General features: G+C 41.6%; 1 protein-coding gene and 2 pseudogenes across 1 annotated transcript; 2 read left to right on the top strand and 1 right to left on the bottom strand.

Moving 5' to 3' along the window:
• Positions 1-34,343: 34,343 nt before the first annotated feature.
• On the top strand, positions 34,344-66,629 carry LOC147419018 (uncharacterized; annotated as a pseudogene).
• LOC147419020 (uncharacterized) lies at positions 35,506-37,354 on the top strand (annotated as a pseudogene).
• Positions 48,139-48,621, bottom strand: LOC147419019 (uncharacterized). The gene has a single exon (XM_086505250.1). It carries the CDS (start codon positions 48,619-48,621, stop codon positions 48,139-48,141), a length of 483 nt encoding a protein of 160 aa, XP_086361376.1.
• Positions 66,630-72,089: the final 5,460 nt, after the last annotated feature.

Here is a 72,089-nt window from a genome sequence, read left to right as displayed (position 1 = left end):
AGAGACAAACCGTGTACGCTCTCAAAGATTGATTCATTTTAAGGACAAGTTATGTCATGGATGCTTGACAGTCAGCCATCATTGATGTCATCGCGTGTATCATCGCATGTGTCATTACCTACATCATTGCTGATGTCATCGTCTATATCATCAACTGTATCATCACTGATATCATCGCCTGTGTCATCGCCTATGTCATCAACCACCTCATCACTAGGAGATTCTAGAAGCTTGGAGGAGATTCTGGAAGAATCTAGAAGCTCTAGAAAGTGGAAGAAGGATCTGGAAGGTTCTAGAATAACTAGAAGGAACAAGAAGGTTCTAGAAGATTCTAACCTCCTCAAGAAGAACCTAGAAATTTGTAACCTCCTCAAGTAACCTCCTGAAGCACTAGTATAAATAGGGGTCTTGGGCCACAAGCTCCTCAGTCTTGCCAACACCACTTGTGAGGCTCCTATGAGAAAATCCCTCTTCTAGTTCTTATGTTCAAGTCTTGTCTTTGCAATCAAGCCTTGTCTTGTACTCAAGTCTTGTATCTAGCTCTCCTAATATAGTATTAAGTCTTGTAATCAATATTAAGCTTATCATCAAGTCCAAGTTCTTGTACATTGTGAGCGCCTCCTCTTGCTCTCTTCTAGCTCTATACACGCTCATAACAGTTTGGCAAGACCACCATTTCTTAATCTTGTCAAGCCATCATGGAGCCGACAATGGAATGTGTCATCAACACATTGAGAAGCATCCAAGCTTAGTTACAAGAACTTTGCAAAAGTAACGCTCTACTTCAAGCAGATAAACCCCTAATCTTGGGACCGGTGTTGCAAGATCTTCAACATCAAATTCAAGAGCTTCAAAAGACAATCACACGTCAAGCACAAGCTGCAAGATCCAGTTTTTCTCAACAACATAAGAAGGAGCCGATGGTCAGCATGCCTGAAGATTTTGATGGTACTAGATCAAAGTTTAGAGGTTTTCTTGAACAAGTGCGTCTCTTCATTCGAATACAACAAGAGCGTTATCCAAATGCCGCCTCTCAAGTAGGCCTTATTGGGACCCTCCTCTCGGGTATGGATCTCTCTTGGTTTTCTTCCTTACTTGAAAAAGAATCTCCTCTCCTTCATGACTTTGAAGATTTTGTGCAGGAGTTCTCTGCAATTGAGGATATTGATAGAGGAAGGGTTGCTGAAATCAAACTTAGAAATCTCCGCCAAGGATCAAGACCTACATCCGTCTATGCATCCGAATTTTGACAGCTCATTTGTGATTTAACTTTGGCATGAGGAATATTCCATTAGACAATTTTGGTGGGGATTAAAGGATGACATAAACGATCTTTTATTGACTATGCCAAAGGTTCACACACTAATCGAGTTCATCTCTCAAGCAATAGAATGTGATAATCGACTATTTGAGAGATGACAAGAGAGGCGTCTTGGGGCACCATTGCGATCCCAAATAAATGTGTCATATGATGACTACACACCTCAACAGGGCCATGAATCAAGCATTGAGCCCATGCAAATTGATTCAGCATGGTTCCAACCTCTCTTAGCCCAAGAGAAGCAAAGGCGATGCATTAATGGCGTATGTATGTATTGTGAGCAACAGGGGCACATTGTTCAATAGTGTCCAAGGAAGAGAAGGATGAAGGTTCACGGTGCAATGGCCTCAACATGTTCGGAAAACATGGACGTCCAACCTCAATAGAGACCAACCGGTTGGACAAAAGTCAAGCAAAATAATATCTCTTTCTTCCCACTGAGTCCACTTCAACTTTTATGCTACAAGTCAAGATCCATATGCTGGGTAGGCACATGGATTGTGAAGCATTACTAGATTTAGGTGCAACAACGTGCTTCATGGACAAAGAATTTCCAAAAGAGCAAGGCATACCATTCGTGGAGAAGTCTAATCTAGCAACTGTAGAATCAAAGTCATTGATGGTCGCCCCCTTGCTTTAGGGGATGTCAGGTATGAAACTCGTCCCATAGAAGTAACATTGAAGGAGCATGTTTCAAGAATAGTGTTCAACATATATCACTACAAAGCCCAAGCAATCCAATTATTGGGCTATCATGGATTGAATTACATAATCCTAATATCAATTGGAGGGCTCGGAGAATTGAACCACGGAAAGTCCAAAAGAACGGAAGACATAACAGGCCTATATATCTTGGAGCCAAGGTCTTGATGCGTGCATCAAAAAAATATCCAATTTTCTGGATATATAGGATGAGTACGGCCGGCCGCCAAAGGCGCCTCTCTCTCTCTCTCTCTCTCTCTCTCTCTCTCTCTCTCTCTCTCTCTCTCTCTCTCTCTCTCTCTCTCTCTCTCTCTCTCTCTCTCTCTTTATTACATGCACATGAGCTTCACTCACTTTTGTCATTTAGCCTTCATCTCGCAGCTTGGGCCACGTGTAAAGGGCACTACCCTCCGCCATATTATGTTAAATAGATACATGTTTAGTTTCTTTTTACATAATTCTTGGATTTTCTTTTTATGGATCATATGCAATTTGATGATTCATATGGAGTTTTGGAGCACTCGTCATAAAAGATTTATCAAAATCCTATAGTAGAAGTAACTTACGATGAATTGGTAACCATTTTAATACGTTTTATAGTGAAACTATCAAAAGGTAAGAGATTTTATATTTTTGAATAAATTTGTGTTAAGCTTCTTGTTATGAATCTCTAATTAACCTTTCATGCATCATATACAATTTGATTTGCATAACGAACTTAGATTAAGAGTTAATTATATTGTATTCAGCTAGATTTATATATTGATATGTGTTGAGTTCTTGGATTTTCTTTTTATGAATCATATGCAATCTGATTTGTGTAAAAGAAACTAGATTAAAAGTTAAGCATATTGAATTTACATCATCTTCAATTCAATTTATATATTGAAAGAAGTAGATAAATTGATTGATCTCTATATTTACTCTTTATGCGTCTCACATATGACGTAACTTACAACTACAAACTTTGCTTTTTGCAACTCAGGACTCAAAACAAAGAGTACAAATAGACTAACAAATTTTGATCAAAGCGCCATCGAGCTATGCTCCCATTGCACTTCTCGATCTTCCAAATTTTGAGTACAAGATCCTCAAAATAGAATTTGTAGCAACTGTGAATTTTACAAACAAACGGTACACATATACTCTATTTTTTTTCCCCATGACTTGCGATATTATGTGATCGTTACCACTCTGATGCCATGTTATGAGAGAGAGAGAGAGAGAGAGAGAGAGAGAGAGAGAGAGAGAGAGAGAGAGAGAGAGAGAGAGAGAGAGAGAGAGAGAGAGAGAGAGAGAGAGACGAAACAAGAGACAAACCGTGTACGCTCTCAAAGATTGATTCATTTTAAGGACAAGTTATGTCATGGATGCTTGAGAGTCAGCCACCATTATTGATGTCATCGCCTATATCATCGCATGTGTCATCACCTACATCGTTGCTGATATCATCGCCTGCATCATCACATATGTCATCGCTTGCATCATCACCTGTGTCATCGCTTGTATCATCGCCTATGTCATCACCCAGATCATCATTAGAAGATTCACACACAGAGAGAGAGAGAGAGAGAGAGAGAGAGAGATGAAACAAGAGACAAACTGTGTACGCTCTCAAAGATTGATTCATTTTAAGGACAAGTTATGTCATGGATTCTTGAGAGTCAACCATCATTGATGTCATCGCATGTGTCATCACCTACATCATTGCTGATATCATTGCCTGCATCATCACATATGTCATCGCCTACATCATCAGCTGTATCATCGCTGATATCATCACCTGTGTCATCGCTTGTATCATTGCCTATGTCATCACCCACATCATCATTAGAAGATTCTAGAAGCTTGGAGGAGATTCCGGAAGAATCTAGAAGCTCTAAAAAGCGGAAGAAGGATCTGGAAGGTTCTAGAATAACTAGAAGGAACGGGAAGGTTCTAGAAGATTCTAACCTCCTCAAGAAGAACCTAGAAATTTCTAACCTCCTCAAGTAGCCTCCTCAAGCACTAGTATAAATAGGGGTCTTGGGCCACAAGCTCCTCAGTCTTGCCAACACCACTTGTGAGGCTCCTATGAGGAAATCCCTCTTCTAGTTCTTATGTTCAAGTCTTGTCCTTGCAATCAAGCCTTGTCTTGTACTCAAGTCATGTAATCAAAGTCTTGTATCTAGCTCTCCTAATATAGTATTAAGTCTTGTAATCAATATTAAGCTTATCATCAAGTCCAAGTTCTTGTACATTGTGAGCGCCTCCTCTTGCTCTCTTCTAGCTCTATACACGCTCATAACAATTTGGCAAGACCACCATCTCTTAATCTTGTTAAGTCATCATGGAGTCGACGATGGAATGTGTCATCAACGCATTGAAAAGCATCCAAGCTTAATTACAAGAACTTTGCAAAAGTAACGCTCTACTTCAAGCAAGGAAACCCCTAATCTTGGGACCGGTGTTGCAAGATCTTCAACATCAAATTCAAGAGCTTCAAAATACAAGCACACATCAAGCACAAGCTGCAAGATCCAGATTTTCTCAACAACATAAGAAGGAGCCGACGGTCAGCATGCGTGAAGATTTTGATGGGACTAGATCAAAGTTTAGAGGCTTCCTTGAACAAGTGTGTCTCTTCATTCGAATACAACAAGAGCGTTATCCAGATGTCGTCTCTCAAGTAGGCCTTATTAAGACCCTCCTCTCGGGTACGGATCTCTCTTGGTTTTCTTCCTCACTTGAAAAAGAATCTCCTTTCCTTCATGACTTTGAAGATTTTGTGCAGGAGTTCTCTGCAACCTTTGAGGATACTGATAGAGCAAGGGTTGCTGAAATCAAACTTAGAAATATCCGCTAAGGATCAAGACCTGCATCCGTCTATGCATCCCAATTTTGACAGCTCACTTGTGATTTAACTTGGCATGAGGAATATTCCATAAGCCAATTTCGGTGGAGATTAAAGGATGACATAAAAGATCTTTTATTGACTATGCCAAAGGTTCACACACTAATCGAGTTCATCTCTCAAGCAATAGAATGTGATAATTTACTATTTGAGAGACGACAAGAGAGGCGTCTTGGGGCACCATTTCGATCCCAAACAAATATGACACATGATGACTACACACCTCAACAGGGCCATGAATCAAGCATTGAGCCCATGCAAATTGATTCACAACGGTTCTAACCCCTCTTAGCCCAAGAGAAGAAAAGGCGACGCATTAATGGTGTATGTATGTATTGCGAACAGCAGGGGCACATTGTTCAATAGTGTCCAAGGAAGAGAAGGATGAAGGTTCACGGTGCAATGGCCTCAACGTGTTCCGAAAACATGGATGTTCAACCTCAATAGAGACCGATCGGTTGGACAAAAGTCAAGCAAAATAAGGTTTCTTTCTTCCCGCTGAGTCCACTTCAACTTTTATGGTACAAGTCAAGATCCATATTCTGGGTAGGCACATGGATTCTGAAGCATTACTAGATTTAGGTGCAACAACGTGCTTCATGGACAAAGAATTTTCAAAAGAGCAAGGCATACCATTTGTGGAGAAGTCTAATCTAGCAACTGTACAATGAAAGTCACTGATGCTCTCCCCCTTGCTTTAGGGGATGTTAGGTATGAAACTCGCCCCATAGAAGTAACATTGAACGAGCATGTTTCAAGAATAGCGTTCAATATATATCATAAAAAGCCCAAGCAGTCCAATTATTTGGCTATCATGGATTGAATTACATAATCCTAACATCAATTGCAGGGCTCGGAGAATTGAACCACGGAAAGTCCAAAAGAAGGGAAGACATAATAGGTATATATATCTTGGATCCAAGGTCTTGATGGTGACGAAGGAAATTTGGAATGGCGGCCTCTACACCAAAACAAACTCCATTGCGCCACAAGGGAAATGAGATGAGGGAACCACCTAGTCTTGGAAGCGTGGACTGGGACCGCTACACAAAGAGAGAGAGAGAGAGAGAGAGAGAGAGAGAGAGAGAGAGAGAGAGAGAGAGAGAGAGAGAGAGAGAGAGAGAGAGAGAGAGAGAGATCACTATGAATGAATCATTAACCTTAGTGTGTGTACAAGGAATGGATAACTTCAAACACTCTCAACACAAATAGCATGTAGATTACTAAACAACCACTCAAGGATTAGCCAAAATCACATCAAGCACTCTCACACACACATAAAATATTTCTCCTAATTAACATAAGTAAGAGGAGGGGAGGTTACTAGCATGAAACAATTTGCACTCTAGAATGTGCAAGAATAGAGTGAATGAATGAGCTTTATGGGCTCATGGTGAGTGATACAAAGACTCAATGGGGTTGAGGGAGGCTTGAAATTACAAAGGGGAAGGCCTCTTTATATAGGAAAGAGAGTGATTAGGAGTGAGGTTAAGATCAAAGTGTAATTTGTAGAAATGAAGCTTGATTAGGGACATTCAACCAATGAAGAAGCTCCTTCCAATTGATTTGTTGACCAATTTGCAACTAATTGGCTCCATCATCACTTGTGTTGTCTTCACTCCTTACTCCATAGCTTGAGTCCAAGAGCTTCCTTATTTTAAAATGTAAAGAATCTAAATAAAATCAATACATATCTAGTAATAATAGAAAGGGGTTGAATGAGAACTTATGAATTACAACAAGATTAAGCATGACTTGAGAGGTGATTAGAAGAGGAATTTGTGATGGTTTTTTGAGCTTGAGAGAGAGGAGGAAGGAGGGGAGGGTGAGAAGACTAATGGCTGATTTTTAGAGAAGGTCTCAATGTGGAAAAGGAAGGGTGTGTGTGTAAAGGTAGAGGGGGTGGTCTCCACCACAATTGAAAAAACTGGCATCCGCCATTTTGGCCATATCTCCTAGACCGTAGATGCAAAAATTATAAAAAAAATATGGTCAGAATCTCCAGCTCATCAGCTACAACTTTGATGAAAACAACTTTTCTTGGATCGGAGTGGAAGTATTTTTTAAAAATCCAGCAAAATCATGTGTCTGGTTCCTTCCTTTACCAAGTCTTCCACTTGGGTCCCATCTGTTTGAATCATCATATGGCTCCAAAGCCATGATGATATGAGCCACTCATGACCCTTGAATCATGGGTGCATGGCTCCACAACCACATCATATCTTTTCTTTTCACATTTACATATTTTCCCTTCCCTTTACCACTAGGTTCTCCCTCTACCTTTCACCTCCGGTGAGCTAGTCAAGAAAAAATTCCCATCAAATCATTTTTTTTATTTTTCCAAGAGGTTATTCTCACTCTTTCTTTTATTGTAAACCTCTAGAAGCAAGGAAAACCAACAAAATATAGTAAACAAAAATTTGTTATAGGCTCGGATCATAGCCCCCCCAAACCTGGCTAGGGGTATTTATGCCTCTAGCCTACTTTCTTTGATCTTGATCTGACCTTATCCTGATGTGATAAGGCTTTAGACGCCATCCATTTGTCCTGGTCTTGTGTAGTTTACCATCAATGTCTTGAAGTCTGTAAGAGCCATTTTTGAACTTTTTGGTGACCAAGAACGGGCCTTCCCATAGAAAAAGAAACTTTCCATCCTTACGAGTGTCGAAGCGATTGTCATATCGAAGCACCAGAGATCCCTTTTTGATGTCTTTGGATGCTAGCTTTTTGTTGAACTTTTCTCTGCGCTTCTCTGCTTCTTGAGAATAGTGGTTGATGGCTTCTTCACAATCCAATTGCAGCCTCTCTAGATCCATGATCCTTTGATGTACTTTCTCCTTTTGAGAGCCTACCTGGCTACGCAATATTCGAAGACTTGTTAACTTCACTTCAATGGGCAAAAGCGCCTCCTTTCCATAAACCAAATGAAAGGGTGTGTACCCTAATGTGTTTTTGAAGGAGGTTCTATAGGCCCATAGAGCTCCATTCAGGTGTTTGTCCCAATCTTGGCGCCTGGCATGCACCTGTTTGGTGAGAATTTTGCAAATGATTCCATTTACCTTTTCCACCAAACCATTGCACTGAGGGTAGTAAGGAGTAGAGTGTTGATGCTGAATATTTAGCTTCTGCATGAGTTCTCCTACCAAGTCTGCTCTAAACCCTGGTCCTCTATCAGATAGTATTTCAAGAGGGGTGCCAAACCGGCAACAGATGTGGTCAAAGATGAACTAACTCACATCCTTAGCAGTAATTCTATTGGTCGGCATAGCCTCAACCCATCTAGTCATGTAGTCTACTCCCATGATGATGTACTCTTTACCTGACTGAGTGCGTGGTAGAGTCCCTATGGCATCAATTCCCCACTTCTCAAAGGGCCCATATACCTTTATTGGGTTCTGAGGTTCAGCTATGAGCCATCGTGGTCCTGCTTTCTGACATTCATCACATGTTTGACACCAGTATTTGACATCACGATGAAGACTTGGCCAAGTAAACCCAGCTTGTAGAACCTTTCTACTAGTGACGTCATGTGCAAAGTGTCCTCCGCACATATCATCGTGACAAGCTTTTAAAATCTCTTCAATTTCACTCTTCAAAGGCACTCTCCTAAGCACACCATCCCTACCAAGACAATACAAGTTATCATTTACTATGCGATACCTGGTAGCCTTCCTAGCTAACCATCGCCTTTCCCCTGCATTCAAGTGTTTAGGAGCCTCTCCTTGCTCCAGAATGTGCATAATATCTTCTAAGTCCTCCTTGCCTTGCTGAAGTGGAAGTTTGATGGCCACTGCTTCCACTATTGACTCATTTAACTTTGATGATGCTAGGTGGTCTGCATCCTTGTTCTGGTCTCTTGGCACATGATGTACTTGTGCCTCCCTAAATCTCCTCATAAGAGCTTTGGCTTCTCTCATTTTAGTAGAGAGACTGGCATTTTTGCAAGCCCATGTACCTTGCATTTGCCTTACCAAAAGCATTTAATCTCTTAATTGAATTATCCAGGCACCAACAAAGGCCATGAATTAGAGCTTGATATTCTGCTTCATTGTTAGAGTGGACATCTTCTAGAGTGATCCCTTCACCATGGATCCTCTCTCCCAATGGAGATAAGACCACGATGCCTGCAGCTGCCTTATCCTTGGTTCTCTTGTATTCTCCGTCAAAGTAGAGGCTATAAGCATTGACGAAAGCCTCTAGAGCTGGAGGTGGTGGAAGTTCCTTTCTCTTCAAATGGAAAACTTGTTTGTTAAAATGTCATCTAAGCATGCTCGAGTTGTTCTTTCAACCTGTATTGTATAATCAAACTCTTGAAGTCGGACCACCCACTTTGCTATTTTGTCAGAGATTTCCATACGTTGTAGTGCATAGGGAAACATATCCTCCACAGTGATAATTACAAACCTCTTCGGCAGCAAGTATGGCCGAAATTTGGTTACCGCAAACATGAGAGCTAACACTAGCTGTTTCATCAGGGTGTAGGCCTTCTCTGTGTTTTCCATGAGGCGGCTAGCAAAATACACAGGCCTCATAAAGGATGTTTTTGGATCTTTTTGTAGGAGGGCAGCACCAATGGCCTCTTCTCCCACACTAGGGTTTACAAAGAATGTTTCTTCCCAACAAGGTTGGAGGATTACAGGGAGTGACCCTAACATTTTTTTAATCTCTCTAAAATGCCCATCACTTTCTTCACTCCAAACAAGCGTCTCTTGACGAGTCAGCTGTTGTAGAGGAAATATCACTTGGGAGAGTAAGTGTATGAATCTACTCAAATATCTTAGCTTTTGCAAGAAAGAGATTAATTGTTTGATGGAAGTTGGGGAAGGTAGATTTAGCAATGTTTCTATCTTTTCAGGATCTACCTCGATTCCATCAATGGACACTACATGCCCCAATAGTGTAACCTTGCTTTCCCCAATGTGACATTTGTCCTTGTTTAGTTGTCCACCCAGCTTAGCTAAACGAGTAAATCCTTCATCAATCTTGCCGAGATGCATACTTTTGGAGCTGTAAATACAAAAGTCATCTATGAAAACCCTTATGGACTTACCAAAGTAAGGTTGGAAGACCATGTTCATGAATCGTTGAAAGGTGGCTGGAGCGTTGGTGAGACCAAAAGGCATGACTCGAAATGCAAAACAGCCCCATGGTGTGATGAAAGTAGTCTTTTTCTGGTCCTCCTCTGTAATGCGTATTTTAAAGTAGCCAGAGTAGCCATCACACACTGTGTATCGTTCATGGCCTCCTACTTCATTTAGAATCTCATCTTGAAATGGGAGAGGGAAGTGGTCCCTCTTTGTTGCAGCATTTAGTGGCTTGTAATCCACGCACACTCGCCATTTACCATTCTTCTTAGGCCTCACCACTACTGGGGAGACCCATTCTGAATCTTCTACTGGGTATGTGAATCCTGCTTCTAAGAGTCTCTTCACCTCGGACAATAGTGCATTTTGTTGCACAACTCCTAATCTTCTTAGTTTTTGTACTACTGGCTTGCTCCCTTCTTTTAGATGGATATGATGCTTCACTGCAGTGACACCTGTAATGTGAGTGTAATAAAAAATAAACAATGATGCATGCTTCTTGAGAACATGTACATAACCCTCCTTTTCTTTTTCCTTTATATCCTTGGATAACATCTTCTCTAGGCTGGCATCCCACACATTCTCCATTTGGATCCTTGGGTTGTCTTCTGATGAGGTAGTTTCCTTTATGGTGATGCCCATGACTTCGAGAGTGCTATCACTCTCTTCACTTGAACTCTGTTCCTCGTCCATGGATGAGGAGCATCCACTTGAGCTCCACTCATCAGCTGACGTCTCTAGTTCAAGGTTCTCTTGTCGCCCATTCTTCAAGTTATAAACCACCTTCCGACTATGGCCACCCACGCGAGGCCTCAACTCCAAGTCTCCTGTTGCCCAATCTTGCCTAGCTCCTATACCCATGATCCAAGGTCGTCCTAAAATAAGGGGGTATCCTTCTCCCTTTACTGGCATCACATAAGCATCAACCTTTGTAGTGATTCCAAAAACAGAAACTTTCAAAGCTTTCACTACACCCACACAAGTGACAGAGACATTATTGGCCATTTTTGCCCTAAAGTTTGATGATTCCATTACCTCTAAACCCAATTGATGCATTAGCTTTTCTGTCATGACACAAACCTCTGCTCCACTGTCAATGTAAGTTTTTGGAATCCGTTGTCCCTTGATTTGAGCCTCCACCAAAGGCACTATATCCTTGAGACCATATGCTTTGATTACACTTACTAGCTTACTTCGCTTTGCCCTCATGCTCACCATTTTTGACCATTGTCATCGAAGCTTTGGGGAGATATGAAGTAGTTGTGGCCAAGTAATCTTTGGTCCTTGAGAACTCACATCAGTTGTCAAGTCATAAGGTTGTGTCCGAGATCCCATAGGGAAATCAGAGTTGTCAATTTGAGACCTAGTACCGGTCTTTCTCTTCTTGGCTTCATCTTTAGTTTCCCGAGATGTACTTGCATCCTTGCTTGTTTCTTTACTTCATCTTGGACACGCACACGTTTGATAGGCATTGTAGCCACTTCATCTATCTTCATCTTCCCTTTAGCTATTTCTTCCTGGTTGCTTCTGCCCTTGAGGACCTCCTCCATCCTTATCATGCTCACATTTGGTTGAGTAGCAGGGGCTTGAGCTTGAGCACGAGGTGGTTGCAAAATTTGAGGTTGCGGTTGCTCTTGTGCTTGAGCTCTAGCATGTGGAGGACTTAATTGTTGTCGAGGACCTCTGACAGGGTAGTCATATCTTCTGGGATGAGGGCAATTATACATGCCGTGACCATTTTCCCCACAATTGTAACACAACATTTCCCTTGCTTGACGTCTCATTGGTGGCCGATTCCCACCATTTCCCTCAATAGGCCTTCTTGCACCCTGCACAAGATTTACTCTCAACCCCTCTAGCTGGTTTGTGAGATTGTTTATTTGTTGGAGCATATCTTCTTGTTGACCTCTATTGAGGTTTGGTGCATTAGGCACATTTGGAGGTATGTGAGAAGCTTCCATAGTTGTGATATCGCCTCCCAAAGCTAGCTGGCCAGCTTGGGCTTGATAGAGAATCTTTCTATTCTTTTTCCTGGCAATTCTTAAGGCATCTTCAAAAGTATTTGGAAATTTGCTCTTTACCTTATCCCTTAGCAAGGGGTACAATCCTGAGATAAATCGATCCTTTTGGAGGCAATTGGGAGCTCGCTCACCAGGGTTTAGTGAGTCTGACCATTGCCCCCAAAGTTTCAGAAAACCTTCCTCATAGGTTGCATAACCATGAGTTTCAACTTGATGAAGGGCCAGAAGCCATTGCCATAGTTCTTCTGCCGAATTGGCTCGTTCAAATCTTCGTAGGAAAGCCGCCTTCAATCCCTCCCAATCAGCTCTTTGGGTTGGATCTAGAGCCTGGAACCATACCCTAGCTTCTTCTTTGAGCACCAAAAGAAAAGCTCTCAATTTCAATTCTTCGTCATCCCTCCCAGAGACAAGGAAAGCCATCTCCAAGTTATCCAAAAAATCCCCAGCATTTTCCCCACTACGCCCAAAAAAAGTAGGGAAAGCCATCATAAAATGGGTTGCCTTCCTCTCAATACAACACAAAGATGAAAACGTCTAGGCCCAAATCATATCTTATTAAGGGTAGAATAAATGGATTGATAGATGCATTAATCTCAGCTAGACGGTGAGGGCCTATTAAGTTCCTTATGATGTTTTGGAACCTAAGCTTTGTGCTAGCTATTATATGCATAGTTTGTCTAGCAAGAGGTTGGAAAGGTCCATATAAATCCCTATGATTCATGGAGTATGCTTAAATCAAGATGAAGATGTGAACATCAAAAGATACATTATACTCCAAAATAGGAAATATTATAGGGTCAGGGGACAACAATATCTCTCTCAACCTCTCAGCTCCAAAATAGAAGACCAATCTTTGTTGGAAAAAAATCTTTCTATCAATGCGCACATTCACCCTAATATTCTGAACTGATTGAAAGTTGTAGAAAATGGGATTATTCATTGGTGCATTAAATACAAACTTCCATGAAGCACTTCATTGAAGTTGAGCTCTCTTGGATCCCACCATTTGAGAGATGCGAAGAATTTGCTCACCAGTGATTAGCCTAGCTTTGGTGTGACCATATTCAGCTTTGTAGAGTTCATAGGGTTCAATGGCTACCCTCTCAACCACCTTGAGCCTTCTTGCTAGTAGTAGTTGGAGTGCATCACCATATGTAGCCTCTTGCCAATACCTCACCTCATTGATGTGTAGCTCCCCCTCCAAAAACTTGTTAATAACCGAGTTTGAGAGTGCTTTCACCACCTGAAGTCGAGGCTTCAAAGGAAGTGTCTTCACACTAGCCACAAAGCACTCAACACAATGCTTTGACCTAGGGACTTGATGACTACAAGATTTTCCTTGAAGCAAAGAAGGGTGTGTGTAGTTAACTCTCTTTACCCGCATACGTGCCGTTTGTTGATAAAGACGCTTCTTTTCTCGAGCTTCTTGGGGAGACCATAGTGGAAGTCTCAGAGAATTTGATGGATCTTCCTTCATAGCATTGACAGAGCGCTGCTTGAGAACTCCTCAGTGGGGGCACCAACTTATGACGAAGGAAATTTGGAATGGCGGCCTCTATACCAAAACAAACTCCATTGCGCCACAAGGGAAATGAGATGAGGGAACCACCTAGTCTTGGAAGCGTGGACTGGGACCGCTACACAAAGAGAGAGAGAGAGAGAGAGAGAGAGAGAGAGAGAGAGAGAGAGAGAGAGAGAGAGAGAGAGAGAGAGAGAGAGAGAGATCACTATGAATGAAGCATTAACCTCAGTGTGTGTCCAAGGAATGGATAACTTCAAACACTCCCAACACAAATAGCATGTAGATTACTAAACAACCACTCAAGGATTAGCCAAAACAACATCAAGCACTCTCACACACACATAAAAGATTTCTCTTAATTAACATAAGTAAGAGGAGGGGAGGTTGCTAGCATGAAACAATTTGCACTCTAGAATGTGCAAGAATAGAGTGAATGAATGAGCTTTATGGGCTCATGGTGAGTGATACAAAGAGTCAATGGGGCTGAGGGAGGCTTGAAATTACATAGGGGAAGGCCTCTTTATATAGGAAAGAGAGTGATTAGGAGTGAGGTTAAGATCCAAGTGTAATTTGTAGAAATGAAGCTTGATTAGGGACATTCAACCAATGAAGAAGCTCCTTCCAAGTGATTTGTTGACCAATTTGCAGCTAATTGGCTCCATCATCACTTGTGTTGTCTTCACTCCTTCCTCTATAGCTTGAGTCCAAGAGCTTCCTTATTTTAAAATGTAAAGAATCTAAATAAAATCAATACATATCTAGTAATAATAGAAAGGGGTTGAATGAGAACTTATGAATTACAACAAGATTAAGCATGACTTGAGAGGTGATTAGAAGAGGAATTTGTGATGGTTTTTTGAGCTTGAGAGAGAGGAGGAAGGAGGGGAGCGTGAGAAGACTAATGGCTGATTTTTAGAGAAGGTCTCAATGTGGAAAAGGAAGGGTGTGTGTGTAAAGGTAGAGGGGGTGGTCTCCACCACAATTGAAAAAACTGGCATCCGCCATTTTGGCCATATCTCCTAGACCGTAGATGCAAAAATTATTAAAAAAATATGGTCAGAATCTCCAGCTCATCAGCTACAACTTTGATGAAGACAACTTTTCTTGGATCGGAGTGCAAGTAGTTTTTAAAAATCCAGCAAAATCATGTGTCTGGTTCCTTCCTTTACCAAGTCTTCCACTTGGGTCCCATCTGTTTGAATCATCATATGGCTCCAAAGCCATGATGATATGAGCCACTCATGACCCTTGAATCATGGGTGCATGGATCCACAACCACATCATATCTTTTCTTTTCACATTTACATATTTTCCCTTCCCTTTACCACTAGGTTCTCCCTCTACCTTTCACCTCCGGTGAACTAGTCAAGAAAAAATTCCCATCAAATCATTTTTTTTATTTTTCCAAGAGGTTATTCTCACTCTTTCTTTTATTGTAAACCTCTAGAAGCAAGGAAAACCAACAAAATATAGTAAACAAAAATTTGTGATAGGCTCGGATCAATGTGTGCATCAAGAAAGTATCCAATTTTTCTAATATTTGCAACACCGACTGCCACATCAACAACAAACATCATTGAGGCATTGCCACGTCAATATCAAGATTACAATGAATTTTTTGAGAAGAAGAATGCAGACCTCTTCCCGGAGCACCGACCCTATGATTGTGCTATAGAGCTTCAGGAGGGAACCCAACCCCATTTTGGCCCAATATACAAGCTATCTCAAGATGAACTGGTAGAATTATGAAAAAATATTGATGAGAATCTTGCTAAGGGATTCATACGGATTTCAAAGTCCCCAACACGAGCTCCAATACTCTTTATAAAAAAGGAAGAAACTCTCCGGATGTGCGTGGATTATAGAGGCCTGAACAAGATCACTTTCAAGAATCGCTATCCCCTTCCCTTGATCCGAGAGCTTCCCGAGCGCCTTGTCAAGGCAAGAATATTTACAAAAATAGACCTTCATGGTGCTTACAACCTAGTCAAAATCAAAGAAGGTGATGAATGGAAGACAGCCTTTCACACAAGATATGGACACTTTGAATATACCGTCATGCCATTTGGTCTCACAAATGCCCCATCAGTTTTTCAACATTTAGTAAACAACATCTTTTGGGAGTATTTGGATTATTTTGGGGTAATATACTTGGCTGATATCTTGATATTTTCCAAGGATCAAGAAGAGCATGAGCACCATGTACGGTTAGTTCTTGAAAAGCTTTGTGCATCAGGGTTATATGCAAAGTTGGAGAAGTGTTCTTTTCATCAATCTAAGGTGGAATTTCTTGGTTATGTTATCTCTAGAAAGTGAATCTCCATGGATCCAAAGAAGGTTCAAACCATCCTTGATTGGGAGATACCCACCTCGGTAAGAGATTTCCAATGTTTCCTCAGATTTGCAAATTTCTATCGTATCTTTATCAAGGGATACTCTAAGGTGGTTACAACACTCACAAGGTTGACATGCCATAATAAGTTTGTTTGGGACTCAGAGGCCGCAAAAGATTTTCAGACTCTCAAGCAAGCTTTCACGACCGCACCCATTCCAATTCATGTAGATCCTACAAAGCCTTTCACTCTAGAAAGAGACGCTTTAGATTTTTCCCTTAGCTCTATTCTATCCCAAGTAGGCGAGGATGGTCGAGTATATCCAGTGGATTTTCATTTCCGCAAGTTCTCAGCTGCAGAAATCAATTATGAAATCCATGTCAAAGAAATCTTAGCAGTCATCAACTCCTTTGACACTTGGCATCACCACCTACTTGAAGGAGCTCCTCATAAGATCAATGTCTATACAAATCACAAGAATCTGGAATGCTTCATGGTATCCCGCATCTTCAATCGTCGCTAAGCCACGTGGAGTGGTATCCTATCAAGGTTTGATTTTCTTATCTCTTATAGGCCTGGCCGTCAACAAGGTAAGCCAGACGCCTTATCAAGAATATCCTACCTTGCACCTAGAGAAGGCGTCGCAACATTTGATCAACAAGAGCCACTGATTTTGAAACCTGATTAGCTTAAGATAAATGCCACCATAAGCCAAGCTCTTGAAGATTCTACCTTTCTTTCTAAGGTGAACACGTAAATTGCCATGGACCCACTTGCTCAGAATTTTAGACAACATTTACAAGGAAAAAGGATTAATGAGGACTTTCAAGAAATTGATGGACTAGTATAGTATAAATGTCTTCTCTATATTCTATAAGGACCAACATATTTGGAGGTACTTCAGCAGTAGCATGATCTTCCATCAGCACGGCATTTTGGGGTTAGTAAGATAAATGATCATCTTCTCTCGAGTGACTTTTGGTGGCCTCAAATGTTAAAGCTTGTCAAGGAGTATGTAGGCACTTGTGACACTTGCAATAGATCAAAGGCCCCTCATCATCGTCCTCAAGGGTTACTCCATCCTTTGCCCATTCGAAGCAAACCATGGTCATCCATCTCCATGGATTTCATTATAGAGCCAAACTAAAATGACTAAAACCATCACCAGTGAAGGTACGGCCAAACTCTTTCTACACCATATCTATGGTTATCAAGGATTACTGGATGACATAGTTTCTGATCGAGGCCCACACTTCATCTCTAACTTTTGGAAAATCTTATTCAAGCTAATCAAAGTACAAATCAACCTCTCCTCATCCAATCACCCACAAAGCGATGGACAAACAGAGAGAGTAAATCATATTTTAGAACAGTATCTCCGTTGTGCTATCAATTATCACTAGGATAATTGGGTCGAGCTCCTACCCCTAGCCAAATTATCCTACAAGGACAAGGGATTAATGAGGACTTTCAAGAAATTGATGGACTAGTATAGTATAAATGTCTTCTCTATATTCCTCTAGGACCAACATACTTGGAGATACTTCAGCAGTAGCATGATCTTCCATCACCACGGTGGAGAGGCGAAATAGGGGAACACGCTCGGCACCAACACAAGGGCCTCTGTATAGCTTAAGGTATCCACAACACCCCTGTCCTCTTGGAAAACACCTTCAAAAAAACACTTTACACTGGGAGACCACCGCCTGCTCAATTTCAACGCACACTTGCTGCCACGGTCTGTCTCCACCCCTACACACACACACACAGCCACTCAATCTCGCTCTCTCACACAAAACACCGTCGATCCGGGGGGGGGGGGGGAATACACTTCCACACTGTCGGCACGGAGGGGAAACATGAAAGCAAGAGAAAGAGAATAGAGGAAGGGGAAACAACAGCAATAGGGGGCAACGGTGGCTTGATTACACTTCAAAAAACATGTACACTGTTTTGCACTACCATCACCATGGCCATTTTCAAGAAAAAGTTAGAAAGGGGTTGATCTATCCGAGGAATCCGCTTTGTAGGATTCAAACGGCACAAAAAAAGCTAAGAAAAAAGCCCCTAATTTGATTCAATTTTGACTTTTATACGGGGGGTCTTCAATTTGGAAAATTTCCCTCTCATTGGTCCATCTGGTACCCTAATTTGGTATTTTTGGGAAGGGGGCACGACCTTGCTTCATCTGCTCAATCCTTCTCTCTTTTGCACATGGGGGGTGCAATAGCGATGTCGATATTGCCCCTAGGCTTCTCTTTACTTTTCTTTTTTCCCTTCATTTTTACCCCTTTGTGGGGGCCTAGCTTTGCAGTGCTTTTTTGGCCCAATTTTGGTCCCCTTTGTCCGACTCACACTTGCCTTTTTTGCCCTTGCTTCTGCTCTCTCCTCCTTTGCTTTTCGTCCTTGCTCGGCCAGCTTTGAAATGGGCCCATCCCCTTGCCCTTGTCTGTAGTAGCTCTTGGACTCTCTCTCTCTCTCTCTCTCTCTCTCTCTCTCTCTCTCTCTCTCTCTCTCTCTCTCTCTCTCTCTCTCTCTCTCTCTCTCTCTCTCTCTCTCTCTCTCTCTCTCTCTCATGGGACCCTCCCCTTTTGCTAGCAATAGCGAGGTCGCTATTGGGCACGGGGGGGGGGGGGGGGGGGGGGTTCCCTTCAAAAGGTTTGCGGCCCTAAGGCTGCAGAACGGCCCCTCATTGGACCGCCACATCACCAATGGCCAGATAGGCATGTGCAACGATGGTGCCGCCTCAAACTCTCCCAAACACCGACGTTTATGCCCTGCTCCGCCAAGCACGCGCTCATGCAGCGCCGCTCGGCATCCACCATAGCTCACGGAGCTCCAAGGGGAGCTCGCCTTCCTTTACACAATCCCAAATGGGCTCATGCCCCATGTAAAATAGCCAACATCTTTAATGTCAAGCAGCAGATGTGGGAATAATGCACTCCATGTGGCAGCCTCATGGCCCATGGCCTCAAGCCCATCAAAAATCACCAAAAGACATATTGAAAACCCTCCACTTTTTGCCCTTCTTCCCTCATTTCCTATGTTTTGCCAAATGGTTGGAACCTCAGACTTCCAAGCCGGGTTGGACCTTCACCAAGTCAATCCCGTGCCGTGCAAACGTCTTCATCTTCGGACTCCGCTGATCTTGCTATCTGAGGCCATAAAAAATGTAAAAAATCACGTGCCAACTTTCCACCGCTAAATGCTCCCAACTTGATCCTATCGTATCTTGCTGACTAAGTACCCGATTGATGAGCTCTCGATTTGTGATAGCTCCACATGATGCATACTACCTTCGGGAACCTTGGTGAGGCCAAAAGGATGCCAAATGGCGCATTCTCCGATGAAGGCAAGTGGGCTCATAATAGCCCTCGAAAAATCTTCAACTGATCATAACTTGCTAACCAGAGTTCCGATTCGCAATCCGAGAAGATCGGCATGCTCCATAACTCAATCCCTTCACAGATATCCATTGACACCTTCCTGGACCACCTGTCCCCAAATGCCCTATCCATCGGGGATCTGCTAAACCTTTTACCTTTAAACTGCAATATCTTGAGCACCGGGGCTTCGTTTGATGAGCCATCTGGACTGGATTCTAGAGCACACTGAACACTACATTCCAAAACAGTGACTTGGCATTTTGGGTGTCTCCATTTGCCATACCATCTGAACCATCCCGCAGCACTTTTGGCCTAAAAAACCGTTTTCCACATACACTTTCGCTACCCTTTGGCTGCCCAGAACCTTGGTACCTGCCCTAGCCTTCTGCAGTGCACTTGCCTGCTACTTCTGCTTGGCATAGACCATCTCCTAGCTTGGACCAACTTCGGCTGCACCAACAGCATTTTGGGGTCAGTAAGACAATTGATCAGCTTCTCTTCGATGACTTTTGGTGACATTTAAAATGACTTTTGGTGGCCTTAAATGTAAAAGCTTCTCAAGGAGTATGTAGGCACTTGTGACACTTGCAATAGATCAAAGGCCCCTCGTCATCGTCCTCAGGGGTTACTCCATCCTTTGCCCATTCCAAGCAAACCATGGTCATCCATCTCCATGGATTTCATTGTAGAGCTACTACTCTTGTCACAAGGATTTGACTCCATTTTAGTAGTCGTGGATCAGTTTACAAAAATAGCACACTTCATTCCATCCACTAAAACCATCATCGGTGAAGGTACGACCAAAATCTTTTTACAACATATCTATTCTTATCACGAATTACCGCATGACATAGTTTATGATCGAGGTCCACAATTCATCTCTAGCTTTTGGAAAATATTATTCAAGCTACTCAGAGTACAAATCAACCTCTCCTCAGCGAATCACCACAAAGCGATGGACAAACAGAGAGAGTAAATCAAGTTTTGGAATAGTATCTCCGTTGTACTATCAATTATCACCAGGATAATTGGGTCAAGCTGATACCGCTAGCCGAATTCTCCTACAAGATGACCATCAAGTCAAGAATCCAACTGCTATTCATCTTGCACAACAATTATCTGTCACAAAGAACTTACAATTCATATCAAAGAAGCTCAATCCAAGTATAAGGAAAGTGCAGATCTCCATCACATGCCGCATCCAAAATACAAAGAGGGGGATAAAGTGTGGCTCCCTCGGCATGATCTACGTTCATCTCATCCCTGTCAAAAGCTCAACACCAAAGGCTTGGCCCGTTTAAGATTATCCATCAAGTCAATCTAGTCACCTATCGACTCCAGTTGCCCTCATTCATGAAAATTCATCCGGTCTTTCATGTCTCCATCCTAGAACCTTGTCACACATCTAACATCCTAGAAAGAGCCCTACAACCACCTCCTCCGATTGAGATTCAAGGACATGACGAATATGAGGTCGAGAAAGTCCTAGATTCTCGAGTTTCACGTGGCAGGTTACAATACTTGGTGTATTGGAAAGGCTATGATGTCAGTGAAAGAACCTGGGAACCAACACACAATCTTCACCATGCATCTCTCAAAGTCCAAGAATTGCATGAAAAACATCCATGGAAGCCCCAGTCAAGGAACATCACTGCTCCTCCTGGAACTCGTCGCTAGAGGAGGGGGGTAATGTCATGGATGCTTTATAGTCATCCATTGCCTATGTCATCACCTGCATTATCGCTTGTGTCATCACTTGCATCATCGCCTCTGTCATCGCCTGCCTCATCAGCTGCATCATCGCTGATATCATCACCTGTGTCATCGCCTGCATCATCGCATGCATCATCGCCTATGTCTTCGTCCATCATCACTAGAAGATTCTAGAAGCTTGGAGGAGATTTCAGAAGAATCTAGAAGCTCTAGAAAGTGGAAGAAGGATCTAGAAGGTTCTAGAATAACTAGAAGGAACAAAAAGGTTCTAGAAGATTCTAACCTCCTCAACAAGAACCTAGAAAGTTCTAACCTCATCAAGCACTAGTATAAATAGGGGTCTTGGGCCACAAGCCCCTCAGTTTGCCAACACAAGTTGTGAGGCTCCTATGAGGAAATTTCTCTTCTAGTTCTTATGTTCAACTCTTGTCCTTGCAATCAAGCATTGTCTTGTACTCAAGTCATGTAATCCAAGTCTCCTAATATAGTATTATGTCTTGTAATCAATATTAAGCTTATCATCAAGTCCAAGTTCTTGTACATTGTGAGCGTCTCCTCTTGCTCTCTTCTAGCTCTATACTCGCTCATAACAAGTTACATAGATATAGGTGAGATAAAAATAGGTATAGTAAGCCATATATAGCTCCAACAACAAACATGTTGCAACACTCGATCATCCTCAATGCTATGTTACACATAAGATGATATCACTCTTGCTACTTATTTCATCACGATCTCATGGACCCTCAATAGCCTCTACATCCACCCTTGATAGCCTCTATATTGACTATGTATCTCTACTTATTATGCACCACATGGTCGTCTTCAGAAAAAATGCTCTAGTCAAACTTAGGCACGTGCATATTATCTCTCTCTCGAACCACATGTACAATTGGTATGGAGGGGGGATGTCCGTCGCTGAGAAATAAATGGGCACATGAAAGTCATTTAAATAATGTACTCAAATACTAATGAGGAATTTCATGAAATTGATGGACTAGTATAGTATAATTTCCTTCTCTATATTCCTTAAGGACCAACATACTTGGAGGTACTTCAGCAGTAGCATGATCTTCCATCAGCACGGCATTTTGGGGTTAGTAAGATAACTGATCAGCTTCTTTCCAATGACTTTTGGTGGCCTCAAATGCTAAATCTTGTCAAGGAGTATGTAGGCACTTGTGACACTTGCAATAGATCAAAGGCCCCTCATCATCATCCTCATGGGTTACTCCATCCTTTGCCCATTCCAAGCAAACCATGGTCATCCATCTCCATGGATTTCATTATAGAGCTACTCTTGTCACAAGGATTTGACTCCATTTTAGTAGTCGTGGATCGGTTTACAAAAATGGCACACTTCATTCCAATCACTAAAATCATCAATGAAGGTACAGCCAAACTCTTTCTACACCATATCTATGGTTATCAAGGATTATTAGATGACATAGTTTCTGATCCAGGCCCACACTTCATCTCTAGCTTTTGGAAAAGCTTATTCAAGCTACTCAAAGTACAAATAAACCTCTCCGCATCCAATCACCCACAACACGATGGACAAACAGAGAGAGTAAATCATATTTTAGAATAGTATCTCCGTTGTACTATCAATTATCACTAGGATAATTGGGTCGAGCTCCTACCGCTAGCCAAATTCTCCTACAAGGTCAAGGGATTAATGCGGACTTTCAAGAAATTGATGGACTAGTATAGTATAAATGTCTTCTCTAAATTCCTCTAGGACCAACATACTTGGAGGTACTTTAGCAGTAGCATGATCTTCCATCAGCACGGTGGAGAGGGGGAATAGGGGAACACACTCGGCACCAACACAAGGGCCTCTCTATAGCTCAAGGTATCCACAGCACCCCTGTCCTCTCAGAAAACACCTTCAAAAAAACACTTTACACTGGGAGACCACCGCCTGCTCAATTTCCACTACTCACACACTCCAAAAATCCACCACAGATTGCACACTTGCTGCCACGGTCTGTCTCCACCCCTACACACACACACAGCCACTCAATCTCACTCTCTCACACAAAACACCGTCAATCCGGGGGGGCATACACTTCCACACTGCCGGCACCGAGGGGAAACATGAAAGCAAGAGAAAGAGAAGGGAGGAAGGGGAAACAACAGCAATAGGGGGCAATGTGTCAGGACACGGGTCATGTACCCTAAGAACTAGGCTAGGCAAGGACTACGGCCACGGGCCGGGCTAGGCAGTGTGGACAGGGGATCTGTCTAGGGCAAGGGGCTAGGAGCCCACCCTATAAAGGGAGGTTGGGAGGAGGATCTATTAGAGCCTAGTTGCCTAGTTTCTTACACTGGTATCAGAGCTTGGCTACCACTCTCTCTCTAGGCGTGGTCATCTTTGGCCCCTAAAAACTTGCCCCTTTTGTTAGAACCACTGCTTTTTTAAAGCCTTTTCCAATTTTAGCCGAGCCACTTGCCGAAACGGGCAGACCTTCTCTTTTTGGAGGCACGCCTATGGTGCATGAAATAGAGCGTTTCCGGGCTTGAGGGGTGCACCATGAAACAGTAGAAGGGGGCGCTATCATATTGCGGCCATAGCCAACAGGGGCGAGCCCCGCCATCATCGTGCTCAAGCACGTAGGCGTCAGCCCGCTGCCTGCATTGGGGAGCTTCAAAATTTATGCTAATTTCACATTACACAGGCCCTTTGGCCATTATTTGAAGGCCTTGGCCGCTACAGGCAGCCCTTCCCATGAGTCTTCCCACCAAAGGGGCGGCATAAGCAAGTGCCGGGCCCCTGCAAGCTTCTGGTCAAGCAAGCCAAGCAGTTCGACCAACCTAAAATCACGACGACCTTCCCAAGGTGCGCCTACAGAAATTACAATATTTACTGCGTTGTCGCAACGATTTCAAAGCACCATCCGAGTCGACCATACTCGGTAACCATAACTTTGTTGAAGGACGTCAAGCTTGTCAACGACAACTTGTAAGTTTTCAACCAGTATCCAGCATCACTGAGTTACGGATTGCTCAAAGCCTTGACGACCAACGTAATTAGCACGGCTAATTCTCGGCTATGGTGAAAACTACGACTACGAGAGTATTTTTTGGAAATCAAGGCGGAGTTAGCACGACGATTCACTGCTACGACGCGGAATAGCTATAGTTTACAAGTACTACTGAGATCAGGTATTTTGTTTTCTGAGTACTTCTTACACTGCACTGTGTAGCCATGGATTTGGATATCAACATGAATTTCGATTTTGAGAAAAGTATTCCCGCTCCTGCCAATGATGGCTCGCGGCCGGAGACTCTCAAGGAGAGTACCCGCGACGCTATGGCAGGAGAAGATACTTACGAATTGCTCGATATTCAGGAATTTTGTGCACTTGAGACACGCATGACATTCATGGAAAAAAAATTTAAGGCTTTAAATGAAAATGTTACTAAACTTTCTACTTTAGTCATTCAATTGATGCAACAGCAGACTAAGAGTCCGGTTGACACTCACATGCATGAGCACGTTGGAACACAAGGGCAAGACCCAACTAATGAAACACTGCATACTCTCACTGCCAAAGAGGTAGATGATTTGTTGAAGAATTTTAAACCACCAGTTTTCAAAGGCAAAGACCGGGACCGAAATAAGGATGCAGTGACCATCTTCCTCAGTAAATGGGATGGAATTCACGTCTTACGGCGCACTGCGGATGCAGTAAGAGCTCTGCAAACGAGCTTAACTCTAGAAGGCAAGGCCTACAAATGGTGGATGTCTCTCAAGGAGAAGAACATCATACCACAGAGCTGGGCAGCCTTTGAAACAATGTTCAGCAAGGAGTTTTTGCCTACAAATGAGGCAGATCAGAATTGGACCAACTGGGACACATGTTCCATGCGCCAATATCCATCACTCCTTGAATATATCTCTCACTATCGGGACGTTATCCTCTAGTTGGAAGGATTGGATACCTTTCAACAAGTACGAGGGTTCATACGAGGTCTGACTCCAGAACTTAAGAAGTACGTCAAATCTCAGGACCCTAAAACACTTGAGGAAGCCATAGTGAAAGCACATATTCATGATGACCCTGATGATAAAAAAAAACACACAATAGTCACGTGCCTGCTAGTACACATAATAATATACTCACTCAGTACGGGCACAATAAACGAAAATTTATAGTTGCTAATTCAGATGCATCTAAAAAACCCAAGGGGTCCAGGGTTCCTCTCTCTCCTAAGGATTTTGATAAGGCAAAGAAAGAGAAGCTATGTTTTCAATGCTTAGGAAGAGGCCAGGGCAAAAAGGATTGTCCGAAGGGGAAATCTGCTGCCCAAGGGAAGGAGAAAGCAGTGCACACGGTGCAACTACTGCCTCTCGAGTCTTCCTCCAAGTTTTCCACAGTGGAAGTAACACACACTGAGGTGGTGCATGAATGCTGTCTCACAGCTTCCATGTGGCAACAGACCTTTGAACCACAGGAGTTAGTACGTATGCACGGATATCTGCAAGGTCACAAGGTGCGCATCTTGGTAGATGACGATGCTACACACAATTTCATCAATTATGGATTGGTGAAAAAACTCAAACTGCCTCAAACTCCGAGTACCCACCGCTACAAGGTAGCAATGATGAATGGACATGACAGTGAAGTATGGGATACTCAATGCAAAGATGTTCCATTGGAAGTACAAGGGTACTCTACTTGTTTAGATTTTCAAGTTATGAACATGGAAAGGGCTAATGTGGTTCTTGGTAGGGAGTGGTTGCATAGCCTAGGACCGTCACTGAAGCGTAGCTATGAGCACAACAGTTTGATGTTTGATTCCCAGGGCACACATGTGTTGTTGTTAGGAGAAAAGGATATTACATCATCACCACTTATTTGTACTACTGAGCTGATGCAACTCATTTCTGATAATGAAATAGAACAGGTTTTATTGTGTTACTCATTGTCTCATTTTCTTTCCAATCTTGAGTCTATTGAACATTCCTCAACGCCGCATGCTTCTCTCTCCTCTATTCCACCAATTTCTAATTCTACACACGCAAACGTTGCTAATCAGTTGAAAAAATTGTTAAAGGAATTTCAAGATGTTTTTCCTAATGATTTGCCATCAGGTTTACCGCCGACACGTTCAGTGCAACATGGCATTGACGTGGCTCTGCAGGCTATAAGCCTATTAGTAAACCACCATACCATATGAGTTACTCAGAGGCTGCTGAAGTGGAACGTCAGCTTGCTGACTACCTTAACAGAGGGTTTATACAACCCAATTCTTCACCATGGGCTTCGCCTATACTTTTGGTGAAGAAAAAGGACGGCAGTATGCGCATGTGCGTAGACTACCGAGGTTTAAATGCGGTGAACATTAAGAACAAATACCCATTGCCAAGATCTCTCTCTCTCTCTCTCTCTCTCTCTCTCTCTCTCTCTCTCACTGTCCACGGGACCCTCCCCTTTTGCTAGCAATAGTGAGGTCGCTATTGGGCGGGGGGGGGGGGGGGGGGGGGGGGGGTTCCCTTCAAAAGGTTTGGGACCCTAAGGCCGCGGAACGGCCCCTCATTGGACCGCCACGTCACCAATGTCCAGACAGGCATGTGCAGCAATGGTGCCGCCTCCAACTCTCCAAAACACCGGCGCTTACGCCCTGCACCGCCAAGCACAAGCTCATGCAGCGCCGCTCGGCATCCACCATAGCTCACGGAGCTCCAAGGGGAGCTCGCCTTCCTTTACACAACCCCGAATGGTCTCATGCCCCTCGCTAAATAGCCAACATCTTTAACATCAAGCAGCAGATGTGGGAATAATACGCTCCATGTGGGAGACTCATGGCCCATGGCCTCAAGCCCATCAAAAATCACCAAAAGACATATTTAAAACCCTCCACTTTTTGCCCTTATTCCCTCATTTCCCATGTTTTGCCAAATGGTTGGAACCTCAAACTTCCAAGCCGGGTTGGACCTTCACTAAGTCAATCCCGTGCCGTGCAAACCTCGTCATCTTCGAACTCCTCTGATCTCGCTATCTGAGACCATAAAAAATTTAAAAAATCACCTGCCAACTTTCCACCGCTAAATTCTCCCAAGTTGATCCTATCGTATCTTGCTGACTAAGTACCCGATTGACAAGCTGTCGATTTGTGATAGCTCCACATGATGCATACTACCTTTGGGAACCTTGGTGAGGCCAAAAGGATGCCAAATGCCAAGTGACACCTTCCTGGACCACCTGTCCCCAGCTGCCCTATCCATCGGGGATCTGCTAAACCTTCTACCTTTAAACTGCAATATCTTGAGCACCGGGGCTTCGTTTGACGAGCCATCTACACTCGATTCTAGAGCACACTGAACACTACATTCCAAATCAGTGACTTGGAATTTTGGGTGTCTCCATTTGCCATACCATCTGAACCATCCCGCAACACTTTTGGCCTAAACAACCGTTTTCCACATACACTTTCGCTACCCTTTGGCTGCCCAGGACCTTGGTACCTGCCCTAGCCTTCTGCACTGCACTTGCCAGCTACTTCTGCTTGGCATAGACCATCTCCTAGATTGGACCAACTTTGCCTGCACCAACAGCATTTTGGGGTTAGTAAGACAATTGATCAGCTTCTCTTCGATGACTTTTGGTGGCCTCAAATGTAAAAGCTTCTCAAGGAGTATGTAGGAACTTGTGACATTTGCAATAGATCAAAGGCGCCTCGTCATCGTCCTCATGGGTTACTCCATCCTTTGCCCATTCCAAGCAAACCATGGTCATCCATCTCCGTGGATTTCATTGTAGAGCTACTACTTTTGTGACAAGGATTTGACTCCATTTTAGTAGTCCTGGATCAGTTTACAAAAATGGCACACTTCATTCCAACCACTAAAACCGTCATCAGTGAAGGTACGGCCAAAATCTTTTTACACCATATCTATTGTTATCACAAATTGCCGCATGACATGGTTTCTGATCGAGGTCCACAATTCATCTCTAGCTTTTGGAAAAGATTATTCAAGCTACTCAGAGTACAAATCAACCTCTCCTCAGCCAATCACCACAAAGCAATGGACAAACAGAGAGAGTAAATCAAGGTTTGGAAGAGTATCTCTATTGTACTATAAATTATCACCAGGATAATTGGGTCAAGCTAATACCACTTGCCGAATTCTCCTACAATAACAGTTTTTACGCCTCCACTTGTCACACTTCATTCTTTGCTAATTATGGTCAACATCCCAAACAAGATATCCACAGGGACCATCAAGTCAAGAATCCAACTGCTATTCATCTTGCACAACAATTATCTGTCACAACGAACTTACAATTCATATCAAAGAAGCTCAATCCAAGTATAAGGAAAGTGCAGATCTCCATCGCATGCCGCATCCAAAATACAAAGAAGGGGATAAAGTGTGGCTCCCTCGGCATGATCTACGTTCATCTCATCCCTGTCAAAATCTCAACACCAAAGGCTTGGCCCGTTTAAGATTATCCATCAAGTCAATCTAGTCACCTATCGACTCTAGTTGCCCTCATTCATGAAAATTCATCCGGTCTTTCATGTCTCCATCCTAGAACCTTGTCACACATCTAACATCTTAGAAAGAACCCTACAGCCACCTCCTCTGGTTGAGATTCAAGGACATGACGAATATGAGGTCGAGAAAGTCCTAGATTCTCGAGTTTCACTTGGCAGGTTACAATACTTGGTGTATTGGAAAGGCTATGATGTCAGTGAAAGAACCTGGGAACCAACACAGAATCTTCAGGATGCACCTCTCAAAGTCCAAAAATTCCATCAACAACATCCATGGAAGCCCCAGTCAAGGAACATCACTGCTCCTCGTGGAACTCAGCGCTAGAGGACGGGGGTAATGTCATGGATGCTTGAGAGTCAGCCATCACCTGTGTCATCGACTGCATCATCGCTTGTGTCATCACTTGCATCATCACCTGTGTCATCACCTACATCATCGCCTGCCTCATCAGTTGCATCATCGCTGATATCATCACCTGTGTCTCGCCTGCATCATCGCCTATGTCATCGCCCATCATCACTAGAAGATTCTAGAAGCTTGGAGGAGATTTCAGAAGAATCTAGAAGCTCTAGAAAGTGGAAGAAGGATCTAGAAGGTTCTAGAATAACTAGAAGGAACAAAAAGGTTCTAGAAGATTCTAACCTCCTCAACAAGAACCTAGAAAGTTCTAACCTCCTCAAGTAACTTCCTCAAGCACTAGTATAAATAGGGGTCTTGGGCCACAAGCCCCTCAGTTTGCCAACACAAGTTGTGAGGCTCCTATGAGGAAATTTCTCTTCTAGTTCTTATGTTCAACTCTTGTCCTTGCAATCAAGCATTGTCTTGTACTCAAGTCATGTAATCCAAGTCTCCTAATATAGTATTAAGTCTTGTAATCAATATTAAGCTTATCATCAAGTCCAAGTTCTTGTACATTGTGAGCGTCTCCTCTTGCTCTCTTCTAGCTCTATACGTGCTCATAACAAGTTACATAGATATAGGTGAGACAAAAATAGGTATAATAAGCCATATATAGCTCCAACGACAAACATGTTTCAACACTCGATCATCCGGAATGCTATGTTACACATAAGATGGTATCACTCTTGCTACTTATTTCATCACGATCTCATGGACCCTCAATAGCCTCTATATTGACTATGTATCTCTACTTATTATGCACCACATGGTCGTCTTCAAAAAAAAAGCTCTAGTCATGTGCATTTTATCTCTCTCTCGAACCACATGTACACTTGGTCTGGAGGGGGGATGTCCGTCGCTGAGAAATAAATGGGCACATGAAAATCATTTAAATAATGTACTCAAATACTAATGAGGACTTACAAGAAATTGATGGACTAGTAAGGACCAACATACTTGGAGGTACTTCAGCAGTAGCATGGTCTTCCATCAACAGGGCATTTTGGGGTTAGTAAGATAATTGATTAGCTTCTCTCCAGTGACTTTTGGTGGCCTCAAATGTTAAAGCTTTTCAAGGAGTATGTAGGCACTTGTGACACTTGCAATAGATCAAAGGCCCCTCATCATCGTTCTCATGGGTCACTCCATCCTTTGCCCATTCCAAGAAAACCATGGTCATCCATCTCCATGGATTTCATTATAGAGCTACTACTCTTGTCACAAGGATTTTACTCCATTTTAGTAGTTGTGGATCGGTTTGCAAAAATGGCACACTTCATTCCAACCACTAAAACCATCGGCGAAGGTACGACCAAAATCTTTCTACACCATATCTATCGTTATCACGGATTACCGAATGACATAGTTTATGATCGAGTTCCACAACTCATCTCTAGCTTTTGGAAAAGCTTATTCAAGCTATTCACAGTACAAATCAACCTCTCCTCAGCCAATCACCCACAAATCGATGGACAAACAGAGAGAGTAAATCATATTTTCGAACAGTATCTCTGTTGTACTATCAACTATCGCTTGTGTCATAACCTGCATCATCGCCTATGTCATCGCCTTCATCATCAGCTGCATCATCACTGATGTCATCGCCCACATTATCACTAGAAGATTCAAGATTGGAGGAGATTTCGGAAGAATTTAAAAAGCTCTAGAAAGTGGCAGAAGGATCTAGAAGGGTCTAGAATAACTATATAGAAGGAACAAAACGTTTTAGAAGATTCTAACCTCCTCAACAAGAACCTAGAATGTTCTAACCTCCTCAAGTAACCTCCTCAAGCACTAGTATAAATAGGGGTCTTGGGCCACAAGCCGCTCAGTTTGCCAACACAAGTTGTGAGGCTCCTATGAAAAAATCCCTCTTCTAGTTCTTATGTTCAAGTCTTGTCCTTGCAATCAAGCATTGTCTTGTACTCAAGTCATGTAATCCAAGTCTCCTAATATAGTATTAAGTCTTGTAATCAATATTAAGCTTGTCATCAAGTCCAAGTTCTTGTACATTGTGAGCGTCTCCTCTTGCTCTCTTCTAGCTCTATACACGCTCATAACAAGTTACATAGATATAGGTGAGACCAAAATAGATATAATAAGCCATACATAGCTCCAACAACAAACATGTTTGGCAACACTCGATCATCCTCAATGCTATGTTACACATAAGATGATATCACTCTTGCTACTTATTTCATCACGATCTCATGGACCCTCAGTAGCCTCTACATCTACCCTCTATAGCCTCTTTATTAACTATGTATCTCTACTAATTATGCACCACATGGTCGTCTTCAAACAACCACAAAAAAAAATGCTCTAGTCAAACTTAGGCACGTGCATATTATCTCTCCCTCGAACCACATTTGGTCTCGAGGGGGGAAGTGCACATGAAAATCATTTATATAATGTACTCAAACACTAACCCTAACGAGCAGTTGTGTCTCTAGACTCTGCGTATGTATGTCTCTGTGTATGAGCAAGCGGCTTTTGTGTAAGGGAGGCTATAAAACATGTCTAGTTGCGCGATTTGGGAAATGCCTCAAATAATGTCGTCAACAAGAGAAAAGGAAACACATTTGAGGAAAAAGATATAAAAGGAGCTTGGGTTTGAAAATTCTTCCTTGAAATTGTGTCTCACTCATGTGTATCGTTAGGAAATCAAAATAAGTGCACATACATTACGTGCTCAGAGGGCAAAGGCAGGCTACTGTTAATTTGGGTGAGGTGGCTGTTGATGTTGATCTACTTCTTGCAGGGGCTGATGCTGATGAGGCTGCTCCTGCTGTATCTCTTGGTGTTGCAGGGAGAAGTCCACATTAAGTAGCCCCTGCTCATCTTTCGCTGCTTCCTGGCGACCGTAGTCCTCTTGCAGGGAGTTTTCCACATTAATTAGCTCCTGCTCCTCTTCAGCGCATGCCTCTTCGTGGCAAATCTCAGCTTTGGAGGCCGTTGTCCAATTGGTCAGGTGCCCCTCCTCAGCTGCAGCAGCTAAATCGGCCAGGCGGTAATCCTCGAGGTCACCGACATTGGTGGCGATGGTAGCGATTGTCTGACGGGTCGAGTGGGCTCCTGCAGTCACCTGTACCAGCTGGCACAGATAGTCCACGTCCTCCGGAAAGTTAAGACGCTGGGCTAGTTTGCTGCGCTCCTCAGATTGATAGATGAAGGCCCAGAGGAAGTCATGGGCCTTGGCGGCGCCGCGCGCGCTGAGGTGGTTTCCTCCGGCAAGACGTACACGTCGGCTCGAAATATCGACATCGCTCAGCACACGCCCTGCTGCTTGCAAATGAGACCTAGCCACTGTCAGCTGCGTGCGCCACTTCCCCTCTGCCGTCTTACTCACTCCTATATACTTGATCGCCCGGCGAGGCTGCTGCTGATGTTGCTCTACTTATGGCAGCGGCTGAGACTGAAAATGCTTCTCCTGCTGCTCTTCTAAGTCTCCCAAAGAGATGTCGAAATATTTAAGGTCGTAATCCTCTTGCAGGTAGTTGTCAACGTTAATTAGCTGCTGCTCCTTTTCAGCGCCTACTTCCTGGCAATAAACCTCAGGTGTATTAAGCTGGTAGGCGTTGTCCAAGTGAATCAGGAACTGCTCCTCTTCCGCAGCTGCAGCAGCTAGCTCGGCTTGGTGGTAATCTTGGAGGTCGCCGACACCGGTGACGATAATTTTCTGCTTCTTGTGATGATCCACCATTCTTCTCCGCTTGTAAAACGCACAGTCTCAACTGAACTACTCGGCAGTACTAGTGACCTGCAAAGCAATACTATGAAAACTCACAACTTACCAGCTCGTGTAGGGGGGAGAGAGAGAGAGAGAGAGGGGGGTAGAGATTTTTTAGAAATGGAAACTCACAACGCCGAGAGAGAGAGCGCGAGAAACTTCACCACCTCTGATCTAGAGAGGGAGAGAGAGTGTTCGATGTGTTCTTTAAGAAAGCTTTCGAGTCCCGACTTCGGTTCCTAGTCTTACGATAATGATACACTATTATCTATATTATCTATAGAAGAACTGCCAAAAATATTAGCACCCCTTTTATCTAGGTATAATTCATTATTTCTCACATAAGCTAGTCTTAGACCACATGCAAGGTAATGTTATTCAGAGGGATATAGTTATTAGTAATGTGAGAGCTAGTAGCTAAGCATAGTAGTCCATGGGACTAGCAGATTCTACACTATGAAAATCTCTAATTGTTTTTTGCGGCTTCTTATTGCATTTTGTACAAAAAGAATCATAAATCAACTGTAGAGGGGGTCTTGGGGGGGGGGGGGGATTATTTCAAAATTTATCGCGTTTTACTTTCACACTTATTACCGTGACATTTGCCTCTGTATTGCCACATTTAATTTTGCATTTATTCTCGAAACCTGATTTAGTGCGTAAACATTCAAATTTTGACTTTAACATTCAAATTTTAATGTTTCCCTTTGTTTCAGTGTTTCCCTCCCTCTTAATAAAAATTAAACATCACTATATGAAATTTCAAAAAAAAAAAAGATAAACATGAAACAACAAAGGGCCTGCTCCATCCTAAAGCAATACATGCGGCTCCACGTAAAGCTAGCATTGTCAGAGATGAGAAGCTAAACATGGACGACATCTTTTGTCGAGGCATGTATATGATAGAGTGAAGTGTGTCCATATTTTACGAGACGGTAGTTAGTTTTCTCAAGCTTTATTTTGCAGCAATGTGTACATGGTCTACACTTTTGTTATCAATTAAATTTATCACTATCACTTGATTATCATAATTTAGCATGCTTCACAAAATTAGAGAGAGGAAGAGGGGGAAGAGAGAGATGAATAGATGACACGACCAAAAACATTCATAACTTAAATTATACAAAATGTTTATGAATCATCTTCCAAAAGGAAGAGGGTTGAAGGTTGTCTCCACTTTATTAGTGGCAAATAGGGATTTAATATTTAATATTTACGTAATTACCATGAATTTTGTGTGATCACAAAGTCTTGTTAACACATTTAGATGATTACATGACCACAAAAAATCCGGTTTAAGGCGACCTGGAAACCCACAAAAATTCCGTCGGGGAAACTGCAAAGCTCGGCGGGGCCGCAATACTATATATATAGGGCCCCGATTGGGCCCACTTGGCATTATTCTTTGAGTCATCTTCTTAGAGAGAGAGAGAGAGAGAGAGAGAGAGAGAGAGAGACGACCGCCTTTGCATGTTCACTACTAGCCATAGGGGGGGTTTGCGAGGGACTAAACCGATGACAAATGCGTCACATAGACGAGGTTTATGTCGTATAAGCGAGGATATATTTTTTTTTAAAAATTGACCGTCGCATAAACAACAGCTATCGTTGCATATCGACGCCCAAAATTTTAAGCCGTTGCATAATCGACGCCTAAAATTTTTCTTGCTTATACGACGTAGAGCAACGAGGCCAGTAGTAACGCCTGCACACTGCCCCTACGTCTCTCATGCGAGGCACTTTTATAATAGTCCTGCTCGCACCTTTGAAATGTGACTCGCGAGAAGCACAACAGCGCCACAAGCTCTCCACGGCAACTATCAGGCCGAACGAGGGGCAGGTTTGAGAGCATAATGTCATTTCCTCTGTCTTCATGGCATTGTTTGAGAGCATAATGTCATTTCACCTACATGATATTTTCTACTGTTGTGCGTGCAGGTTGAGGTACATGGTACAAGTGCCTATGTTCCACAGACGGCATGGATTCAGAGTGGGACGGTCAAGTATCAGAGAACCATCAAAGTAATTTCCTTGGAGCAAGATATAGGCTTGTTCGAGTTTGGTGATGAAACAGAGATAGGTGAAAGAGGCATTAACCTTAGTGGTGGATTGAAACAAAGGATTCAGCTAGCTAGGGCAGTATATCAAGATTCTGACGTCTATTTCCTAGATGATATATTCAGTGCACTGGATGCGCACACGGGGTCTGCCCTATTCAAGGTCAATGTGCTAATACGGTTATGATCAAATGTTGAGTATCAAGTCTACTGACTGCTTAAGCTTTTGCAGGATTGCTTGCTTGGAGCCTTGGAAAAGAAAACTAGAGTCCTTGTGACACACCAACTCCAATTTCTCCGCAAAGCTGATCTTATCCTAGTAGTATCTCTATCCACCACACAAGAGAGCGCATAGGATCAGCTACCATTTCGCTAAGCATTGCAGGATGGTGAGTGGGTGTTCTGTAGTGTTGTCCATGACTGAGTGTCGCCTAGGCAAAAACAAAAATTGAGTTGCACCCATCCCTATATATTTTGTTGGCGGGGAGGTCATCGCTGTTTGGCAAACGATTATGATCCAAGTAGTTGTTGAAGAGTTCTAGCTTATATGTGAGGGAGACCGTGCAAGGTGATCCATTCAGCCATTATTTGAAAAATTTGGTTTGAAATTGAGAGGGAAATAGATATCTTCACAGGAGGAAAATTTTGTTCTGTTATTAATCTGTTTTCATTGTGACAGGCTCCTTAAGTGTATGAGATTGTCTTGCTACTAGGTAGTAGTGCATTCGTCTTTCAAGAAATAGTATTTAATTGATTATGTTGCTTTTATTCATTGTTAGTGTGGCAGTAGGTCCTCTCTAGCAATGTTTGAAGAGCTATCCTCTACATGTAGTAATGACATTAAGATTATTTCCTCTTGGTATCCAGCTGATTCACGTCCTCACGAATGAGCGGTGATCTTGGATTGTGTAAGAGTCAAAGAGGAGGCATCTAATGAGTAGTGGAAGGGGAGCAATTATTCCATGCTGAATCCATGTAGCTCAAACCATGATGTCATCTCTCCATACCAGCATGTTATATCTCCTTGTAGCTAACTGTAGAGAGGACTCAAGTGCTAAGCACGCATAGACAAGGTTTATGTCGTATAAGCAAGGAAACATCCTTCAAACAGGTGTCGCCGAGTCTGGCCCCTCGACCCACTCTCGTTTGCTCATACAGATTGTTCACAGAAGCTGTCCACAAAGCTTGCCATGGCCAGCAGTCCATGGAGACTTCCTTCCTCTGAAGTCACCCCAACTTGCTTGAGATCATGCTTGGGCACAAGCTCTGGTTTTCCATTGAATGAAAATGACTCAGATGACATGATGGTGTATGGCATTCTTAAAGAAGCTGTGAACAAGACAGGCTGGGTTCCGCGCACCCCAAAATGCAAAGATGCATCGACGGAGAGTCACCTTGCACCCAGATCATCAACACCGCAAAATACAACTCCTCCAAAGAAAGGCATAAAAAATGGTGCTGCCTCTACATTGTGCTCTGCCCCTTCAAGCACATCATTAACACCCGTAGAGCTTGCCAAGAGCTCCAACAACAAGCATTATCGAGGAGTACAGCGTCAGTCGTGGGGCATATATGCAGACGAGATCCAAGACTGTGCAAGGCAAGGGGCCCGTGTTTGGCTAGGGACCCTTGACACGGTTGAGGAGGCAGCTTTGGCATATGATCGAGCGGCATTGAAGATGCACGGGGCGCGCGCATTGCTGAACTTTTCCGTCAATGTCGTGGCTCCAATGCTAGAGAAAGAGGTGGAGACAAAGAAGAATAAGAGAGTGAAACGAGAAGCACCATTCAAAGATGGAGTTGCAGGCATCGAGCAACAACGTCAACAACATCAACAATGCAAGCGCATGCAAGATCCATCATCATCTTGACCACCATCAAGTCTGGTAGTGAGCTTTGAAGGAGAAGGGGTGAAGATAGAAGAGCTAGATGATGTGTTTTCTTTGCATGAGTTGCGCAAGTGTTTCTTGCCTTTCATCGCCTCCTCATTTGCTAGCACCATGGCTACCCTAGCCAACTGCACTGCAGCCTCTCATGTGATAGCAGAGTGCTTGCGCCTATGTGTGTGTGTGTGTGTGTGTGTGTGTGTGTGTGTGTGTGTGTGTGTGTGTGTGTGTGTGTGTGTGTGTGTGTGTGTGTGTGTGTGTGTGTGTGAGAGAGAGAGAGAGAGAGAGAGAGAGAGAGAGATCTCAGTACGAGTTGTTGGGCAAGAGTCTGACCATCATCAAGGACATGGTGGGAGTCCATGATAATTAGGCGTTGGTTCCTGGTGGGGGAGTCAGTGAGAGCTTGCAGTCTCTCATTTGGCTAACAAAGAGTCGAAACTCATCGGTGAGCTCATCTACAGAGTCGACCTTGAAGGCATATGGTATTGCACAAGATGCTGATATGGACAAAAGAATTCACTTGATATTGTTATTCAATGGTTGTGCTTGGAAATACCTTGATTGATATGTATGCCTAATGGGGTGCACTTCATCAATCACAAAAAGTACTTTAAGAGCTTCCTGTCTCGCGGATGTCGCCTGATTGCGAGATATGCCTAACTTGGACAGGGCTCAGGAGCTCTAGGCTGTTTTCAATGGAACGGGACGTCGTGCTTGCCACTGCCTTGGTCGACATGTATGCCATATGTAGTGCACTTCCTCAAGCACACGAAGTGCTTGAGGAGCTTTCTGTCTGAAATGTCGTCTCTTGAGATGCACTGATTTGGGGATATGTCCAACTTGGGCAGGGCCAAGGAGCTCTGGTCATTTTTTTGTGGATGAAGTGAGGGTGTCTCTCTAGACGCAATCACATACGCTGTAGCCTATTTTCACCTAATGCAAAGTGAGGGTCTCTCTCTAGATGTAATGTTATTTCAAGCAGTGCATTGATTGCTACAAGGTTAGGTCAGGAAGAGAGAGAGAGAGAGAGAGAGAGAGAGCTTTTTTAAGCAGATGAGAGAGACTGCATCTCTCCAAATGCAATCATGTACAGTGGCACCTTGAGGGAATGTGGTAGTACACAAGATGTTGATATGGGCAAAAGAAGTTATGGTGATATTGTTAGTTAGTGGTTGTTGAAAGAAAACATTGTGCTTGGCACTACCTTGGTCGGCATGTATGCCAAATGTGGTGCATTTCATAAAGCGGAAAAAGTGCTTTGATGAGATTCCTGTCCAGGATGTCGCCTTTTGAAGTGCAATGATTTGAAATGCACGGCTTCCACGCACAAACCCTCTCGATCTGAGCTGCCAGAAGAACCTCTTGGATGCTAAGGAGCCAATCCCATCTTCAAACCACAGCATGGATCTTAGAGTGCCACACGAATGGGGCTCCCTTGCCACACTGGAGCCACACCCCCTCCCAAACCCAACAGAATGATAGGAACCGAGGCTTACATGTTGATCTCCGTAGGAGAAAGGAGCGCAAGCCAACTCCTGCTGTCAAAAAATGAAGAGCCAGGGCAGTCGAAGAGGATTCTGCATCCAGGTGCCCCCACCCAAGGTGGTCCTCCGCGTCGGCCTTAGTCCACAATCCACATTGCCTCCACTGCAACCCCACCTGCCATTCGTCAACCCACCCCATTGAGCCTTCCCTGCTCTTAGTGGGCGAAACGAGTAGAACGAGCCTGTAGAGGCGAAGTCTCTTGAACCCTTGTCTTGACCTCAACCCACAATCCACCCTGCCTCCACTGCAAGCCCATGTGCCGTCCGTCAACCCACCCTAGCGAGCCTTCCCTACTCTTAGTGGGCGAAACAAGTAGAACAAGCCTGTAGGCAAAGGCTCTCGAACCCTTGTCTTGACCTCTTACGTTAAGTATACTTTTTGTGATCTATGGACTGCACCACATTAGGCATACATGTCGACCAAGGTAGTGCCAAGCACAACCACTAACTAACAATATCAAAATGAATTCTTTTCTCCATATCAGCATCTTGTGCAATACCATATGCCTTTAAGGTGAAAGTGTACTTGATTGCATTTAGAGAAGAAGAAAAATAAGAAGAGGATTTTAACGTCGTAGGAAACTATCCCAAGAGACCTCAAAGATCTATCCGACGATAGTTGAACTAAAGATCTGTTATTGAAGAGAGATGCCCTCCCCTCTGCATCTGTTGAAAACAAATCTCTCCCTTCCTGACCTGACACTACTGCAATCAATGCACTCCTTGAGATAACATTGCATTTCGAGAGATGCTCTCTCTCTACATCAGTTGAAAACATTCTAGAGCATATGTGATTGCATCTGGAAGAGAGCAGGAGCGTAGGCTATCATAAGCTGGCAGTTGTAGGTGAGACATTGAGGGAGACGGCCTAGCCACTTGTCCTAAAAGCTCGAGTCGATCTGCTTGATTTCCTCTGATTGCTGTTGCTCATATGTGACTGCGTCTAGAGAGATATCCTCGCTTCGTCCACTGAAAAACGACCAGAGCTCCTTGTCCCTGCCCACGTTGGGCATATCCTGTAGTCACTGCATTTCAAGAGACATCTCGGACATAAAGCTCCTCAAGCACTTCTTGTGCTTCATGAAGTGCACTATAGGTGGCATACATGTCGACCAAGTCAATGTCAAGCACAATGTCACATTCCGGTGTAAACAACGTGGAGCTTCTTGGCCATGCCAAGTTAGGCATATCCCACATTTAGACGAAATCCACAATAGGAAGCTCCTAAAGGACTTTTTGTGATCTATGAAGTGCACCACATTAGGCATACATGTCGACCAAGGTAGTGCCAAGCACAACCACTGACTAACAATATCAAAATGAATTCTTTTTTCCCATATCAGCATCTTGTGCAATGCCATATGCCTTCAAGGTGCAAGCGTACTTGATTGTATTTGGAGATCTCTTTGCATCTGTTGAAAATAGATCTCTCTCTTCCTGACCTGATACTGCTGGACATATTCTAGAGCTATCTGTGATTGCATCTGGAAGAGAGCAGGAGCATAGGCTACCATAAGCTGGCAGTCGTATGTGAGACATTGAGGGAGACGGCCTAGCCACCTACATGTCCTAGAAGCTCAAGTCGCGCTGCTCGATGGCCTCTGACTGCTGTTGTTCGATGGCCTCACTGCTCGACGACAAATTCCAAGTTTGTCTTTATTTTCTTTGGTTATGGAAAGTGTATTTTTCTAGCGCTGCTGGACAATTGCCTCTCTCTCTCTCTCTCTCTCTCTCTCTCTCTCTCTCTCTCTCTCTCTCTCTCTCTCTCTCTCTCTCTCTCTCTCTCTCTCTCATCTCTCTAACAATATGTCAGCACGTCTCTCTGTCTATCTGCGTTGTCCCCCTCGGGGCTGCAAAGAACACCATCGGAATAAGAAAAACGCGACACGTGGACGGGGAGGGAGCCGGAATCCCTCCCCCTTTTTGTGATCTATAAAGTGCACCACATTAGGCATACATGTCGACCATGGTAGTGCCCATTGCCAAGCACAATTACTAGTGACTAACAAGATCAAAATGAATTCTTTTGCCTATATCAGCATCTTGTGCAATGCGATATGCCTTCAAGATGCAAGTGTACTTGATTGCATTTGGAGAGATGCCCTCTCTCTGCATCTGTTGAAAATAGATCTCATCCTGCAATCAACACACTCCTTAAGATAACATTGCATTTGGCAAGATGCCCTCTCTCTGCATTAGCTGAAAACATTCTAGAGCATATGTGATTGCATTTGGAAGAGAGCAGGAGCGTAGGAGCTGAAAACATTCTAGATCATATGTGATTGCATCTCAAAGAGAGGAGGAGCATAGGCTACCATAAGATGGCAGTCATAGTCGAGACATTGAGGGAGACGACATAGCCACCTATCCGAAAAGCTGCAAAACAAGCTTCCTTTGGTTGAATCGGTGCCGGTAAGCGATTAACGCAAGGGCTGAGAGTTAACGCAAAGGTGCAAATTGGGCAAGGCTTGTGCATGTGTTGGCCGCCAAGAACAAGATCTTAGGGCTGATCTGGGGTAATCCCTTCAGGGATGAGAGAGAAGGGAGTAGAAATGGCTGATCTGGCTCCATAGCACAGAAAACACAGCCTGAGAGGTGAAAACACTGTTGTTTGTAGAAAACACAGCCACCAAGGGGGAGCGATCTCAGTTTTGAGGGAATTTTTCGTGACGAAAGCAATCAACAGGGGATCGTCGGCTTAGGAGAAGAACCTCAGCGTCTGATACCATGTGAGATTAGGCAGTGAAAGCGAAATCAGAAGCGCTGCCAACAACAGCATATAGCTCAGGTTGATGCCTTCCCATGAATACATCCAGTTCTGGTTCATTTTTTCCACATCTACCATATGGTTATAAGCTTGTGCTGCACATCAAATCTCTCATGTAGCTTACTCTTGCATTGAATTTGTTATTGAGCGTGTTTCTCTTTTAGTTTTTCTACCTGATCTTGCATTTGATTCATAACCTTTTGAAGCATTTGTAGCATTTTTTGTTTGATCTATTTTGTTGTAGTCCACTCCATTCATGGTTGCTTCGACCTCATCTGTAGATTCTTGATCTATTAATATTTTTACTTGCATTGATGTTACATGCAGATACGATGTTTGTGTTAGCCTGATATATGGTTTGTTTTAAATATACAGATACGATGAGTGACCAGGGTCATAGAGTGAAGTTGACGTTCATCAAGACTTTGCTACGTACCATTGGACTATGAGGAGAGGCTTTGACGCAGGCTATGTCAGATTATATGGAGATGGATGATGCCAGTTTAGATAGCTCCATCGAGTTTCTTGGGCGATTCAGTTTGCCCGTACGTCCTAGAGAGGGTGGGTACATCCTCCTAGCCACACACAGGAGTGGAGACTTCCTCTCATGCACCATAGCACATCAATAATCTTCTCGATTGATAAAGTAGTAATGTTATTCTTTTTTTAATATAGAAATCTTAATATATGTATTCCCTTGATGTCTTTGTTTGCTTAGGACTCCTATTCCAGGTACATCACATCATGAGAGTCAGCGGCTTACTCTTGATGTACCTCCTAGTACTCAATTGACACCTGATTCACAGGCTAGTGGCCGTCAGTCTCGGAGGTATATCTATTATGGTGATTATGGATTAAATATCAAGTAGTTTTTAAGAACTCTCATCTAATCTTCCATATGTTTATATTGCATGTAGGCATCATCGGCAGAGTAGCACGCCACCAGGTCGATCGACTCGTGAGACACCGCCTCAGCCGCCAACTCCCCCATCAGTGCCTCCACCTCCACCAATGTGCACGTGCATTGGCAGCTTGGGTGTCACATGCGACATCTTACCTGACGGGGCTATCCTCCAGCTCGGAGCCGGCATCGCCCTCAAACAATGGATGGGAGACCTCTGCTCGTCTTATCTAAAGCAGGTTCATATACCATGGGAGTAAATATTAATGAACATAAAAAATATAAATTTTAATTTGTTAGTTGAATTACTAATCGACTTTATTTTGCACTGTAGTGATTAGCATGAGGATGACAAGAAATATGTTATCAACACACTAGAGACGGAGTATGGGACAGGATGGAGTTACAAGTGGATGGTCAAGCAAATGTGCAAAATCATGGGTCATCGACGCGACGCATCACGGTAAGAAATATCTCTAACATCTCTCTCTCTCTCTCTCTCTCTCTCTCTCTCTCTCTCTCTCTCTCTCTCTCTCTCTCTCTCTCTCTCTCTCTCTCTCTCTCTCTCTCTCTCTCTCTCTCTCTCTCTCATCTCTTGACTCTCGATCTGTCAAGGTGGAAATCGATCGGAGCTGCTCTCTGAGTAGGTGTAGCGTATAGTAGAGGCATGTTGTAGGCAACTCTCGCAAGGGTGCACCGTGCACTATTGGGGTGCATGATTTTTCCTCTCTTCTATCATGCTCGCCGCTTGGGACCATATGAGACGAATCAAATGTACATGGTGTCCTGCCAAATGAGCATCCTCAACACTTCCAGCTATCCCTGAATTTTTGGGTGTTGATGGCACAAGGTCTAGAAAAGGTGCATTTATTGCAGCAGCCACTTCTCTTAGATCAAAATCTTTATCTTCCCAATGCTCTGATCCTTGAACTATGGCACCTCCTCCAAACATGCTGCCATAAGTTCTTCAGTTCATTTTTCCTCACTGGTTTCACAAGAAAGTCCAAAGCCCCTTTTCACAAGCATTTGAATACCACATTCATGGAGTCATGAGAGGACATCATGATAACCGGAATGTGCTTGAGGGCCCCATGGTTCATAATTCTCCCAAATAGACCTATGCCTGATAAACAGGGCATCATGACCTCCGTCAAAACAAGATCGACTTGGTTTTTTTGGTCCATCAAAAGCTCCCATGCTAGTAACCCATTGGAGGCAGGTGTAACTTCATAGCTGCAATTGCGTAGGAGAGCACCAATTGGATCAATCTGAATGCATGGAATTGATGTAAGTCTAGGCTATGTCAGCAATGACGATAGGAATGACGACACCGTCCTAAGGGATGAAATCTTCAATCTCGTATCTACTGTCCAAAAACGCTATGGGTTGAAAGCTGCGACTATGTCCAAAAACGCTGATTCTGGGACTGTTCTCTAGGTCTTTGACGCTGAAAATCTGGAGGTTTAGGGCTGAAAACTGAGGTTTCTTGGGGCTGAATATGCTACTCTTTAGGGGCTCAATCTGCTGGTCTTTCATTGCTGAAAAACGTCATGCTAAAAACTATAAAAAACGCTAGGTGATGGGTCTCCAAAAACGCTAGGTTGCTGAGCTTCTGCTGTCGATGGTTGCTGAGCTTCTGCTGTTAAGTGACTGGGTAGTTGCAATTGCGTAGGAGAAGTGGCATGATTGATTCTACTATTTTAAAGGCCAATCTATTTTTCCAAGCATCTTTATGCCTGTCTTGAGTGATGGAGACACCGTCTGATTAACATATGAAGGTTTTTGAGCTAGGAAGTTGGCAAGTAGAATTCCTAGGAAACAAACAAACAAGCCAGTATGCATCAGCCAAGTTGATGTAATTAGACAATTTTGGAGCGGGGTGCTACTCAACTTTGCTCGACTTCCAAGCAATTTGGGCTCCAACAGAAAAAGAAACTAAGCAAGACAAACCAAAGGAGTGCTAGCTGCAGATTTGATATCTCTGGTGTTGGTTTCATTCTGTGAAGATCCATGGTGCGCAGGATGCATTTTCTGAATAGTCTGTCTATGGATAATGTCGTCCTGATCATTTATGACGCTTTCTAGGATGTTTGCAAGCAAACTACTACCTTAAGTAGATGGATTCTTTCAGGATTTATTTCACCCCTTGACAAATGGTATGATGCTAAGGTTGAATGTTTTTAGTCCCAAGCTGGGCATATTAAGGGAAGTATGTTGTTTATGTACTGGCATACTAATTCTACTGAGAGTCTACAAGCTTATTACTTCTGCCTGAGAAGACATGTTTTGAGGGCTAATGAGTTGCTCTTGTCGTTGGTTTTTTACAAGTGTCTTCATGCCAATCAGTGACTGAGACGGTGTCTTAGAAACTGTGGATGACACATATGAAGGTTTTTGAGCTGGGAGGTTGGCATCAGTCTATGCCTTGCATATTATACAAGTATTGTTTGGCATGAGGTGGAGGAAGCAACCCAACCATTATTCATTATGCTTGTGGGAACCCAATCAAATGATATTTGTGGCCCAATTATTTTTCATTCCCTATTTTTTACAATAGAAACTTTAGTTTGTTGCACGTGAAGTACCATATGAGCCTGTTACATGGAGTATCCTTGCAAAACAAAGAAGCAATCGAAGTATCATATGAGCCTATGACACACAGAATTTTACAAGAAAATGTGGTCTTCCAAGAAGAGTGTGACAAAAGAGATTGATATTGGGACAAGCTTTCAACAAATTTGGAAAGGAAACAGGGAGCAATCTTTGTATACTCTGATGCAAGTAGAAGTTTGTTCTGTAGCGTTCACATGTTATGCATTGTAGCTTTGTCCTAGATTATAAAATGGCGTTGCAAATTCTGATGCCAAGTTGAGTTACTTGCATCCAAATTCTTGGAAGGTTAGAGGCATTGAATTTTTTTCCTTATGGTGTACATAATGAGCAACTTGAACAAGCCTAAGCTCTTCTGTAGTCTGCTCTTCTTCTATGGAATCATGGATCTAATATGAGTAAAGCTTCAACAAATTTGGAAAAAAAAAAAAGGAAAATTCGTCAAGCAAGTTAGGGCATTTTAGCTTTGTCCTAGATTATAGAATGTTGTTGCAAATCCTGATACCAAGTTCTAATTCCTGAAAGGTTAGAGGCGTTGCATGATGAGGGGTGATCATTGAGGGTAACCTGGAAAAAGCAATCCCGCAAGAAGAGGCACAAGATGGAAGCGGTCATGTGGGGATATTTCTGGACGTCTTGAGTCATAGTGGTGTGGACTATGGTTTGCAGGGTGATAACTCTTGTCGTAGAATGTGGCAGACAATTGAGGTGAAAGAGCTGGAGCTGGGGAGATTAGCAAGGAAAGAGGGAAGGAAGATGATTGAATTAAAGGATGTGATGATGTAGCAAGCTTTATTTGACAAGTGGTATGCTAAGGTTGAATGACAGACTAAAGCTGGGAAGTTCGTGTACCAAGTCATAACGAATATATTGATTGGGAAGTTAACTGTTTTGCCTAGGAGGACGAATCAATTTTTTCTAGGCAGAGACACCGTCTCAGAAACATATGAAGGTTTTTGAGCTGGAAAGTTGCCAAGTAGAATTGTTGGGAACCAAACAAGCGAGCCTCTTTCACGAGAAATCTAAAGCCTTTCTGGTCAATGCAATCAAATTTGCCAAACTGGGAGGAGAGCCTGGTAGGTTGTGCTTATTGAGAGGCCTACGTGGTCATCAAGCCGCAGATCCTTCTTAAACCACAGAATGGCAACATCCTTGTTGTTTGATGTTTGCATTGATGCAACAGCTGACACAACCAAGATTCTCCATGTAAACTGCCAATAGGTACTACTCCACGGTGAGACCCAAAATGGCAAAGTTTAGTCCCGTTATAATCTTGCTGAAAATTCTCTTTGTTGATATACTTATGTGATAGAGATGTGTGATGCCAACAGCTTCCTGGAACGTGGGCACAAGCGAGAGAAGCCATCTCTTTATTAATATGGTGAGTGCCATGCACCTGTGTGATTCTGTCAACTATGGAGGTATCCTTTCTGCAGTTGCAATTGTGTTTTGCATGAGCGAGAACTACATTGTTGTGAAGAGGTTGATGCTGAATATGGTGATTGCCACTAGCATGGCAATGAAGCCGTGACTGTTGGTGCGTATGTGATGAGGAAAGGACACATGAGGCTGTAGTAGATGTTCGTTCTTAGTGAGGGATTGAAATGATCACAAACAAGGTGAATGGACACTGTGTGTGCAAGTGAATGAGACTGAGAGATAGAGAGAGAAGAGAGATACGACACCAGAGACGTTGTAAAACCCTCCTCCGAAGGCCCGACTCTCGTCGGCGAGAGCGGTCTACTTATGATTGCACAAACTGGATCAAGCTGAATGCATGGAACTAATGCAATTCTAGGCTATGTCGGCGATGACGACGGGGATGATGACACTGTCCTAAGGGAGGAAATCTGCAATCTCGTATCTGCTGTCCAAAAACGCTATGGGCTGAAATCTGCGACTATGTCCAAAAACGTTGATTCTAGGACTGTTAAGTAGGTCTTTGATGCTAAAAATCTACAGGTTTAGGGCTGAAAACTGAGGTTTCTTGGGGCTGAATTTGCTACTCTTTAAGGGCTCAATCTGCTGCTCTTTCCTTGCTGAAAAATGCCATGCTGAAAACTGTCAAAAACGCTAGGTGATGGGTCTCAAAAAACGCTAGGTTGTGCTGAGCTTCTGCTGCCGATGGATATGCATCTACACTAAGTGACTGGGCATGCACGGTCTACAAATAGACTCACAAAAGTGCCAGATCACTTCTAATCTATACTTTGAGGAGTCGACGGACCATTTGCACGCACTCTCGCCGGCATGAGCGGTCTACTTATGATTGCACAAACTGGATCAAGCTGAATGCATGGAACTGATGCAAGTCTAGGTTATGTCGGCGATGATGACCGGGATGATGACACCATCCTAAGGGCTGAAATCTGCAATCTCGTATCTACTGTTTAAAAACGCTATGGACTGAAATCTATGAATATGTCCAAAAATGTTGATTCTGGGACTGTTCTGTAGGTCTTTGACGCTGAAAATCTGCAAGTTTAGGGATGAAAACTGAGGTTTCTTGGGGCTGAATGTTCTACTCTTTAGGGGCTCAATCTGCTAGTCTTTCATTGCTGAAAAATGCCATGCTGAAAACTGTCAAAAACGCTAGGTTGTTGAGCTTCTACTGTCGATGGTTGTTGAGCTTCTGCTATCGATGGAAATGCATCTACACTAAGTGACTGGGCATGCACGGTCTACGAATAGACTCACAAAAGTGCCAGATCACTTCTAATCTATACTGACTGGACTGACTGAACCCTGATCACGTTGTAGCTTATCCACGGACACATAGGGCAGGATGTGTCACGTGACAAAGGGTGGTGAATTCATTGTTTGTTTTATATCTCGTCCATTGCCTTATGCCTCACAATGGACTACACAATGATCCACTATCGTGCTTGGTTAATAGTCCTTTTGGTGCAAATTAAGCATTAAGAATTATGATTTCTCATAATTTCTCTCCCTAGTATCTTTGATGATCAACACATAATGGAGACTAAATCATATGCTATGGACTTGCCGACAACGTCGACGATGACAAGGACGACAATGAGACAAGCCGGAATCTGAAAAACGCTATGGCTGAAATCTACAAATCTTTATCCACTAAATTTTGACTCTATGTCGATGACGACGATGCAACGACGCCACGCTGAAAATGCAGATGCTGAAATCTGCGTTTTTTGGGTTGAAACTACAAACGCTCGTGGATCTGACCATGCGGCGAGGAACTGCTGCAGGAAGGTGAGGTCTGCGAAGTTCGATGATTCTACGGTGGAGTTTGATTGCTAAAAACTAAAAACGTTGGTCTAGATCTAGGTTTCGTCGTGGTAGATCTGCAAAATATTGGATGGTTATGCTGATGCAAAAATGCTAGGGCTAATCTGCTATCTTGCTATGGAATCTGCTAACGCTAGGGCTGATCTGTCTTGTGCTGCTGTCGGGGCTGATCTACAGTGCAAAAACGCCGGGGCTGATCCGTCATGCAAAAATGCTAGGGTTTTTAGATGGGCTTCACTATCGGTGGTAGCATCCTCGTATCTTGGGCAGCGGTGTGATTTGATTACCTTGTACATAGCTACAAAAAGAAAAACGAGTCTGAAGGGAATCGAACCCTGACACTAGCCATATGGGGCTATCACCACGAGACTCCCCACCACCCACCCTTATTAGTAAGATTTCAAAACAATAACAATCATGACTTAACAAAATGAATTACTGTGAGATTTAATCTTAGCCAATATAGGTTGATTTGTGAGTTGATACGCACGGCTAATAGTCCTCATCGTCATCTCTGAGATTAGCCATCAATAAAATCTCATCTTCATTATCTTTGTTTACTTCCTCAAACTCCTCTGCCATTAAATCTGTGTTGACGTTCATTTCCTCCATGTGCTCAACATCCACTATTTCTTCCTCTTGGGTGTCAGTAGTGTCAGAGTACGGATGGTTGTTGTTCTCATCATCTACAATGTCATCATGAATGGCAAGGGAAATTCTACACGTCTCTAACATGGATGTGTTTAGATTCGAGGATGTTACCAATTCATCCTGATTTGCTTCCTCAGGGTCAACGCTATCAAACAACTGACGACCTCTAGGTTGGACGTGCACAACTTGCCACCATGGATGAGAATCTGGGTTCTTGTAAAAGAACGCTTGCTCAACATGAGTTGGCAGAATATAAGGCTCTCTTGTTGCATGCATTAACTTCGAGGAGTCGACGGACCAAAATTTGGACGGTTCTCTTTTCATTGTGGCACTATTGCCTTTATACTCGGCACGAAACCAATCCACCTTCAGAATCACCTGTCAAAATGCACGAATCAAAACTTTAGAATTATGTATAACTTCAAGAAATCTACATGTCATTGTTGTATGAAGAGGGATTTCATTCACCTGTTTGAAGATCCGATACGATATTTCATAAATGCCGACTATAGTTCCCACATAACCCAGTTCTCTATCAACAAGATTTGTGTCTCTTGAACTTGCACGTGATAATTTCTTGAAAGAGGCAACAACGGAAGAATCTTGAGTTAGATGTAAGTCGTCAATAGCTTTTATTCGAAGATGTTGACCATAAGCCCACATGTTTGTATACATTCAAGCCTAGATCAATATATAAATGATATAAGAAAAAAAGGAATATTGCTTGTTTAGTTTAAATTTTTCAAAGCCCAAAAGTTACCTTTCTTTCACATCCGATCATAAAGTCTCTCTGTTCCCTTGATATTGTCTCATGATCTCTATCCGCCCGTTGCATACGGGTGTATAACCAATCCATGAAAGAAGGTACGTCTTCGTTATGTCTGCCAACTCATTGGTACTCCTCAACAAATTGTTGCATGCATTCGCTATTATAGACAATAAAAGTAGAAATATCCAAATTATCTTGGATCTTAAGTCGAAAAGGGACTCCCTTACCAGACAATACCTCGTCTGACATGGCAGAAGAAGAATCATTTGTCCATACGTGTGGAGCTTCAAAATCGGTTTACTCAAGATATTCACAAACGTAATACATGCATTCTTCAAGCATCCATCCTTCCGCCATAGAACCCTCTGGTCTTGCTCTTTGATGTACATAACCTTTCAGTACTCCCATAAATCTCTCGGCCCAAAACATCCATCGAGTAGAAACAACACCAGCAAGCTCTATCTCGTCCACTAGATGGATTAGCAGATGAACCTAGATATCAAAAAAGGAGGTTGGAAGTTCCTTCTCCATTAAACAAAGAAGCTCTATACATTCACGCTTCTTTTGTGGAATTAACCCTTTGTCAATTTCTTTAGATGTAATCCATCTATCAATAAAAGAAAGAAGATATTAAAGTTATATTTGAATTAATAACTTATCAACTAAAATTTAATGAGCGATAAATACCTTGCAAGCAATCCAAAGCGATATATTACGTCTCAGACTCCTTGGGTAGTACATCCATCAATAACAAGGGGTAGAGCATGCTGTATACATGATTAATCCAATCAACAAAACATGCAAGAAAATAAATACTTGCAAAGATTGATAAAACATTATCTTCACAAAATTGTGCAAATCATGTGTTTTTAAACCAGACAAGCTCTTGTCATCTAAAGTGAATATGTTTCGACAAGATGCTCCATATCCTGTAGACGTACGAATCAATTGAATCCTCTTATTAATAGTATGCACCTCTTCTACTCTGAGTACCCATGGGAGGCTCATAGGTTGTGTCACATCCAGTTTCATCAGAAAGTGGCCATAGATTAGGCTTTGAGTTTCGATCCATTAAGTCATTTCTTACTGCCATTGTGTCTTTCAAGCCAACAAGGTGTTGCCATAACAAATGACCAACGTTCTTAAATATATGCATAGGATCAAGAAGATGACATATCTTCAAAACCTTCCAATATTCCAAAGTGTACCATATCGAAGGACTTTGAGCCAGAGAATGTTTTCCTCTGGCTCGCATCTTCACAGCATCATCATCATGACCACTTATGATCTCCGACTCCGAATCGATAGCGAGTCCAACAGTCCACTTTAGATACCAATCCTTTGGTGTGTTTGGTATTGGACATTTCCCTTCTTCTACCTTCCCGTTGAAATGTATGGCTTGCCTTCTATTTTGTAGATGATGCTCTTCAGGTAAAAATCGTCTGTGTCGAAGATATATATTTTTGTTGAAGTTTTTGCTATAAGTTGATCTCAACCAATCACCGCACATAGGACAAGCTTTATAACCCTTGGTACTTATTCCTGCATGAAAAACATAACAAAGATTATTAGCGCAATAAATATACAAAAAACGCATGAGAAAATGTATATATCTAAACCATTTACCTGAGCAAAAATCATATCCTGGAAAGTCGTGGATAGTCCATGCTAAAATCCCACGAATAATGAACTGTCTTTCACCAATGCTTCTTGACATATCCACGACATCAATCCCTCTCCGCAAATCTTGAAGATCCTCAATGAGAGGAGCCAAATATACATTCAGGTCTTTAACTTGTCACTTTCCTGGGATTAAGAGTGAGAGCATTAAATGTTCTTTCTTAATACTAAGATATGGGGGTAGATTATAGTTAATAACTACCACCGGCCATGTAGACCATTTACTTGATTTTATAAAAAATGGATTCACACCATCTAATGCTACACCCATCTTTAAATTGCGTGATTCTTTTGCAAAATCTGGCCATAGCGAATCAATATGCTCAAATGCAAGACTATCCTGCGTAATTCGCATTACTCCATCTTTGCTCTTGTGCTCCGCTCCCCATGTCATAAGCTTAGCTAATTCGGGACTTTGAAACATATGTTCTATACGTGAAGCCAAGGAAAAATGTCTCAATACCTTTCTAGGGACCTTACCTTTCTCATCTCTATAACGAGACGTTTGACATTTTGGGCACGTCACATTGTCCTGGTACTGATATCTATATAAAATACAATCGTTGAGACATGCATGTATGGAAGAATAGTCAAGTCCAAGACTACTTATCATTATCTTCACCTCATTGTGTGATGCAGGAAAGGAATTGCTTGTTGGCAAGAACTTTTGAGAGACTAGCTTTCAAGTTGATTAAAAATATGATCAATAACAAGCACCAATGTTTAGAGTGTAACAAATAAATATGTTAGATGTATACATACTTCAATAGTGCTGAAACGGATACAATACTGCATCCAAAACGGTTTTGAAGATTAAGAATAAGTAAGCTTGCACTTAGTCGTGTCAGATGGCTTCCTTCGTAGATATGTTTTAGAGCTTCGTCTCGAAGATACTTCTCGTTGTTAGGAATATCTCTCGCACTATCATTTTGATGCCAATCGTCAATAAAATCAGCCATGCCATCGTCATTATCAAAGATATCATCACATCCATTAAAGTCCTTAGAATATTGTTCCTTTAGTCTTGCATACGTTGTCATGTTGTGACACGTACATAGTGAGAACTCATGCTACAAGAGTTATCTTCTAACTTTTTTACATAGTTATATTTTCTATAATGTATATATGCATATTTAAGTATAATAATATTCTTTCTATCTCATCCTATTATTCATCTCAATGGTAACCTATTCTTACTTTACCATTAGAAAATACTATGGGAAGAGCATCAATAGCTCCGCCTCTTTAACTTGGGGCAAAAAAGCATTGATTCTTTATTTTTACTATCTTATTATCATTTCACACCATAGCTAGATCATATACCTAGGGTAAACTCCAATATATATATATATATATTCTATGTATTTTTCTTATATTTCTTTTTAAATATCTACTAGGAGGGAATCAAATCCTAGTGGGACACTAGGTGGCATGATTTCAAAGATACACTTATTTTAATGCATTATTGCAAGCATGATTAGAAAACTTTGTCAAGGAGCAATGTCATGCTTTCATATGGCATGAGGTGTCCTTTGGAATCAAATGAAAGTCTAGGCTAAGGGGACCACAAGAAGACTTTTGCTACCAGAAATGGACCCTATTTTGATAATTTTTTAACACAAGGTTCCAATCCAAATTGGAAAACAATTTTAGAATGAAAGTCGTAGATAATGAGCTGACTTTTCTGCCCATATTTTTACTTTTCTATTTGGAGACACGGTTGAGGAGATATGATGAAAATATTGGACCCCAATCTGTCCTCATCATGCAGGGACAGCTATTTTCAAGCTTTTCCAGTTTCTGTTCACACTGACTCTTCTCTTCTTGTGTAAACCCTTGGAGGTTCCCTTCACCTATAAAAGGGGAACTCTTCTTCCTTGAAAACCACTTAAGCATTCAAGCCATTGATGAGAGGAATTCATGAGGGAGTGAGTAATAATGCCAAATCGTACTTAGCCATTAACATAAGCTTAACGCCTACACTTTCTCCTGGAGGAAGACTAGCCATTCTTGCATGCTATCCTTGGAAGATCAACTCTAATCAAAGAAGGCCTTGGACTTGGCATATCAATCAAAGTTGAATTCTCCCCTCTTCTTCTCTCTCCATCAATAATGGTGCCGAAGGGTTTGTCAAGTAAGATGTGTTCTACATTGATGTTTTCTTGATTTCTTGTTGTTTTATTTTTCATCTCTAATCCAAAAAATATATATATCTAATCTCATCTCCTTAACCAAATCTATCTCTCTCACTCTTAGTAATCCATCCTCTTTACAAATTTTAGGTTCTCCTTGCTACAGGTACATCTCTCCCCACAGTATCCTTATTGCCTACGGGCAAGAATAGGGCTTGGGAGGGAAACTCTCTTCTCTTCTCTTCTCTTCCCTTCTCTTCTCTCATATCTACATTTTTCACATACTAGAGTTATCCTAGATGAATAATCCACATGATGATAATTTCTTTCGATTTCACTCTGTATGATCTATTAGAATTAACGTACGAATTAGCCGTAAAATACATTTTCAACAACGTATAGTGTTTCTCTTTTGCCCAGAAAGGCTCAATGAAATACTTCTATTACCGGATCCCATCATACTACCTCCATAGACTATAACTTTTCTTTTGACGTAAGCGTAGCTATCTTGCTATGAACCAAGAGGATTTGTACAGACAATTAATCCCAATCACTAGAAAAAATATATATATTATGGTAAGCACAAAACTACAATTCCAAAGAACAGTTCATAGCCTATTTGGTCAGCCAAGATTGAATGCCATTAATTCATCTATTAACCCTTTTATGTTACCCATGATACAATATGACCATAGCCCTGATGTTTTCATCTTTGTGTTGTTTTGACATTCTCCTTTGTGTTCTTTCTTTGTGTGTGTGAGTGCAAGAGAGAAAGAGTGGGGCTTCTTTGATTGGACTTCCTTCCAAACCCTAATCTTCATGACATCTATGGTTTAACTCCTTCATATAGTTTTTTTTTTTGAGTTCTCTCACAAAATTTCATAACCATAAGCCCGGTGCTTTCCTGGCAAGACCGCAAATTTCTCGACATATTTTTGGTGAACCCGAGGCGAAACTGCCAGGGTTAGAGTTTGTGGGTAACCATGGGTGAACAGGGTATGCATTTTGACCCAACAACAATGCAAATGTTTCAAGAATTTGCAATGTTCATGCAACAACAACATGCGACTGAAATAAGGGAGATTTCAGCAACAAAGGCCATACAAGCAGTCGTCAATAGAATGGATCGATTTAATGGCAAAGATGTAACCAAGTACTTACGTGAGGATGTGAAGGAGATGGAGCTACATCGCGTGTCAGAAGGTGAGATGATTCAAAGCTTTGAGGTAGTTGTTGCTCCATAAATTAGAGAACTTGTTAGGGGAATTAAAGATGGGCATGGGAGAAATTGGGAAGAACTCAAAGTAGCTTTAAAGGAGGAATATTTCATGGAGGACTCTGAGAGAGTGACCAAAAGGACATTCTTAGAATGGGTAGTCAAGCCAAAGCAAGGAATATCAATAACAAAGCTATGTAGGGAATTTGAGCGGCACTATGCACAAATCATGAGGACAGAAAGGGCCACACTAGATACAGAGAAGACAAATCTTTTCTTACAAGCTACAGGTAAAGAGTTTCAAGAAAATTTGGAGCTTCTTCTTGAAGATAAAGATGCTGAGCAAGGACTAAAGACCGACTGGAATGAGGTTGAAGGTGCTATCTCACTGCTTGCCAAACGACAAAGAAGAAGGGACAAGATGGTAGTAAACACTACAAGTCATTCCACCTCAACTTCTGACAAAATGGTAAAGCCTACTTTTATCGCTCCGAAGTTTGATGAGTCCATGCTAGATGAGCTTGTGAAGGGAATGGGTGACTTGAAGGTGAAGCTTGCAAAGCTTAAAGAAAAAGGCCAACCGTCAGGGCCACTTTCTAGGCAAAGACAATAGCCCAAAGAAGGGTTTGTTAATAGATGTATTTGGTGTGATAGTATATACCATGTAAGAAGGGATTGTGATGATTTTAGTGATGCTTTGTCAAAAGATGTTGTCTTTTTTAAGGATGGTAAAATCCACTTAAGAGAGACAGGTCTACCCTTGAGAACTAACTTTGGGAAGGGGGCAATGCAAACCTTAGTTGAAGATATGGCAACTAAGCATGCCACCTCTTCAGTTGAGGCAGCTACTTATGGAGTAAAAATTGAGCATCTTAGTGATGAAGATGTGAGTAACCATCAACTTTGGCCAAATGTCATGCAATTAGCTAAACAGGGAAAGCTTAAAAAAAAGATTCTACATGAAGCATATGTCTAGAAACAGGATGGAATGATCTAGTGGACTCATTGTCAGTGCATGCCTACATTACAAAATGCCAACAAAATGAGGCGATTGCAGAAGATAAGCACAGACGTGCTAATGAAGGACCATCAAAAAGAGCTTCTAGAAGTGGGGGAAGAAGTGACTCAATGCCTTATCAAACACCCTTGACACAAGGAGCATCTCCACCTGAAGTACTCATGGAGGAGTCTACAACATGAAAGAAGAAAGAGCCAACAAAATGTAAGACAAAAGGCCCAACTTATAAACTAAATCTGATATTGAGGTTGCTACAGATTTAAAGAAATTCTTGGAGGAAAGGATCTTGAATAGTAAGATTGATTTTACTTTGGGAGAAGTTCTTGGCATTGCAAAGCGTGAATTCCACGAGGAGATCATTGACATCATCAAGAGAAAGAGGCAAACTCTTGATGAGGTTGCTCGTTCACAGGTTCACGGAGAAACCTTGAAGACACAAGGGATGGAGTTGCAAAATAAGGAGGATGATGGAGCTGTGGTAGGATGCTACCAATCTAGTGGGAGAGTGAAGCAACTGCATTTCTCAAATGATGATGAAGAAGTTGAAGCTATTCCTAGGAGCTACTATTCTTGAAGTCACTAGGAAAGGGCTACTACAGAAACTTTGGTCAAGGTAGGTGATTTTGAAGAGTCATTTGTTGCCTTGATTGACCATGGTTCAGAAATAAACATAATGTCAAAGAGTCTCTACAACAAGTGCAAATGGCCGATGGACATAGATCATGGCTGGATGGTAAAAGTGGCAAACAATTCATCCGATGAATTGTATGCAGCATGTCCAGGTGTGAAGGTGATAATAGGTGATGTAAAGATTGACCAAAACTTCTTTGTACAGGATACATCTTCATATCATCTCATCCTTGGACAGCCCTACATTGTGGGAGTTCGAATGGAAACAAAGGTAATGGATGATGATTCAGCATATGCTAGGATACGTAGCAAAGATGGTAAACGAGCTGTCCAATTTCTCACAGTTTGTGTAAACCATGAAAGAAATCGTGAAAACCTCAGAGAACATCCTCTACCAAAGGTGAGCAAAGAGTTTCATGATCATAGAGAAATGATGGGTTTTGGCCAAGTACCATTGTAAAGCGGGATTGCAGTGGTACAGAAAGAAAAAGGGTCTCGCCTGATCCAAAAATAGGTAAAACTTTCTCAACGAGCTCCTTGGTAACAAGGAATGGATCAGGATGTTTTAAAAAACTTGAATATTTGAAGAGATGTGAGAGCAATATGTGCATAATGTACAAATAGGCATGAAAAAGAGTGGGTTGTTAGAGCCTACTAAAAATGTTTTGGGTTTGTGTGAACAAGTTTCTTTTGTAGATACTATGGGTGAGCTTGATGTTATAATGGGGTCTAGTTTGCATCTTGAAAATGAAGTTTTGGAAGTTTGCTTTATGGAAATCTATCAAGTAATAGAAGCCTTTAAAGAAAGCCAAACAGTTGGCCCAGAAGTCCATGTTGAAACTAAATATGAGAGTGTAGCAAAGAAGGTGGAACCAGTAGCTTCACCCTTACCACCCAACAACAGGGAAAAGATTGAGCAGGCTTCTTTACAACCAAGTTTGAGGAATCCTAAAAATATTGGGCATACCTTCACAAAATAATCTTTTCAAGCGTTGCAAATTGGTTGCGAGGAGTTTCTAACACAGGAGGAGACAAAGTGCTTCAAAGAAATGCTTTCAAAGCATGGTAAGGCTTTTGCATTTGAGCCACATGAGATTCCGGTTCCAAAGGCTCATTTGCCAAAGTTAGTAGAGCTACTGAATGAGAAAATCAAAATGGGAATCTTGGAACCTTCTTGTGCTCCATACTCAAACAGGTGGTTCACAGTTCCAAAGAAGAATGGTTCTCTACGCTTCGTCCAAGATATGCAACTAGTAAACAAGGTGCCAATTAGAAATATAGGTACACGTCCAACTGTGTATGAGTTTGCAAAGGCATTTTTAGGGAGGACAATTTACTCAACGAGAGATCTCTACTCAGGGTATGATAAATTTCAGCTTGCAATCGAAAGCAGCGATTGACAACCATGAGGACACCTTTGGGTTTGGTAAGGATGTGTACCTTGCCACCCACCACAGGGAGCAACCAACTCGGTTGCACATATGATGAATGGGATGAATAAGGTCTTACATGACTTTATTCCTCAAATCACAATGCCTTTCATTGATGATTTGCCTATCAAAGGATGTAAACAAAGTGACAAAGATGAAGATTTGGATCTCAAGGGATGTCGCAAGTTTGTGGTAGATCACATAAATGATTGTGATAAAATTTAGTCTAGGTTGGAAGAAGTCAATCTTACATTGTAAGGAAAAAAGTCTATGTTTGGTGTCAATGAAGTGCTCATTGTGGGGCACATGTGCGGGCCATATGGTAGGAAACCTTGTCCAACAAAGGTAGATGCCATCCAAAGAATGAAAGAAACATGCACTAGCATCACTGAGGTTAGAAGGTTTCTGGGAGCATGTGTCTTCTATGTTATTTGGATTCCAAATGTAGTTGATCCTCTTTATCAGCTGCTTAGAAAGAATCAAAAGTCTAAATGGATAGAAGCACATGTAAAATCCATGAAAAATCCAGTCAGTAACAACTTTGAGAAAGGTAGACTATGAGTGTCAAAGGCCAGTAATTGTGACGGTAGACACCAGTCCTACAGGGATTGGATGGGCAATAGGGCAAGATGACAAAGAAGGACACAGGTATGTGGTAAGATTTGGAGCAAAGGTACTAAGTGCTTGCCAAAGAAACTATCCACAGATAAAGAGAGAGTTATGGGGTATGGTTACAGCCTTGAAAAGTGGGAAAGAGTACCTAATTGGTGCATGTGTGGTTGTAGAAACAGATTGTCTACCACTTCTTGGGATGATTACAAACTGTTGAACGCCAGACATTGCTATGTTGCGGTGGATTGCCTACATTAAGTCTTTAAATCCCGAGTTTAAGCACATTGCAGGTAAAGACAATACAATGGCAGATATGCTATCAAGGGAAATGTATGAAGATGAGTCACAAATGATTGACGAGGGAGATGATGTAGGCACAAAGTTCTATTCTATCTCTCATGTCAAAGGTAACAATGTCTGCATGACTAATCTACTTGAATAATTCTTGAAAGAGCTTTATGAAGGTGATTGGCTTCTTATTGGAAGCTATTTGAGTACTCTAGCAAAACAGGATGATTGGTCTGAACAAGAATTCAAGAGGATACGCAGGAAAGCATATGGGTAATTTTTGATGGTTGGTTACTTGTGGAAGCATCCTAAACAAAAGGGTGCTACACCACAACGGGTTATATGTAAAAAAGAGACTCAAGTAAAGCTCATGAAAGAGTTTCATGAGAGTCTATGGGCTGGACACAGGGGTGTGTGGGCAACCTTCTCCAAGTTGAAAGAAAAATACTGGTGGAAGGATATGTATAAAGATGTATCTCAATTTGTAGAGTCATGTGTAACTTGTCAAATGTATTCAAATGTCCGACATTGTGATGGATTTCACCCTACATATCCACTAGCCATGCACTATAAATGGGTTGTGGATCTAGTCAAAATGCCTTTAGGACTCTAGCAGATGAGATACTTGGTTCTTGCACGAGAGGACCTAACTAATCAGGTTGAAGGAAGAGCATTAAGAGCTAAAACCATGAAAGCTGTGTGCAGATTCCTTCTTGATGAGGTGATTTGCCATTATGATTGTGTGGGAAAGATCACTGCAGACAGAGGTGAACTGGATGCTAAAGAAGCAAGGGAGTTCTTTTCCAAATTAGGAATCAATCTTTCTCTTACTACAGCTTACAACCCTGAAGGCAATGGAAAGAGTGAAAGAGGGCATCCTCCTATCATCAAAGCTTTGGCCAAGGCTTGCGAAGGAAGAGTTGGTGAGTGGCCAAGACTGTTACCATATGCTTTATGGGCTGATTGTACAACACATAGCTCAGTAACTGGCTACATCCCTACGGAGCTAATGTATGGTCAAAAGCTAGTGATGCCGATTGAAGATACAATTCCCACATGGAATGTACTACCTTGGCAAGAGGGGATTAGCAGGGAAGATCTCCTTGCACTGCATATAAGGCAACTAGAGAGAAGACCTGGAGACATTGAAGCTGCAAAAGAACAACTCAAAAATGCAAGGCTGAAAAACAAGGACTACTTTGATAAGCGACATTGACTCAAGAGCAAAGCAATTGACAAAGGTGACTAGGTTTTATTGTATGATAGTAGCCTTGATAACCAGCACACAGTCATGCGTAAGTTCTCAAAAAGATGGTTTGGACTGTATGTTGTAAATCATGTGCATGAAAATGCTACTTACAGCTTGTCTGAACTAGATGGTACAGAAGTAAAGATTCCCATTACAGGAAAAAGGATCAAAATGTTTAAGAGAAGAGGAGACAATGATCTAGAAGATGTTGATGAGGAAGAAGAGCAAAACACAGGTGAAGATCAAAGTAAACATGAAGCTCTGGAATCATCCAATGAAGAAGAAAGCAAGGAAGATGTACAAGAGGGCTGATCTTACAAAGAGATAATGTGGCACATACCGGAGGATGTCCAAGTTTAGAGGGGGTGGATGTCGTGCTGTGACACGTACATAGTGTGAACTCATGTTACAAGAGTTATCTTGTAACTTTTTTACATAGTTATATTTTCTATAATGTGTATATGCATATTTAAGCATAATAATATGCTTTATATCTCAACCTATTATTTATCTCAAGGGTAACCTATTCTTACTTTACCATGAGAAAATACTATGGAAAAAGCGTCAATAGCTCCGCCTCTTTAACTTGGGGCAAAAAAGCATTGATTCTTTATTTTTACTATCTTATTATTATCTCACACCATAGCTAGATCCTATATCTAAGGTAAACTCCAATATATATATATATATATTCTAATTTTTTTTCATATTTTTCTTATATTTCTTTTTAAATAGCTACTAGAAGGGAATCAAATCCTAGTGGGACACTAGGTGGCATGATTTCAAAGATACACTTATTTTAATACATTATTGCAAGCATGATTACAAAACTTTGTCAACGAGCAATGTCATGCTTTCATATGACATGAGGTGTCCTTTGGAATCAAATGAAAGTTTAGGCTAAGGGAACCACAGGAAAACTTTTGCTGCCAGAAATGGACCCTATTTTGATGGTTTTTTAACACAAGGTTCCAATCCGAATTGGAAAACAATTTTAAAATGAAAGTCGTAGATAATGAGATGACGTTTTCGCCCATATTTTTACTTTTCTATTTGGAGACACAGTTGAGGAGATATGATGAAAATATTGAACCTCAATCTGCCGACATCATGCAGGGACAGCTCATTTCAAGCTTTTCCAGTTTTTGTTCACACTAGCTCTTCTCTTCTTGTGTAAACCCTTAGGGGGTTCCCTTCACCTTTAAAAGGGTATCTTCTTCTTACTTGCAAACCACTTAAGCATTCAAGCCATTGATGAGAGGAATTCATGAGGGAGTGAGTAATAATGCCAAATCGAACTTAGTCATTAACATAAGCCTAAGCCTACACTTTCTCCTAGAGGAAGACTAGCCATTCTTGCATGCTATCCTTGGAAGATCAACTCTAATCAAAGAAGGCCTTGGACATGGCGTATCAATCAAAGTTGAATTCTCCCCTCTTCTTCTCTCTCCATCAATAATGGTGCCAAAGGGTTTGTCAAGTAAGATGTGTTCTACATTGATGTTTTCTTGATTTCTTGTTGTTTTATTTTTCATCTCTAATCCAACATATATATATATATATATATCTAATCTCATCTCCTTAACACTAGAATGGTAACAGGACACTTTTATGTCCTTGGACACTTTTGTGTCCTGTTAAGTGACCATTTTGCTTGAATTATTTGAAGAGTATGAAAATGAATTTCTAGGTGCTATATATCCACAAAGTTTCCTTATGAGCTGGAAAAAACTTAGCATTTTTTTTGGAGTATTGATCTCACCATTAACCTTACTCTTGCACAACATTTTTGAACCTAAACTGTGTGAAAAAAAGGGTCCTGTTTTTGGCTTTTTTTCAATTTTTGGCAACTATACCACTCTAAACTTCATGTTTGTGAGGTTTAGATGGCTAGAGGTTAGGCCTTCATAGTTCTCAACATGTTTTGATGCTTGTAGGGAGAGCTAAGTGTTAAAATTGAAAGTTATGACCAATTTACAAGAATTGCATAATCCTGCTTTTTGGCCAAAATTAGCACTTTTATGATTTTTTGGTGGCTTTCTTGATATCCAAATTCAATTTTGACTATGTAAGTGTAATGTATAACATAAAGCTAATCTTACTTGAGTTTTGGGGGACCTAATATGCTATATAGCATAGTATATGATGATGGTTGAGTTTTTTGATTGCTGAAGAATACGATACATTTTAGAGTAGCAAGTATAACTTTCTAAATATTGCTAGTTCCTTAGGCCAATTGTGTGTATTTTGTAGGTAGTAACCATATCTAATCATAGACTACAAACTTGGCTAGATATTGAGTAGTTTCTATGGGTTTCTAGAGGTCATAATGCTCAACCCAGTTTTTTCATGTTTGCTGTATTTAGCACTTTATCATTGCCCCCAAGGTTCCAATTCTAAGAGATCCATTACCCTTTTGACATGCTTCATGGCTCCTTTTGAATCCCAAGGCCCAAAGGGAACCAAGAAAACATGTATATAGTATCTGTATTGAGCATGACTATAGAAACTTTGATGATAGGTCCGCAGAATGGCAAAAATGCAACTTTTTTGTACCTATTTTTTTAGCCCAAAAAAAATTTAGTGAGGTAAAAGCAACCATATTTTTTGGTCACCAACCCATTGAAGTTAATGGGGCATTTATCTCATGTCCTACAAAAATCCCCACTCTTATTTATATCCAACCAACCGTAAGAAATTGCTGTTTTGGGCAAAATGCACTGGTCCATCAACTTTGAAGGCTTGTAGTGATCAAGTGATGAGAAAAATTATAAGTTTCTCATTTTTTCCGTATGTAGTAGTTATTGAACTATAAGATCAGAAAAGTATTTTTCAAAATGAGTGGATCTACTATGGTTTTGGAATTTTTTTCCAAAACACTGAAAGGACACTTTTATGTCCTGTTAGGTTACCATTCTAGTGTTAACCAAACCTGTCTCTCTCTCTCTCTTAGTAATTCATCCTCTTTACAAATTTTAGGTTCTCCTTGCTACAGGTACATCTCTCCCCGCAGTATCCTTATTGCCTACGGGCAAGAATAGGGCTTGGGAGGGAAACTCTCTTCTCTTCTCTTCTCTTCTTTTCCCTTCTCTTCTCTCATATCTACATTTTGCACATACTAGAGTTATCCTAGATGAATAATCCACATGATGATAATTTCTGTACGATCTATTAGAATTAACGTATGGATTAGCCGTAAAATACACTTTTAACAATGTATAGTGTTTCTCTTTGGCCCAGAAAGGCTCAATGAAATACTTCTATCACCGGATCCCATCATACTACCTCTCATAGACTATAACTTTTCTTTTGACGTAAGCGTAGTTATCTTTCTATGAACCAAGAGGATTTGTACACACAATTAATCCCAATCACTAGACAAAATATATATATTATGGTAAGCACAAAACTACAATTCCAAAGAACAATTCATAGCCTATTTGGTCAGCCAAGATTGAATGCCATTAATTCATCTATTAACCCTTTCATATTACCCATGATACGATATGAACATAGCCTTGATGTTTTGATCTTTGTGTTGTTTTGACATTCTCTTTTGTGTTCTTTCTTTGTGTGTGTGAGGGCAAGAGAGAAAGAGTGGGACTTCTTTGATTGCACTTCCTTCCAAACCCTAATCTTCATGACATCATGGTTTAACTCCTTCATATAGTTTTTTTTTTTGAGTTATCTCACAAACTTTCATAGCCATAAGCCCGGTGCTTTCCTGGCAAGACCGCAAATTTCTCGACAACGTATTAGGATCACTCCTGCGTAGGATCCTCATGCACTCTATTGACATTTGAGATACGTCATGTGAATGTTGATTTGTGACTTTATCAATGTCATAATCTGGAATCTGTATATTTGAAGGTAAAGAAGATTGTATCAATAGTATGCTTATATATAAAAGAAGAGAGAGATGTGCATGGAATTCAATAACATTTGGAGACAACAAAAAATAATATCAAAATAAATTAGCGATAGTACGGAACGTAATGCAAATTAAAGTGTAGAATTAGGGTACAAGAGTTCAAAATAACATTAGGAATTGTATACAATGAGCTCTCAACCCTCATCTGTTAAGGGTGCTCGTGGAGGTCTACACCATCCATAATTGACTAGCAAATTCATCACCAACGCGTAATGATTTAATAGCATGGACAAGTATATATCTTGGTACATCCCTACTCATGTGCCTTGGTTCATGACTTTTCTCACACTCCACAAATGTGCAATTAGTTCTTGCACTTCTCCCTCGACTACTATTGATTAAACCTGCTATGTTTTCTTGAGAGTAAGGTCTTCCATTAACATAGAGTCTTTGGCCTTCTGCATGTGTAATCCCTCTAGCAAAAAGAGAGGCTACATTGAGACATAATCCATAAGTAGTCATGCTCTGGATGTAGCGAGTGAGCTGATGCCATGGACCCCATCTATATATAGGTCCACAAAAAGACATAAGGGTGACCTCTGAATGAGGGGGCACATGAAAATCTTGTGCAATAAAGACGTCTCGTCCCGCTCCACTGATGGTCGACGGAGCAATCATGTAGCGATTGCCCCAAAAGCCAAAAACCACTCCATCTGAAGGAAGTGGTCCTCCATGCCAGACTCCGTATCGTCTATGATTGTAGCTCTGTACTAGATCCTGTAAATGAGTAGGCAACGGATGATCTCCACCCATCTCAGCCTCCAATGGAGGAGGTAGAGGATGTCGAGAAACCTCGAGTTGCAAACTTACAAATGACCTTTCCGTGCCGTGTGCGAGAGACATGTGCACCACTGGTAGTAAAGTCATCATCATCATCAAGTGAAGACACCTACATATATAATCTAGTTACATTATATATATCAATCTTTGATTTTTAAAACTCCAATATCAAACAAAGGGAGATCAGAAATATACCATAGGTCGATGTCGCTCCTCAAGTGGTGGTGCTTGCTCAAAAGTACCATAAGTCATCTGATGTGAAAAGCACTCCTGTCGTGGCCTGCGATACGTGCCACAACAATGAGCACATCATCATATAATAGGCTCATCATAGTAGAAATCATCGTAAATGGGTTCATGTGCAGTATCGGAACTCTGTGCACCCCGGCTACCACTAGTAGGAGGTGGTGGTGTACCCTCTGATTGATCCGAATCTGGATTTCAATTACCATAAAAACATGAGACACTTATCAAATGACCAAAATAAAAAATTCAATAAAAGTAACAAAACATTGAAGTCTAATCGTTATATGGTATATTCTGACGCTTATTGTAATTTAAAAAATAAACAGGCGCTATTGTATGGTGCCGGCAAACAAGAGAAAGGCAACCATTTGCATGGAGACATGGCAATTATTCCGCAAGGAGATGCGCCTACGCATTAATTTACCCCAAGAAAAGTGTGTGCATTTGGTAATATATACTAGAATTAATATGAACTTTCCTAGATTGATTCTAACTTTTCTCTAATCTATGTTATTTTGTTTATTCAAATTTGCTTAGGAGGCAGCACGAAAGAGAGTAGCTTTACGTCACACATCTAGACTAGGGCGGATGGGACGGGATGGATTTGTGGCCACATTTGTGAGTATAGACCATTCACATTTTAACTTCTAAAGGTAGTATTATTGAATGCAAAATTTAATAAGTCTTTGGTTGTGTCTTAATGTAGATGAAAGACTATGGTTTTCCACCGACGGCACAGGAGATAGAGTACGCCACATACTGCGGCTACCGTGCTTTGTGTCAGACACTTACTGACACTCCAGATCCACTTGTACGTATCTTTGTTTTGCTTTGTAGTTTTTTTCATGGTAACTGTAATATATTCTTTTTTATTTCACTAATTAATAGAGGAGCAGCATGGGGAGGCTGATATGACAGAGGTGGCTCGATAGGAGGCCGAGGGGTGATGTCGAGAGGCTGAGAGGAGCAGCGGCCCAATCACTTGCCATGATGGGAACAGTCGTAGTCCCACGGTTCGGACCAGTGGTGGTGGCACTAGCGATCATGAGACCGATGATGGTGATTCTTCCAGTAGTGATAGATCAGATAGTCATCCTGCGTAGAGATTTCTTTTGCATATTTGGGATCGCTATATATGTATTTTTCAGTGTGCATTACTACATCGTATGTGATGGTGATATTTGTTTTGTATATGTGAGGATTGATCACCACACATTTTGGACACATGTACATAAACTTACTGATGATATATATTGACATGTGTTTGTTGCATCACTGAATTTGTCTATTGTCAAACAATTAATTATTTGTCGATAAGATAATTAGCATAAGTAACCATCTCAATGTTATTTATTTGTCTTTATTTTATTTTATTTTTAAATGATAGATTGAAATCGTGGTCATTGTGCTACCAAATGATGATATGGCATGTGAAACCTAGTCCTAAGTTTTCTGTTAGTTGCTCTACTTCTCAAAACTAAGTCATTTTGATCTTATAGCACTCTTGTGCAAGTCTTTAAGAATATAAAAGAAATATTGCTAGGAACGCTAGTCTTTCTGTTCAATTGTTGTTGTCCTGGTTTTGGGTCACCGCCTGTGGCTTTTCGTACGGTCGGTTTACACATTGTTAAAAAGGATTCTAATGTTTTTTTGAAGATGAAGATTTGAATTATGACGTTTCAAAGTACCAAGAATCATACGCTCCAAGTTTCAAGTTACGTACCATGTACCATACACCAACTACAAGCATCATACGCTCAAAGTTTCAAGTTACGTACCATGCACCAACTACAAGTATCAAGTTTCATTATGGAACCTGATACCAGACCCTAAATCAACTACCAAATCTAACACTAACAAGTTTTCTTGGTTTCTATGTCAAGCTCTAGTATTAACAAGCTTTTGATTTTCATATTTTTTGTAAAGATAGCAGATTTTACGCTAAGTGTCACATTCTACATACCTTGTATCAAATCAAGTACCAAGTTTCAAGTTGCAAGTACTAACTACCAAATCAAGTACCAAGTACCAAGTAGCTTATACCAAATCTAACACTAAAGAGATTTTATTGTTTTCATGTTAATTTATTACAATACCACAAAGTTACACCGACCAATTAGTACCATGGACCATGTACCAATTGCAAGTACAAAGTTTCATCATGGAACCTACAGCCAAATTAAAGCAAGGACCAACTACCAACTACCAAGTATCAACATGTACCATGTACCAAGTTTTCTTTATTTTCATGTTAAACCCACATGTCCCGAGTTGTATGAAATAGGGACAAGTTTTTTTTTTATCGTGGACTCTAGAAACGGTCCATCGGTGAGCCGTTTGAGCTCTTGTGAGCCCACATGGAATGTCCATGTACCAATGGGGCATATGGGCAAGCTATAGGGCTCGCTAAGAGCTCAAACAACTCGTCGATATATGGATCGTTCTCAAAGTCCTCGAGCTAAAAACGCTCAGAAACAATACATCGGTCAGCTGTTTGAGCTCTCGGCGAGTCCTATAGCTTGCCCACATGCCTCTTTGGCATGCGGAAAAGCTATGTGGGCTCGCAGAATCTTAAATGGTTCGCCAATGGGCCGTTTCCAAAGTAGTCCGTCCAAAGTAGTCCGCGAGCGCTTTTTTGGTCGTGGACTTCAAAAATGGTCGATCGTCGAGCTTTAGCGCATGGAGTCCACGTGCCAATGAGGCATGTGAACAAGTTATACAGCTTGTTCGAACTTTGAAAATGGCCCATTTGCGAGCCGTTTGAGCTTTTGTGAGCCCACATAGCTTGTCCATGTGCCAACGAGGAATGTTGGCAAGCTATATGGCTCACGAGATCTGAAGCGGCTGGCCTATGGATCATTTTAGAAGTTCGCAAGAATTATTTATCTTATACATCAAGAACATTTTTCTTGACTAAACAAAGGGAGCCGATTTAGGACTTATAGCAACATCTGCTACATGACAGAAATCATGGGTTTGAGATTTAATAATGGCTTGAGGGCTTACTATTTAAGACTCTATGTTCTTATTAAACAAACATAATCGTCTATTTTTTATTTAATTTAAAGTTCTAACTTAAAAAATTAGCAAAAAGAGAGAGAGCGAGCTGTTTACCATAATTCATCTTGAAGCCGAAATTGTAAATTTATATCACTTACGTACGCACCGGTCCGACCAACGTCCGCACTACTATGCGAAATGCCAACAAATATATGAGCAACGAGAGAAATCACAAATGCAAGAACACCGGCGCGAGAGAGAGAGTTAGAGTTTGTGGGCGTGTGTGTTCCACTTGATAGCTAGAGTTTGTATGTGTGTGTAGAAGAGCTAGAGAGAGAGAGAGAGAGAGAGAGAGCACTAGAGCTAGATTTTTGTATGTACCATGTGTGTGTGTGAGAGAGAGAGGGAGCGGAGAGAGATCACTCATTAGGAAAATTTTGAACTTATTTTTGGGCCTTTTAAGAGTGCCACATCATCAAAGTTGTACAAAAGAAAGCAACACGGTAGACCCCTCTAAATATTGCTTAGAACCCCATGATATGACCCCCATGATATGACCTATCATTGGAAAGTTCTTGAAAAATGGATTCTAAAGAGCCAAGGTCCGAAAAGTTTGGATGACTTCTATGAAAGTTATGCCAATTTTTTTCAATCAGCCAGGCGTTACGGTAATCTAAAATCACCTTTTTCTAAATCTACATGAAGGCAATGTCCGATACATGCATGCTATATATTGATAGCCGTTTTTCGGCTCTCCATAATTTCCATAGTAAGTTACTCCACCCTACTAAATTCACCCAAACGCTATGGCTATCCCTACCATTTCACTGTACATAGGCGTGTGTGAGTTAGGGGGCTTTTCCCATATCTTCTTAAAATCCTCAGCTAGCTAGTCAGCGGGCTAGTTGAGTCAAAAAAATAAAAAAAATAAAAAAAATAAAAAATATTATGGCCCATTTGTGTGTAAATATTGCATTATATATATGGCCTAAATATAGAGATTTTTATAATTATTCTAGTATTTTATTTAAATATTTATACTTAGGTGTGTGTTTTATTAAACCTTTGTATGCCTTCTTTCATTCTCTTACACCAAAATTATATTTTTTGCCAATATTGTACATACTCTAACCTCATATTTTTCCTTTATACAAATCACTCCCACATTTTCACCCTCACCCTCGTAAAAACAAAAAATTGATTTCTACTCATTGGTTACTTTTATTATATTATTTACTTGCATACCTTTTTCTCTTTCACCCAAAATAATTCAAGGAGGGACCATATCATATGATTCCAATATCTTTCCATATCCATAACTCCTCCATATTTTTACTCATTATTCTAACACCATGTGCTTATTGAGCTAAAGTCCATGAATAGTCCATATACTAGTCCCACCATGTATATATTTCTTTATTCACCAATAATCCTCCTCCATGCATGGGTCAAGGGCAACTTGGATGCTTTGTATTATAATATGACAAAGGAGGGGCTCACTCTTGGATGCATTGTACAAATTCAACAAAGGAGGGGGCCACTAAAAGACTTTTGCAGGCATAAAAAACAGGCTTTTTGGTGAGAATTTTGACACCTATCTCCACTCCGAATTTGGATCGGTGGTCAAGGGAGAAAATGTAGCCCATGCTTTGAATAATCACCTCAAATTTTTTCATGATTTTTGGAGCTACCAGCGGTGAGATATGATTTTTTGAGTGGACCCCAATCTGCCCACTTTTCTCACAAGTAGCCCATAGTCTTCTCTCACCTCTTTTCACACTTCTACACACACACACACACACACATTTCTAACAATCTCTCACTCAAGCCTGCACCTTCAATGGTTTCTCTCACCTTCTTCACCATTAACCTCCCCACTTACTCCCATAGCTCTCATATGAGCTCTCCATGTACATACACCATCTCTATGCCTCTCTCTATTATCTCCAAAGTACAATTCCATCTTACTCCTTATATATATACATAAATTCAGCATGTGTACCATGCTTAACCTCTGCAAATCAAAAGATCTCATCAACGGAATTACCGTTTTCATCACGATAATCAACCTTGGCGGCAGTGGCGTAAAGAAGAGAAGACGAAGAAGAAGATCGATAGTCATTTTGAGAACCTACACAAGTAAGTCCAAAACTTCTTCAAGCTTCACCATCACAAGCATTTGCTCACTTTATTCAACCATCTTACTCCAACCATCCACCCCATTCTACCCATTGTAAATATATCATTAACTTTCTAGTGATTACTAACACTAACCACTAACATACTAACACAAAATAGCATTGACCTAACCATAAAAGACACCTCACCTCAAGACATGTACAAAGTAACTCTCACTCTCTCTCTCTCTCTCACTCTCTCTCTCTCTTTCTCTCTCTCTCTCCTTACTTACTTTCACCTTATCTACCATCAATAATGCTCTCTTTTAAGCCCACACCCATGACTCAAGCAGACAAAGAAGGCCCACAATGTTTTGATATTCAAAAAATCATAATCCTGATTTGTTAGCTTGTAAATTAGGATTTCCAATAATCTTAATAAGGGGTCTCCAACCTATAAATAGGCCCCTCTCCTTCTTGTAAAACAACCTCCAACATCTCACATAGCACCCCAACACTCTATGCGTGAGGAGAGACTTAGGTGTAGCAACCACTTGTGAGCTTCACTCTTGGTGTGAGAGAAGCCTTCAAGCTACACATTGTAAGTGAGAGAGCGTGAGTTCCACAAATCTCAAAACCACTATTGTATATGCTCCTTCATCATCAATAAATTGAGGTTTGGTGCATCAAAGGCGTGATTCGACGTTCAAATCTTCGTCCTTCCATTTGTGCAATACGGTTTGGTGAATTCAAGGTGACTTGTGTATTTTGAGTTTTTATCGGTTGATCTTGATTTTAGAAAGTGTTTTAGTGTGTTTTTCATTGCCATTTTTTTGTCCATTGTAAGAGGGTATTGTGGTGAGAGGTCTCCCACACCCTAAGAAAGTGTGTGTGTGTTTTGGCAATGTTTTAGCAATCACTAAGCATTGAGTGAGTTTATACAAGTTCTACGATAGCATCATAACGAACCATCTCCATTTGCAAGTCACAAATAAGGTATTACGCAAGATCCTTTTCTCTCTCTCTTCCCTTTGCTCTAGCTCTCTCTGGTCCAGTTTGTGTGTGTCTTGGTGTGAGGTTGTTTGTGTGTGTTGTGTGGTGCATCTTCTTGGTTGTGCCAAATCTCTCTTGCGTCCTAGTTCGCATACCATAACTAGGTGGTGCCCCTATCTTGTTTGGGTTTGGCTGTGGGTTTGTTGTTGTGTTGTGCTTGTGGTTGCCCCAGCCCCAATTGAGCAGCACGGGAGCCTTGAGGGGTGTTTAGAGGTCGCCTCTCTTGTTTCCCGCCCCGGACCGCCTCAATATCAATAGATAGCATTTGAAGAGTAGATTCTAAATATCCAACCTCCGACAAGTTTGGATCTTATTTACAAAAAATTTACCGATCCCCACTTTTTGAAAGCTATGCCACATCAACAATTCTTATGAGGCCCATTTTTGAGTCCAAACGTTTCCTAATGTATGAAACCTGCACGTCATATAGTCGTTGCGCGTTCAAAGCGTCCCTGATTCAAAAAAAAACAATTCGTCGCTTAAGCATCTCGCTGCTTATGCTATGCGTCCCTTATTCCACACATTTTGCCACGCGTCGCTTATGCGACGCAAAGTAAACGTCTTATTTCTATTGCTTATGCGACGGTTACTCATCGCTATAGCCCTCATCAAAAGTCTCGTTTATGCGACGTACAATAGTGACGGCTACAACGACGCCTTTTTTCCTCGTTAATGCAATGATAATTCATCGTTGTAGCCATCGCTATAGGGGGGCAAATGTAGTAGTGGTTGGAGCTATATAGAGTGCCCACACTTATGCTATATATAGCTAAGAGCTCCACTATATATGTGTACTCAGTGTGTGCTTTTTACACACTTTGGGGTTTACATACGATGGTGTCGTCTACGTGCACTCTCTCCTCTCACGTTCAACATGGTATCAGAACTGGAACTATGAAGATAAGTACTTTTATTTATTGGATTCTCTTAGTTGCTTATGTTTCATGATTGAGAATGTAGATTACGTTTGTCGGATAAAATTTGTTAAGTTACACAGAAAATACGTGTGTGCTTGCAAGATGCAGAGTAAGTAAGGAAGAGTGTCCGCCATGGCTTCGTGAGCAAGCAAGCTCACTTGTGATATACACATTGTAGATGCTGGCCCTGTTGACTCTGCATCATTGTGGCCCTTTTGACGTTGACCATGTTGCATGGGAAGCAAAAGCATGTCTCAAGGATGATGGCAGCGAAAGAAAGCTGAGGGTTGGCAGAACCAAGTAACCTCCCAGAGATGGAGAGCACAAGAAAGGATTGTACTGAGAATTGCTGTAGGGAAACTATCATGGCCCGTAGTGCTTTGTCTGAACTACCATACCCCGCCTAGTTTCTGGCAGGCTAGCGACAAACGTTAGAGTAGCCAAGCATTTCCATAGTAGGTAGTTGACAACCGGATGTCAATGTTCTTCCATAAGCATCGAGTCTTCCTCAGTCATCGAGACTCAGATCTTTCTCAATCACCGAGACTTAGACCTAGACTAGCCTAACAACATGAAAAATCTCGTAAATAGCAATGGCGTTGGTCATGCTACATTCAGAATATAATTCTCTTTTTAGATTCATGTTATTTTGAGTCTCGCTCTTCTTAACTATCGTACTTTTTAATGACCAGCTTCTAGTTACTTCCGAGATGAGGAGCGGCGA

Source organism: Adiantum capillus-veneris, chromosome 29 (genome assembly GCF_014529385.1).
Source record: "Adiantum capillus-veneris isolate H3 chromosome 29, ASM1452938v2, whole genome shotgun sequence".
Taxonomy (NCBI): domain Eukaryota; kingdom Viridiplantae; phylum Streptophyta; class Polypodiopsida; order Polypodiales; family Pteridaceae; genus Adiantum; species Adiantum capillus-veneris.
The sequence above is the reverse complement of the archived record's forward strand: the minus strand, read 5'-3'. Positions and strand labels throughout refer to the sequence as shown.

What these genes read in the sequence shown, in the direction of transcription:
- LOC147419019 (XM_086505250.1), bottom strand. Translation starts at nt 48,621, where the DNA reads ATGAAAAGAGAACCGTCCAAATTTTGGTCCGTCGACTCCTCGAAGTTA.